This window comes from Podarcis erhardii (assembly GCF_964252035.2).
Source record: "Podarcis erhardii genome assembly, chromosome: 1".
NCBI lineage: Eukaryota > Metazoa > Chordata > Lepidosauria > Squamata > Lacertidae > Podarcis > Podarcis erhardii.
In genome coordinates, this window is record NC_138497.1 from 78,423,762 (window position 1) to 78,489,152 (window position 65,391).

Here is a 65,391-nt window from a genome sequence, read left to right on the forward strand (position 1 = left end):
GTCAGCTTTCCACCTCCAAGGTATGCCAGCTACATTTTAAAAACAGACCATCTCAAAGAGACCCAACATGATACAGGAGATGGGATGGGAGATGGACCATTTCAGACAGAAACAGCCACTCTGCAATCGGGCTAGACTGTTTCTAACTATGAGGCACATGCAATCCCCCACCCCCATTGTAACATTGTGATGGGAGTAGCCAGAGCTGTGGAACTTGTTTTCTTCAAGAGCTCTTTGGAACAGATGCTATAGGCCTTATCTATCAAGGTCACCCTACTCTATACATCTGGGCATCAACCTCATTAAAAGAGCTGCTTCCCAACAATGTAAGATCTGCACAGATTTATCAAACACTGATTCCAAAGCATCCTTCTGCCTCTTCCCAGTTGCAAATCATCTTATTCCAGCCAGGATCATGACAGCTGCCGCCTGGATTTTCCTACAAGGCTACCATGACACACTGGTTGCTCTTTCTCTCTCCACCACTTGGCAATCTGCTTTACATCACACCCTTCCTGTTTTCACACATTCCATATCTGTTCCAGCAGGCTTTGCTTTTCGCCAATTTATTTTTCATCCCTGAAGAAAAGAAAGGCAGCAACACCAGTCAGTACTTCACACACACACACACACACACACACACACACACACGTATTGCAAATGACAGGGAGCCAGCTAAGTTACCTGCAGCTGAGGCTGGGGGTACTTACTAAAGGTAGAGGTATTCAGTGGGCAGACCCAAGATAGCAACTCTCCAGTCAGCAACCATATCATAGATTCCTCATAGCAGAAATTGGGGAAGGGGCTTCTTTCCTGTCAAAGTTTCAATTTTCCCAATTCAGCAGTCCCAGTGTCCAGCAGTATCCCATGCCTGCCTCATTTTATTTGCTAACTTTGGGGAAGTTTAACAAAGGCACCAGAAGAGGCTGCCTTAGACTAGTAATGAAGCAGTTTTCAACTATATTCTACTCAACAAGAAGCAACCATGTATATCTCCAGTCAGTGGAGGGTGGGGCTGAGATGAACAGCCGAGGAAAACACACTTTGTGGTTTCCCAATAAACAACCAAGCTCCTCTCCTTCTGCTCGCTTTGTTCCTTCTCCATCTGCATATGGCAGTCATGAAACTATCTCTCACAATGTAAGCTTAGAATCCAAAGGGAGGCAAATTTTTGCACATCTGTCAAAAACCCTCAGGCGACCACAGAAACAACTGGTGAAGGTTTATAGTGACTCTTCTTTTTTTTAAGGATCACCCACAGAATAAGTGCAGAGGTTCCTCTAACTAAAAGAAAAATCTGTGGAAAGGGGGACTGTCATAATGATGCCCACCAATTACAATCTACTAAGTGAGTCACAGTATCTTTTTAACATGCTTGTTTTGGGAAAAGAACTCAATGAGTTGGTTTAGCCTTCTAGACCATTATGAAATGCTTTCTGCACACATAGGAACACAGGGTTTCAGGCAAAAGGTCTTCCCCAGCTTCACCTGGAGATGTCAGGGATTGAACCTGGGACCTTCTGCAAAGCAGATGCTCTACCTCTGAGTGACAGCCCTTCCCCGGCTGTTGAGTTGTTGCCTTCTCTGTTAACTACGGCTGCCTCCCAGCCCTCTAAAAGCCTGGAAGCCTCGGAAGATGCTGCAGCAGGTGCCCTTCCTGCCTTGCTCCTCCACTGCTCTTCTGCTCACCCTTCTTGCTGTGGAGCCAGAGAGCCCCACTTTCTGTGGCAAAGTGGAAGAAAGGTGGGCAAAGGCACTAGTGGAGGAGCACAGTAGGAAAGGGTGCATTTTCCTTTGCTGCTCCAGTCTGTTTTTTTCAACAAAACAAAACAAAACAAAAAACAAAGCAGGGACAGATATTATCTCTTAAGTTGGCAGCTGGCAATGCTGTTGTCAATAGACTGCACCACCCTAGAACGCCTTGCCACAATCCGAAAAACAGCAGCAAAAAACAAAACCCCAATAAAGTGATAAATCATTGGAAAAGAACAGAAGTTTATAACCTTGCATGGGAGACAAAGCTTATTTGCAGGCATTAAGACACTCACGTGACTACTGCCTCTTTATGGGGCTTGTTTCCTCAGAAGTGTTGAGAAATGGTGTACACTAGAACAATTTGTTCTGATTTCTGAGTGGCCTTCTGCACTCCCAGGCCTTCCAGTTTCTGAGGTGGGGTGAGGGGTGGTGGGGAAGATGGGGCCAGCTATGCAACTTCTTCATACTCCTCTTTGTTTGGGATGCAGTGCAAAAAGACAAGGAGCCTTTCTTGAACAACAGCAGCCCTATGCTAAAGGCCATTCTCTACGAGGAGAGCACACGAGCCATCCTTCCTACACTACAAGCTGCCACATTTATTTTTTTTAAAAGGTCATCTTGCACAAATATTTGAGAAATGACGCTACACAAACAAATAATTCTGCAAAAGAGAGTTCTTAGAAAGCCTGGCCAAGAGCCATGGCTATGCTTCCAGTTCCAAGGACAGTAAGAACAGCTCCCCATAAAAGTGGGGAACAGATGGTTTCGAATTAATTCAAATTTTATCAAGCTGCATCATGAAAACATAGCTCCCTAGATGGGCCTATTTCCATCCTGGGTAAGCTTAACACAGACTGGCATCAGAATCCTTTTGTTCTGTGGCTTATTGGGTTTGGAGCAATTAAAGCTAGCCTTATTCATCAGTCTCCTTAATTATAAACTATAATTATAAGCTCAGCCTTCATTGTCAGTAGCATTACTTTACTACAATATATAAATGATTCTGGAGAATGAGTAGATAAACCCTCTTTTTTATACAGAAATCTCAACAAGCTCACATACATACATGCTGCACAAGAAGTACAGTATTTTGGCTTTACGCAGTAATGTAAGATGAAAAACATCATGATGGCAAGATATCCCCACTCTGAACCCTACCTTTAGCAGAACTTTCATTTAAGAAAATGAAATGGTTTCAATAACTGTGCAGCAGTAAATTCATTTGGGCATGAATATTGGTTATAGAACCTAACAGATTCCAGAGCATATTATCTACATTTTGTAAGCCTTGTTTCAAATTCTGACTAGGACTGAGATGAGCATTTTCCAGAAAATGTACTGTTAATGGGGAGAGGGACAAGAAGCTTCATTTACTCAATTCAATCACTACCACTAATGCTGTACAGTGGTATCTCGAGTTATAGACGCTTCAGGTTACAGGAGCTTCAGGTTTCAGACTCTGTTAACCCAGAAATAGTACCTCAGTTTAAGAACTCTGCTTCAGGATGAGAACAGAAATCACGTGGCAGCGCAGCAGCAGCGGGAGGCCCCATTAGCTAAAGTGATACCTCAGGTTAAGAACAGTTTCAAGTTAAGAATGGACCTCCAGAACAAATTAAGTTCTTAACCCAAGGTACCACTGTATTTATAAAGCACAATAAATTCCCAAATTGCAATGATAACCCGTAGCGATCAAGTACTACAATTTACAACAACACTAAATAATTCAGCTTTATGTCAAAATCAAGGTGAAAATCCTCCCCTCTTCCAAGAAAAATCCTCATCCACTGATGCATAAGATCCTAATTTCATATGGTATATACTTATAATTATGTACACATTCATGTTTAGTCACAGACTTTCAAAAATAATAGAGATCTTCCTTGTAAGGGTGTGTATGTTGTGTACTTAACATGTTGCAGTGCATGAATGAAAGTATAAAGTACCACTAACAAGGTGTGAGAAGATACCACTAACAAGGTGTGAGAAGATAAACATCTGAACACTTTCTTTTGCAAAAGGGCAGTGGGTAGCTGTAAACAGTGTTTAAAGCGACCAGAATTTTCAGGATGTACATAGTTTTGCAATTTACAGTTAACAAGTAAGGCCAGCCAGAGTTGAGTCATCCAGAATAGAAATGGTACTGTCCTGAGTGATATTGTGCAAACTATGAGTTCTGCTGGTTTGACACCTCCTAGCAGCCACAATTATTTAGCTCATTTCCCACCAGAGGTTCCCCTACAGTAGGAGACTAATGGGGCAGGTTGGATCTCTTTAACAAAAGAGTGTAAATGGAGCTAGTGTAAATGGAGCTAGTGTAAATGGAGCTAACAAATGCAGTTCCTGCCACTATATAGGGCTCAGTCTGTTTGTTGCTGAAGGAACTGTGTATCTGTGTATCTACAGCACAGCCTGAGCCTTGCCTTACCTTGTCTTGCATGCAGCTGGAGCCTCACCTCATCTCGCCTCACCTCATTCCACTGCTGCCTACTCCCTAGTTCAGCAGACTAGAGGAAAAACAACAAGACAGAGGGGCTGGGGAAAGGCTGCATGTGTACAGTAGTGCTCACGAGAGACAATGTGGTCTAGTCTAGTGGTTAAGAGTGGCTGACTAGAACTTGGAAGACCCATGTTCAAATTCCCATTGAGCGGTCTTGGTCCAATCACATGCGCGTGTTCTCTCTCTCTCTCTCTCTCTCTCTCTCTCTCTCTCTCTCTCATCTGTGTGTGTGTGTGTGTCTAAGGCACCTGATAAGGAGAACCACAGTGTGGGTGGGTGTCTGTGTATGGTGCTTTGAGCTCCTTGGGAAAAAGGCAGGATATAAGTAAAGTGGTGATTCAGGGGCAGACTCGGTAAACTTTTGTAGTACGGTGCCCTGTGTGAGGTCAAAATTTGGTGCTCCCAAATGGATCTTCTCAGTTATGGATCTTCTCAATTTTGTGCCTCCTCGGCTCGGTACCCTGTGAGGGGAGACAGCCCACAGTGTCCTAATTCTGGCACTGGGTGATATCAATACTTTGCAAAGAAGTGTTTGCCACTAACAGTTTACCTCTAACAATGTGCAAACTGCAGTTTGTTTCCATAACGGTTTACCAAGGCAGGGTGGCTTTTAGATACAAAGCCATTTTATCAGATGTGTGGGCTGTGAAGCTATACTGAAAAACACCATGCTGTTACTTGCACTCCTCCACCCCACTTCTTGAGTGCTTATTGCTGCAAGAACAGAGGTCATTCCCCCTCCATCCCACCTCCAGTGAAGTTAACAGACAAGACTCCACTCTTGTTATCAAAGCTTTCCTAATCACTTAGACCAGAGAAAACTAGACTGCTTCTGCTGAAATGCAGAATTAACCATCTTCACCATATTTGTTCTGTAGGGCCAGTGAGACCATAGGAGAGAGCAGAGAGTATTTATGCTACCTTACATTTGCTTTCCTTTAACACTCTCTCCCTTTCCTCTTCATCAGAGGCCTTTAAGAAGTGCAAGTGCCCAACTAGATGTGATGGGGCTGGGCTCGTTGGTTTCTCATGAGCCTCCAGTTTTCACTTGTGAAGCAGGAAAGAGTATAATTATCATAAGATGTGAATAGAAGGGCCAGTGGAGCTTAAGCATCTCTTCTCTTATGTGGTGCCTCACCCTGCCCAATAGCTTCAGGCTGCTTTTCATGTCCTGGCAAGTCCAGCTTAGCAGGGTTTGAATGAATCCTAACTCCAAGTGTGTTGTGCATTGCTTATTTGCTTACTTGCTTATTTATTTACTTAATCTCCCCATTCATTTCTTTTCCATCTTTCATCCAAGGAGCTCAAAGTGGTCTACGTAGTTCTTCTCCTCCCCATTATATTCTCACAGCAACCCTGTGAGGTAGGTTAGACTGAGAGTGAATGACTGCCCACGGCTGAGGGGGGATTTGAACCCTGGTCTTCCAGGTCCTGGTCCAACACTCTGACAACTAATAATAATAATAATAATAATAATAATAATAATTTTATTTATACCCTGCCCTCCCCAGCCAAGACCGGGCTCAGGGCGGCTAACACCTGATATAAAACAAATTGACTGAAATACAACTTAAAAACAAGATTAAAATACAACATTAAAACTCAAATCAAAAGCTTTTTTGGGAATGAAAACCTCAAGTCTTCACCAAGACTAACTACAATATATTGCAAGTGTTAATGTAAAGTGCAAATGCCAGAGTTCAGATCCCTGATGAACTGCAAAGCTCACTCACTGAATGGGAGACTCACTCCCTTTCTGAGCTAACCCTGCCTCACAGCACTGTTGTGAGGATACGCAAGTTTTGCTATTTTATCACCCACAACTCCTTAGCATGTTTGCAATGTTCCTTTTTATGGTGTTGAAGGGTTGTTTTGTTTTTGTTTTATTTTTAAAATCTGTCTGGCCTAGAACTTCCAGAGAACATAGTAATATAGGGTCAGGCAGGAGTATTCTAGTCATTAGGACAGTGATGGCCAAACTTGGCCCTCCAGCAGTTTTGGGACTATAACTCCCATCATTCCTAGCGAATAGGACCAGTGGTTGGGGATGTTGGGAATTGTAGTCCCAAAACAGCTGGAGGGCCAAGTTTGGCCATCACTGCATTAGGAGATAACCAGATAAGAGAGGAGAAAAGTCTGCATTGCAAATTCAGGCCTTAGAGGCTAGATCCAGCACTAGGGAGGCTCTCTGCGCCCTTTCAAAATCCTCTCTCATGAAAGCATCAAGGATTCACTCTGCTAGGTTGCTTCATATACTGGCTTTCTCTCCCCCTGAAACTCTGTCCTCTTTGCCCTTCCATCTAGTGCTTACGTACTAAGGCTTATGGTTTACAATTTAACTTTGCCCCATTGGTGTTGGGTTACTCACGGCAAGCTGCCAACAGTTAAGTCATAATGAATTTATTCCAATGGACTGCCTCCCAAGGGCAATATAATTTACAAGCAAGGCACAGTGATGTGTGGTTCAAAGACTAAAGTTTTCCACATACACTTGGTTAAGCCATTGGCATACTCCATCCTCAAGGGAGTCTTGGTGCTGCAATATCTGGTGGTAGAAGTGGAGTTTTCTCATCAGCAGACTACCCATGGATTCCTTCAGCTTTCCACAAGTCTGTTTCTGGGGGAGCAGTTGCACAATTCAGGTTTGCATTGTACACAAACAAGAATTTGCAAGGGAGTCTCATTAATGTAGGCTCCTCTAACTAAACAATGGCCAGAGATTATGGCTGCTTGCATACTGCAATCATGTGGAAGCACAAAATACAGCCGTGGACAAAAAATTCAATTACATTTTTTAAAAGGAGGTTTTCTATTCTAACGGTGGCAACAAGAACAGTTTGAATTGGGCCCAGAAACAAAACTGGTAACCAGTGTAGACATAACAAAACTAGAGCAACAATTGACCCCAGTGAACCACAGTTCAGGCTGTTGTGTTCTATACAAGCTGATGCTTCCACCCAACTGGCCCTTATAAAGGGTTCAGAGCATCTGGTCCTTAACAGCTCACAGTGTGGTAAGAGATTGGAGGAGGTATTAAAACTCAATTAAGAAAACTCATTTAGCAAAGTTCTAGTACTGATGCCTTATCACAGAATCCAAATCTCGGAAGCAAGAAAGCCTATACAGTGGTACCTCAGGTTACATAAGCTTCAGGTTACAGACTCCGCTAACCCAGAAATAGTGCTTCAGGTTAAGAACTTTGCTTCAGGATGAGAACAGAAATCATGCTCCGGTGGCGTGGCGGCAGCAGGAGGCCTTATTAGCTAAAGTGGTGCTTCAGGTTAAGAACAGTTTCAGGTTAGGAACGGACCTCCGGAACGAATTAAGTACTTAACCTGAGGTACCACTGTATGTACAATGCCTCCCATTTCCTGAAGCAAGTTACGTCCATACTGAGTAACACAAGTAAGAAAGGCAGCCTGGTTAGGTGCACAACTGGGGCTGAATTTCATTCTTCTCTCTTTCTCTTTATACTCTAGTGACAAATTGACAGGACTAAGGGTGGCTCTTTAGAAAGTGACAAATGATGTGCCCCACCATCACAAAACTCCTAAGAGGCTTCAAACATCTAGAGCCTTCTGAAGCATTGGAAGAGTTACAGGTAGATAACGAGAAGGCTCATCATCTAGCAATCATGTTCCTCGCTTCACGTTACAAGAAAAGAGTTTCCAAACATCAGTAAAAACTATCTGACAGTAAGAGCTGTTCAACAGTGAAACAGTCTTCCACGGGAGGTTGTGATTTCTCCTTCCCTTGAGGTTTTTAAGCCGAAATTGGATGGCCATGTGTTATGGATGTTTTAGTTAAGATTCCTGTATTGTAGGGGGACTAGATGACTCTTGGGGGTCCCTTCTAACTCTATGATCCTATAAAATGTTGTAAGATCTACCAATGAAGTAGGTTAGAATTCAATAGGAGGACTCTTTAATGCCCCTAAGTTATGCTGTTGTCACCTGATCACCCACTCATAAAAAAGGAGTTACCATCACATTCTTAAAGAGAGAGGTCTGAGATTTAGTCCGACTCAAGGTAGTTACATAATGTTTAAATGATTGAACAACAAATTTAGTAGTAGCCAGCTTGCACCTGATATACGCATAACCCCCTAAGGGCTCTGAAAGGAGATTAGCAGCTGACCTGTGCCAATTGCTGATTTCTGAAATCACGTGACCATCCCCTTTATCTGACTACCAGAACATGAAGCACAGCCGTTCCTAACATTATGTACTGTAAACAGCACTTCTCTCAGGCATGAGTATGAGGGAAAACTTGTGACAAGAACAGACAACGCCTACAACCCAGGAATGCATGCTATCTGCACAGAATAGCAAATGCTTACAAAAGGCAATCCACATAAAGTTATTAAGAGGAATACTTTTCAGACAGGATTTATAGGGTGCTAATGATTTTTTGGTTCATTATGTTTTACCTTTGAATGCTGCTATTAGTTGGTACTATTATGTTGGTTTTACCTTGCTAGAAAAACAGCTTGGGGACCATTTTTGTTGGAAAGACAATATATATGCTGTATTCATTTATATCTAAATTAATATTCACCATGTAAATGCTTCCTGCAGAGTAATGAACAGGTCTAGGGACAAACACATGAAGATGCCCCAAGGAACAAATTATTATATGCTACAGGAGATAACAAAAAATTAAATTAGATATTTAATAACCATCAGAATATAACCTAGGGAAGATTCCTTCCTAGCCACAAATACACAGGAACAGTGCTCACAGTGCAAAAGCATAGGACTCCTTGATATCTTAGTGCACAGATGAGCAATATCAAGACACTGTTGGAGTCGTACCAGCCTAGCCAATGGTAAGAGGTGATGGGAATTGGTAGTAGAGCAACATCTGGAGGGCGACAGGTTGCCCATCCTTGTCTTAGTACTTTACTACAAGTTTATTGCTCTCTCATCTCCGTTTGTCACTATTTCTAAAACTCAAGCAGAGTTAACACACATTGCTTGCAAATGAAACACTGATCTTATACAAGATTGAACTATATGGTCGGCTCATATACAACAGGGCACATTAGAGGTTACATTCTATACAAACATAGACCCTTAATTAAGGATTGAGTCCCTTGCACTCATGCTAGGGAACAGACCTTAGTGAACCCAACTAGAATTACTTCTAAATAAACACACTTAGCACTGCACCGCATGTCTTTGAGGGCTCAAAGGTGCAAAAAAATATCCTCTTACAAAGGGAACAGTTACTGAGTAGCCTCAGAAGACCAGATCAAAAAGCATGTCTAACACTACCCTTACAGGAGGGTCTCCTGTCAAGCCATATTCTTTTCCCTGTAGTCACATGGAAACTTGCTTCTTTATCACCCGATGACATAGACCTGATCACAGAGTAGCCAACACTGAGTCCTGGATCAAGGCTGGAACCAAAGGTCTTAAGGAAGACACTAATAAAACCCTTCTTATATCATCCTAAGCAAACCTCTCTGGAATGTCAAACATCTTTATCACACAAAATATGCAATTCTTGACTGCAGAGTGTAGAGGATGTGTGTGCATGAATCCTCACTACTGAGAATGTCCTCGCATGCTTTAATGGTTTTGCTGATTGTGCCAAAGATTAGTGATGCTTCAGAAGGCTAGTAAGATTCCCTCAAATAACTTCTTGTTGATAACCATTTTCTGGCAGTAGCTAACACAGTTACTTGCATTTTCTTTGGAGATACTTGAGCTATACTGGTACATATGATCCATCACAACAGGGATTCTTCTGACTCATCAGTGTATCACTGGTACTGCTGCAAATGTGTTACCAGCTTCCCAGCAAGAGCACAGAGGACTTTGGCAGCTGTCAACACGGGTGTGTACAAGTCTTCTAGTTCCAAGCCAACAATAAGGTGATAGACAAAAAGCCACGACAGATTTAAAGCTCCAGTTTTGATTGGCAGAGGCGCAAGGGGTGTTTAACCCTCTTCCCATGCTATTTCTGCATTGACCATGACACTCCCCTCCTGCAACCAAGATCAACTTTGTTGGATGGGGAAAAGAGATTCCCAAATGATGCCTATATTATTTCTCAGTTGGTTCTAAGAACAACTTCATTGTGTTAATGTGCCTGCATGTTAAAATTCTAATAATAACGTGGAAGGAAAGGGTTAGACTAAACTACTTGACTCAGAGCTACTATTTCCTGCCGAAATGTGAGCCACCAGCAATTGCTTTTTAAAAAATATTTAAAATAAAAGTTATCTCCTTTGCCATGCCTGTTTTGGCTCCTACACTTGGACTAATATAAAGTGACCCTAACACACACAGCAAAAAGGGGGTGGGTGGGGAGAAATTGAACCCAGGACTGAGGCTATGCTAGATCTTGTGAGACAGACGTTTTGCTCTCAAAGGTAACTCAACATGACAGATTGGAAATAACTTGTTGGTAACAAACATATCATTCCCTAAAACTATGGAGTCAAGTTCTAGGGATGCTACTTTTTTTTAAGAGTAGGAGTATATGATTTTGAGGGTTGGCTCACACACACATTACTTTGGGGTATATGATTCTGAAGCCACGTGTTCAACATCCCAACTGGGTGAAGTACACTTCCATTGAGAGAAGATGTAGGCATCTGGTGAGGCAGATGTACAGCACTCTAGGCTGAAGATAGTACATTTTGGCACTCTGTCTCTAGCGCTGTTTTTTATTTCATAAAAATGCATGTCTCCTCTCAGCCGGCAATCAGGCCTCATTAATTCTCCAAACACAAACACCCACCCACCCAAGAAATAAGCTGGAAACTTATACTGCAAACCAGGCAAACCAGCCATTTATACATGGTTGGGGTGTGGGAGAGAAAATACTATAAAATGGTACCTCTAAAAGAACATGGTTTGCCCTGGAAAAATGTTGCTTTTTCCCTTTCCAGGAGAAAAAAAAAAATCCTAATTGTTCAGTACAGTGGTACCTCTGGATACGAATGGGATCCGTTCCGGAGTCCCGTTCGCATCCTGAAGTAAACGTAAGACGCGACTGCGTGTTTGCGTGTCGCGTTTCGCAGCTTCCGTGCATGATGTCATTTTGAGTGTCTGCGCATGCGCACGCGCTCCATTACTTCTGTTACTTCCGGGTCACCGTGGAGTGCAACCTGAAAATACTTAACTTGAAGCTACTTCAACCCGAGGTACGACGGTACTAATATCGCCAGTAAAGCGAGGTGAGCGCCGCAACCCCAGAGTCTTTTGCGACTGGACTTAACTGTCAGGGGTCCTTTACCTTTTTTAATACCTTTTAGGGACATGGGTGGCGCTGTGGTCTAAACCACTGAGCCTCTTGGGCTTGCCGATTGGAAGGTTAGCGGTTCGAATCCCCGCGACGGGGTGAGCTCCCATTGCTCGGTCCCAGCTCCTGTCAACCTAGCAGTTCGAAAACACGTCAAAGTGCAAGTAGATAATTAGGTACAGCTCCGGCAGGAAGGTAAATGGTGTTTCCGTGCACTGCTCTGGTTTCACCAGAAGCGATTTTGTCATGTTGGCCACATGACCCAGAAAAACTGTCTGCGGACAAACATCGGCTCCCTCAGCCAGTAAAGCGAGATGAGCGCCGCAACCCCAGAGTGGTTCATGACTGGACTTAACTGTCAGGGGTCCTTTATCTTTTTAAATATCCTTTGCTTCAGAGATTCTCTAACTCTCTATCCCCTGGGCCCACGGGAAAGGATGGAAGATTACTTAAGCCCATGAACCACAAAACGATTGTGCAAGGGCACAGCCAGACATGGAATTGTGACGTGCATGGAGGCGGTTTGGCATAATCAGCTGGCAATTACCAACATCATTTCCTATTGATAGGTCATCTCTATATGTAATCTTCTACTGTTCCTCCCCCTCAGTCTAACTATTCCTTTCCCCTTCCGCCTTCACAGTCATTATCTTTCTTCCCACAAACTCCACCAGCCACTCTGTCCACTTCCTCTCTTCTCTTTCCTTTCCTTTCCTCAAACCTAACATGCTACCCCACAGGGCTTTCATCCAGTGGGTTGGATCAAAATGTGACTAACCCTCCATGGGCTTGACCAATCCCTTGACCCCAAAACAAAAAAGGCCCCAGAAATGGTGCTGTAGTTGTAAAGGTATATGCATGCAAATTTTACTAGATTACTATTCACCATGGGCATGACAGAACATTTCATTTATTTATAAAAAATATTTACATACCACTGTATCATAAAAAGATATCACAGTGGTTTACAGCAATATAAAAACATAAAGCCAAACAGTAACATCATAACAAGTTAAAAGCAAAAAGAAATTAAAAGCAAACATCAATAGACCATTCACCTCCCTAAAAAGAAAAACAGCTTTCTAAGGGCAAATGCAAGTTTGATCTTCCTCCATAAAAGAGTGACAATGAAAGTGTCCATATAATGCAACCAGTATGGAATCTGCAAGATAGATTTTTGGGAAGGAGCTGGCAGGAACCTACCATAATTATGAACTTGTGGATTTTGAAAGCAACATCCAGGGCTTTATCTCCCATCCACTTTGTATTCAGGGATATAGTACACCTTACTGAATAAATAACATAGCAATACAAAGTGAACAGCAGAGGCTTTAAATTTGTTTGTGTCTGTTTTAACAGAAATTTGTGCAATCTTAATTATGGATTTCCTTTCCTGAGCCACAATTAAAACAGATACTGTATGCATACACAATATGCATACATATTGAGTTTTCTCATTGGGAGTGACTCCAGTTCAACTGGAGCTCAGGGGCATGTAACGTCACTTTAAGTGCATTTCAAGACTATATATCCCATAACCAGTAAGTCTGGTTACTCCATGCGGTGCATCTTAATAAGTTTACACCTGGAAGTTTCTAGATGCTCATTAGTATCACTCACTTTGTAAAGGTATTTTTAATTAACAAAACAAGCCTGGGTTCCTGTTGCTTCTACCTCTACAAAGTTCATATCTACACTATATATCTCACTGGGCTGTTTCAGCTGCGATTTGCTTTTTAAAGAAGTGTTTGATCCAGAATTCATGGGATGAATGTACATATATGGCTCCTAGTGTAGGTGGGCAATGAGTAAATGAAGATTAGATTACCAGTGTGCACTTGTGTGTAAAACAGTCTGCACTATCCAGGTGCTCTCCAGGCATTTTGGGACAACTCTGTGCTCTGCAGTGATGGAAGTTCTAGTTCAGAACATCTGGAGGGCCCCAGAATGGCAAAAGCTGTAAGAATACAATTTACATCCTGCCCTTCTTCCTGAAGGAGCCCATGGCAGCAAACACATCTTTTTTTTAAGCATTCTAAAAAATGGTTGAAAACTTTCTCTACCCTGTTCTTGTTCACCAAAGCTGATTAAATTACCAATGGAATTGAAAGGGAATCTTTCAAATGACTAATCACAAAACAAAGTACAAAAGTATGTTCATTATCACCAGCAATTACAGCACAAGGTGCAATCTCCATGACAGAATGGTTTGCCTAATTTTGCTTACCAGTAAGATTACGAGCAAGATTAAAATAAGTGGCCACTTGAACACTGTTCTTACTGATGATAAAGTGACACAATTAATGTGGCCATAAGCCACCCATGTTTTAAAGCTTATAGGTATTTATATTGGTGAATGGACAGCAAAAGGAATAGATGGCTATGAGCAGCAAATTTGCATGTACAGTACTGTATGTGTAAAACATGTAGGAAAGACTCATTCAAGAGCTGGGATTGGCTGCTGCTCATTGGCAAGTGCGCACTCATGGTAAACATTCACATGATGTATGAAAGGTTATGTCATTTTATTGCCACTTGCACTGAACACGTATTATGCTTTCCTACTTCTTCCCAAATAGACCCCTACCCACTAGCAGGAATGGCCTAAAAGAAAGTAATCAGAAGAAATGTTCTGTAACTATGCAATGGGGGAAAGCTGAAACCAGGGAGCTTCCTAGCTATTCTATAGTTAGGAATTAGTTTTGGCGAAAGCCAGGGGCAAACAAAGGCTAACCTGTGGCGGGGCAAACCGCTGGCTGCGCACGCATTGCGCCGCTACATATGATGCATGTGTAGTGTTGCTACATAGGGTGCACGTGTGGTGTCGCTATGTAGAGTGCATGCGTGTGACACCGCGTATGCGTTGTACATAGCGGTTTGCGACTAGCACCGCTCAAACGACATATGGACGGTGGCGGGATCCTCCGCTTGCGGCTGCAGCTGTGAACAGAGGATCCTCCACATGCGGCTGCGGCGGTACGAGCACCCCATGGGGTGCCTTCTTGTCACCAACCCAAACATGGCACCTGGGGCACACCCCCCCCTCCCCCCGCGATGCCACTGGCGAAAGCTCAGCCCTGTGCTTGCTTAGCACCAGGTCTCAGTTTGGGAATACAGAAAGCTACCTTATATAACAAGCAAGACCACTAGTCTAACTAGTTCAGCACTGGCTACTACGATAAGCAGTACAGTAGTTCTTTGAAGTCTAAGGCAAGAAAGGGTATTTCCTTATCACCAGCTAGTCAAGTCCCCTGTTTAACAGGCAGTGCCAGAGCAGAGACTGAATCAGGAAATTTCTATTTGCAAAGCAAGTGCTCTGCGACAAAGCTGTGTGTTGCCCCTACATGCAGAATAATGAGAATATCCTGTCATACCAGAGGAATAAGCCCCAAGAAAAGTACAGTACTGGTGCATTCACTACTCAGGGCTGCATGCAGAGCCAGCAAATGAACTGACCCACCCCCTGCCTTGTTTCGCTGGCATAGCCTTTGGGCCTTCAGTTGCTTCAGGTCAAATAAAAAATTAGCAATGAAAGGTTTTCCCAACAAACAAAGGCTCTGTTTTATCTGCTGGATTTCTATCTGTTGGGGTCTTAAGGGCACAAAATCCCTGCAACCGAGAAGGAAATAATCACATAATTTTAGGGTTGGAATGGACCTTGGAGTCACCTAGTCCAGATCTGGCAGGTGGCAACTCACATCTTGTTTCCTTCAGTCCAGCACAGACTAAGCTCATGTTTCAAGGAGTATTCTTGCTGCCCAATTTTAAGTATATTTACTCAGAATTAAGTCACAGTACAGTATTGCAGCCTTATAAACCTTTTTTTAAAAACCACTTTATAAGAAACCTTTATGTGAATTCCACGAGAGACAATTTTGAAGGTAAAAACAAATACTAACTATCCTTTTAAAGGACAGTTAGTGCCCCCTAATGCACACCACACTCCCTTTCAGATAGTGTGCATACAGAGGGCTTGAAAACAAACAGATGATCTAATTTAGAAGACATGCAGCTTTATTGTGTTCCAGGTTCCCGGAGAGATAAGCAAATAATAAATCAAGATTAACAAAACAACACCACTTATAAGTTATGGTAGAAAGCATAGGTCTGAATCCATGAAGCCCAAAGACTATGAATGAATATTTAGGGAAGGGCAAAATGATTTTGAGATGCTACTATGAGAATATGTTTTTGCTGATATTCGGCATCTGCGTCTGTGTAGATGCGATTTTCGGCGCTGTGGAAGCAAGTCCCTGAGCCGGTTTAGCACAGTCCACAAGAGGCAGCTCGGTTCGAGGGCAGCTTGCGGGCTGGTCAAACGACCTCTGCGGGCTGCTTCCGGCCCATGGGCCTTAGGTTGCTGACCCCTGCTGTAGAGGGAATTGTGGGGCAGGTGGGACTCATCTGCCTGAGAAGGTAGCCCGTCTGACTTCACCCCCAAATGCACACTCCATTGTCTTTCAAGACAGACAGATGCCAACAACAATTGGTTCCAAGAAGGTAGGGTGTCTTGCACCCACAGATTCATAACAATATATATATACACAGGGTGAGTCTTTTAAAAGAGGCTCCGTGGAACATGTGTACTCCGTATCCATGGGGCCTCTTTTAAAGGACTCACCCTGTATGTATACACACACACACACACACTGGGGTTGAGTACTGTGTTGCATTGTACATGCTGCTTTGAAGACAATTCAGAACCTTTGGTTAGTTCAAAAACAGGTACTCAGCTATTGCCTCTGTCTGCTTGGTAGAAACTTAACTCCCCAGCATTGAAATAACTCCCATGGCTTCCAATCCATTTTGAAGCACTACATAAATTAGGGCTCAGGTACCTGAAGAAACACCTGCTCCTATATCAACTTCTCTGTGCCTTGAGATCATCTTTCCAGGGCCCCACACCATCCAAGTAAAGTAAGGCAGGTGAAAACCAGGGAGCAAAACCCTTCTCAGAGGTAGTGTCTCCTTCGTGGAATTCCCTCCCCAGAGGCCTTGCCGGTGCCAACATTGTTGTCTTTTAGGTACGAGGTAAAGACAATTAATTTTTTTCGCAGTGTTTTATTTTATTACATTTTAAAATAAAAACAGTCAACACCTAAAACACATTATTTCAATTTTATATTGTTTTTGTAAACAACCCTGAGATCTCCACAGAAGGGCAGAAGTATGCAAACCTTTTAAACAGAATCCAAGCCTCTACCTACCCACACCCAAGTGACATATTAATAACAAGGAAGAGAAAAGGGCATGGTTCAGCAAAAGAGCGTATGTTTTGCATGCAGTACTAAGGTCTGACTCAGCATGAGGCAGGTTCACGTGAACCAGAAAAGGTGAGAGTCATCCGTTCTGCGGGTCAAATAAGCGGTATGTGTGTGTGTCCCCCGCCCCGTCTCTGCGTGTGTCACCGCTGAAAAAAGCACACCCACCCATTAGTTTCGGGGGGGGGGGCGCGTGTTGTCATCTGGATTCTTCCTTCAGAAGGAAAGGGAAAGCGGCAGGACTGACAGGAAGGCGCCCCTCTCCCAGTAGTCTGTTTTTGCTTTCCACCCACCGCGCAGAAGGGGAACGCAAAGGCACCGGATGACCCAGGCAGGCTCCTTACCTAGGCAGGCTCCAGTGACCAGGGCTGTAGCCGTCAGGGCTCCGGCCGAAGCGCCATAAATGTTCTTGGCATTCGCCACCAAGAAAGGCGCGTGCTCTTGGAGGCAGCTGGCGACCCCGATGTGGTACACCCCCAAGAACCCGCAGCCCGCGAAGGAGATATTCCAGGTGGAGCCCAGCGGGTACATCGCCTCACAACCACCTCCTCTTCCTCGCACGCCCTCACGGATGCGGGGCGAGGCAGGGGGGCAACCACGGAGGAAGAGGGACACGGAGCGAGCTCTCCCGGCGCGGGGCTGGGCACTGCCGGGCAGCTTCTGTGGCTCGCCCTGCCTGGCTCCTTCTCAGCGCCTGGCGTGCAGGAAGGGCTTTCTCCCGGTGGTCTCCGCGCTGCCACTCGCTTCTTCCGCCTTCTCTCTAGTCGCAGCAAACTCCACCTGAGCGCCGACGGCCGGGAGGGAAGCGTTATATCGGGTGCGCGCCAGCAGCGGGGAGGAGCCCCGCTCGGTCACAATCCCACGACGCCAGCGAGCGGCTAATGGCTGCTGCGCAGAGGCGGTGGCGACACGCTCCACGCCCCCTCGGAAGGTGGAGTCGGAGGGCGCCGAAAGCCTTCGGGGGACGCGGGGTGGGCGGGCTTCGCCAACCGGCTCCCGCAACCCGCCGCTGGGGAGGATTTCCCAGAAAGCTCGAGGGCGTGCCGAGGCGGCATCCAATCGCGGGGCGCCCGGAGCGCGCATCTGGGGGGCGCCCTCTTCGCAAGCTCCGCCGCTGTAGCTTTCGACCCAGATATGCTTGTTTTGGGAGAGCTCCTGGCTTTCCCAGGAAGCCAAGTTTGAAGGTCTCGCGCATTGCGGTTGCCTCCGGCGTGTTATGGTGACGCGCGGGCGCGTGTACACCCTGGAGGTTAAAGGGTACGTATGTGGTGCGCAGAGGGAAGGCTGCTGTGTTTGCCCGGCTGGGGGTCGGGGAGTTGAAGGGCGAGGCTCAGAAGAGGGTGGTCTCCTTGCGTTTGTTTTCTTGAGAGAGAGCCCCACGGAGCTGAGTCCCAAATAAACGTACCTGAGATTGGGGTGTTAAGCATCGCTGTCAATTTTCTTGCGAGGAATCCTATTCGGAATAAGGGAATTTCCCTTAAAAAAAAGGAAAACGTTGACAGCTATGGAAGTGGTTTTGGGGAAAAGTAAAGTTAGACCATCTTCTGGACAAGGCTAGGGGCCCCTCCTCAGCAGGATAAGTAGGAGGGTCCCTCAAAGGCTGTAGCATTTGGGAAGAGGTGAAGTAATAAATGGGAGAGCTATCAAACCAGTAAGTCCGGAGTCTAAAATTGCCCGACTGCACCACTACCTTCCTCCAGCTTGTGAGACTTACTAGGAAGTGTCATAAAACACAGTGGGCCTAAGACTAGTAAACATGTACAAGATTGCTCTGCTTGTCTGATGCAGCAAAAAAAAAAAAAAAAAAGCTGGCAAGAAAAATGCCTTGTAATTAGCACCTTGGTAGTGAACAGATTTATTTTAGCATATCCTTTGGTGGGTTAGAGTCCACTTAATCAGATGCAGGCTTGGTTTCATAAAAATGTATGCCACAACAAATCTGTTGGTCTTTAAACCAGGGATGGGGAACATGTGACCCTCCAAATGTTCTTGGATTACAACTCTCACCAGCCATTATAGCCAGTGGTCAAGTGTAATGAGTCTTGTTGTCATATCCATTTGCAGCATTGCTAGAATGAAGGGTGACTGTGACCCGCTCAGTCACTCATTCATGCTTGGCCATGGTTTGACTTAGTATTATATGCGAACCAGCCCAGTGTATCTGTTGGAACAGAGAGACTAGACAGAAAAGGTCTGGGTTAGCAGTTCTGTCCAAATAGTAGCAAGCTAACTAGAGAGATCCCATTGTTTTTCTTTACTGTTTGCTTGTCATGCTGCCTGTGTTTCAAAAGTAGGCATTCAGATGTTAACCATTTCTTTTTAAAATTGGGGCCTCAGGGACTAATGTAAAGTGAGAACAGCCAGTTCCCATGTTCTCCAGGCTGCTCTGTTTTTGATACACTGGTCTGGGGGCTGGGATCTTATTTTTCTACACAGAAAATTTGCATCACTTAGCAGCAAGGGGTGGGAAGAATGTTTTCCAAAGAAATAACCACCCCCATCCCGCATGGTGATACCCTGATCCATTTTGCATCTTCCCTACAGTGGATCCAATCATCGCACATCAGTTTGGCCTGTGATACTAAAATGAAAATAAAATCAATGCCTACTTAATCTACATCAACTAAAATGAGAAGGAAACCTGGTGCTCAGGCTTCATCTTTGGCAAGTCTACAGCCAAAATGAGAATACTGAAAGCGAGTGTGATCTCACACACCAGATTAGTACTGTTAATTATCAGCATGAACATTGCAATTCATTTGGTTAATTATCAAAGGATAATTTAACTGGGCAATCTAGTTGAGATTATCCATACTAATTGGGATCTTTTAAAGAGACATTTGCTATTAAACAACATCAGTACATGATCTATTAATTACAAGTTGTTACCTTTCCTTGTATGCTAGCATGAAATGGAATGGAGGAAATAATTAAAATAATTCCTCAGCAATCCTGTTTGTCCCACCAATGAGTGTTAGGGAGGCAATGCAGACATGCCTTTTAAGTTGCATTCCAAGTTGAAATTTAGCAGATGAAACCATCACAGATGATGATGATGATGATAATAATATTTATTTATACCCCGCCCTCCCCAGCCAAGGCCGGGCTCAGGGCGGCTTACAAGCAATAATAAAAACAAGTTGAATGATTACAACTTAAAAACAAAATTAAAATACAATGATGGGAGTTGTAGTCCAGTATACTGGAGGCCTCGTACTAATTCTCCAGTGATTATGAAAGGTACCAATTATTTGTCAAAAATCCTGAAGGTCCTATAGATGCCTACTACCCAAGATTACTTCATAGGGTTTTAGCATCTTTCCATTTACTTTCACCACCCCTTTGTTGTCAGTCAAACTATAAGTTAGAAAGTGGAAGCAGAAAATTTATGAACTGATACCTAGGCCAGCTGGAATACTTTCAACAAAAGGTTTGGACTTGTGAAGGTAACTAGATATGGCAGGTGGGTTGTGTTGTGTGTGGTTGCAGTGGTCTAACTATCTATGTAAGCGTATATGAGAAATGGTACCTTGTAGAACTGAAATGTACAATCAATAGCAAGCCAAAGATTAAAGGTGTACTTTACCTGGAGCCTCTAGTGAATCTTTGGAATTCAACTCTGATCCTCTGAAATACACTTTTGTTTTTGTTTTTGCTGAAGTTATTATTTTACATATTGTTCTGTCTACATATTGTTTTGTCTATCTATAAATGGCATTGGACTCTAGAGGAGGGGCTGGGAATGTGATTAGAAATCCATTGTGATAATAGTCTACAGAAACAAGAGGGAGAGGTCGACAAACAATAATGGTGTGTGTGCATTTCTCCCAAAGTCAGCTCTTTCACAGTCAGAAGCCACACCAGTGTTCTCTAAACCATATTTTCATTTACAGTATATTATTCCTTAAGTCACATGCCTGTTCATAGTCTGAATATCTGGCACTGTGAGTGGAGCTCATAATAGACCTCTCCTATTCAGTAAGATCCTGCTGCTGTCTCAAACCCGTTGAAAGAAATGTAAACAACTATCCCTTGCTTGCTGCCTACATATGAAAACATTATAGTGTGGCCACAGAATTTTCCCATCCTTTTAAAAACATGATGCAAAAATATCCAAACTTCACTGGAATTAGGAACCAGCCAGCTTTTACTCAAGACTAGCTAAGAAGTCCATAGTCCATTATAGGGTTGCCTTTGCACTTTGCCCAAGGCACTTATTATAGCTGTTTTTGTTTCTGTGCCAATATTTAGAACTCTATGGCAGCAGTTTCCTTTTATGCAGTGCATTGCATTTTTACAAGCATATGCACTCTGAGGAAAAAGTATCTAGTTGCTTACATAATTGCTGCATTTTATATAATCTCTTGTAACATGGTGCAATACCTATGTATTAAAGAAGCGAAGTTATGTATGTTGTGTTACTGGATGCTACTTTCAAAAGTTTCCTAACAGTCTTCAAGAAAAAAAGTATTAAAAAATACCCTATCTTAGGTGAGTGGACCAAGTCAGCTACATCTGTATTCCAAGGTACTGGACACAAATGTGGTGCTGAGAACACCAAGGTTGCATGTTAATTCCCATAAGGGACAGGTGCATATTCCTGCATTGCAGGGGCTGGACCAGATGATCCCCAGGGTCCCTTCCAACTCTTAGCTCACGTTACACTCCCTGTCACTTGAAGAACTGTAGTGCAATTATTTTGCTTCATGAAGACCACAAAACAGACAAGATACCAAACGGCACCAATCTGGGTTCAAATTAGAATTTTTCATCAATTTATGAGGTTATGCCACTTTGGTTTGGTCATCACTTTACTATATCCATTTTTTCTACTTCATATTTGGGAGGCAAGGGCCAGTATAATATTGAGTGTATGTAATGCATGTGTTACATGGACTGATTTTTCTGCCATGGCCATCACTCTTTAAAGCAGGGGTTGAAAACCTGCTGGAGGATTTCAGCTGCCCTGTATTCTAAATATATTTAAATAGGTCTATCATATATCCGGAAATCCCTGGACATAGCTGGATTAGTCTGTTGAAAATGGTGTCTAGGCGGAATTTTCCGTAAGCTGTTAAAATGTATGGGAAAACCTGGACATATGTCATCCCACATTGGAAGTGTTGGTTTTTTGCCGATTTTCCTAAAAAACAGCAAAACCCCCCACTTTTTTGAGTTCTTGCAAAAAAAATTAATAATAATTCAACTATTGTGTCCAGATTTTCACTTTTTGAAATATGGCAACCCTAATTTAAATGTATTTTAAATATATTTCATGGCACGTGGGGCTCTGTATTTCATACTAACACCGAAGAGCAAAGTTTATGGCAATAAAAGCAAAAATCTAATTTTTAAAAACTTCTCAGAACAGGTAAGACATAGTGAAGTCTGGGTAACCAGGAGGTAGTTCTGCATGGTTGTATACTGCTCCTTGATCTGACCATAATTCAGTATTAGTTTTGTAGAAGAACATTTAACCCTTTAGAAGTCTTTTGAATTCAAAATGTGGCTTAGTCTGATGCATATTTTGAAACACTCTTACTCAATTTCTATAAAGTGAACCAAAATTTGTGTAAAAGGCAGCAGCTTGTCTTCCTCTACACCTGACATATATCAGATTAAGGCATCACATTTAAGGTGTAAAAGCATGAACAAGCTGCCTCCTGGTTTTTATAAAAGGCTCTGCCTACATCCTTATCAGCCTATTTCTCTTCCAAATATTTTAGTTACTGCAAAAACTTTTTTGTTGCGGAAAAACCTATTTTTAATCTCTTAGCAGAGTTAAATAGCATCAAATTGCTCACTTCATGTTAATACCAAAGAGCTTTGAACAACTCTAGAAAAAGAGTTGTAACTTTATCACAAGATGCTACTTCTAAAGAATTACCAAATGATTCAGAACACTGTACATGCAGAAAGCAAGGAAGCTTATCAAGTACGCCACAACAAAACAATATTTTAACCAAATTTTATTATAGATTAACCCTCAACAAAAGTTTAATCAAACAGCCCAAATCCCATATCATCATCAGATTCTTCAGACTCTTCTTTCTTTTCTTCTTTCTTCTCCTCCGCTGAAAAGACAAGTAGATATAGACAGTTTAGCAGACAACTCTCAAAACAGCATTTTTATAGGCTAATTCTATATACTAGTGGTGGGGAATCTATGGCCCTCAGACATTGTTCAACTCCCTCCAGCATGGCCAATGGCAAGGGGTGATGCAAGCTGTAGCTCAGGAAACACCCAGAACATCACATGTCCCCATCACCACTACAACTGCAGCTGCCTTAAAGATGAGGTGTGAGGGTCAACCAATCTGGAGTTAGAAGAAAATCCAAAGAACGTCATGATGCAAATAGCTGAAGGCAGACACTGCTCATCAACAAGTTGTATTAGGTTCAGCACTCATGTAGGCCATATCATGTCTCACTGCACTTAGTAACCCCGTGTTACAATATGCCAACATTACCTACTGCAAATAAGCAAAAAGAAAGGTAAAAAGAAAGCAGAGAAGATTGGCTGGGTCTCAGCATCCATACCAAATCAGAGTATCATAGCTGAAGAGAAGGTATCTGAAGTCTGAGCTAGAACATTACCTTGCAATAATGTTTTCCTTACAACTGGAAGAGCTATTGCCAAGACATTTTTTTAATGTTGAATTGGGCAATGTTTCCAAATGCAACCAAGTCATATCATATGAGTTGTTCAGTTAATCTCATGTACTGTGGCTACGCAACGTGAAATTACCAAGTTTTTGGATTTCTCTCTAGTAGTCTTCTCCCACTTGATGCCTGCCTGCCCACCCAACCTTCCTTTTCATGATCCAATATACTTACCAGCTGCTGGTGCAGCACCTGCAGCAGGAGCAGCAGAACCTCCAGCAGAAACTGCTACAGCCCCACCAACTGGCATGCTGGCAAGCTTGCTGTTACCTGGGGGACATTAACAAAGAAAATGAAGAACTGTATATGAAGCCAACGAGAGAGAAACCTGAGGACAAGCCCCCAATTCTGCAGTGTTCCCTACTACCCAACCCTTTCCCCCCTTCCTGCCCCAGTCCATTTCTGATAAAGGGAGTAACAGAAGGATGAACTTTTGCCTAGCACTTTAGAAGACCAGTTTTGTCACAAGTTGTTGGCCCTCAATACATCAGACATCAGAGGCTATTGACACAATACCAGTGATCAACTTCAGTTGACCACCAAACTCACACCAGGTGCCAAAAAAAGGAAGTCCTAATATTCTATCAGCCTAGTTTCTGCATATAAACCAGGCCAACTGGTCCTTCAATGCCCTTCTCCCATGCAACCAGTGGGAACCTTTTGTTCCCATTAGCAGCATGAAACCAAACTTAGAACTGTGGTAAGGAGTACACTGTGCAACTACAGAAGTTACATGATGAATGGACCCTAGAGATTTAAAGACTAGCTACCAATTAATGCCAACAGTTCCAGGGAAGTTGGCAATATACTATTTCCCTTGTGAGAACAAGCACGTCAGTGGGGGAAATGCCTGCTCTTTGTTTCTAGGAATATAAATCTAAACAATTGCATGGTATTCCTGGAGCCAGAACAGTAAACACATTTTATAACCATTCAGCATATTCTCAGAAAAGAGTATGTGTAACAGCAGAGCGAAGAAGTAATTTAAGTGTACAAAAAAACCCTTTATTTAGAACAAATACAAAGGGCCTCATATAAGCATTAACAAGTCCTGTAGTTTGCTGTACCAGTTTTCCTGCAGGCATCTAGACACATCAACATTATCAGATAATCAAGGATATAACTGTTATAGTAACAGGAGCAGCCATAGGAGCCAACAGCCAACAGGAGCAGTACTTACTATGACTATGTATTCAGCACCAACAATTTACATGGCACCTAACAGCCTAAGATGCAAGTCCCTCCTGAAAGGAGGTTCCAACATTTTGCCAGTGGAAACAAAAAGGAGGCATGTGTGACCGCACAAGGATGTGGGGTTCAGAAGGGCTTCACAGGAAGAGAGGCAATGCCACTGTGCTGGCATTCTAGGAGTTCAATGGGTGGCATAGAGTACTACATGGAGTGGAGGGCAGAATGACAAGGGGAAACAACATAGAAGCCTACTATAATTAGGTTGGGAGATGACCAAACCAGAACGTTTTACAATGTTGATTGACATGACTTAACAATGGGGGGGGGGTGTTAGGGAACAATCCAAAATAAAGCCAAGGCTTCACCGCTGGTCTACAAGGTGGATGCTACAAAGAGCACAAGAAGACCTTTGACATGCTCCCCAGGACGCCCAGGGACCATCAGGGTGGGGTACTGTTGTTGCTGGGGCAAAATTTAGTTTTGGATATGCATTATTTTTTGTTGGTGATCCACGGGGGTGTGTGTATGATGTGTACACACACACACACACAACTTGATTACCAGCAAAAATATACATATATTACTGTTGGATTTATTATCATTGTATATGTTTTCATTAGTTCAGAGCATATGGTTGCTTAAATTTTGCCATAGCTTGTAACTGTTAGTGAGTCATGTAAAATGTTTTGGTGTTATGAGCTGCCTTGAGCATGGATTACTATGGAAAGACAGCGCAAAAGTGATACTACTACTGCTGAATTTACAAAAAACAGTTGTCCAAGTGTGCAAATGATGAGTAGAATGGGACCAATGAACAAGCCATGAAGATTCTCAGTATGTCCAGAAGGCACTGCCCACAATGGAAACAGTGAGCAAACAACGAAAACAGGATGGAAAAGAACCAGCCTATAACAAGAGTTCTACCTAAGGTGTGGGAAAGGGCACAATCAGCAATATCACAGAGATTGTACAGGGAAAGAGAAATTGCAATAGAGAAACATGAGACACTAGGAAATACAGTGGTGCCTCGCAAGACGAAATTAATCCGTTCCGTGAGGCTCTTCGTATAGCGGTTTTTTCGTCTTGCGAAGCAAGCCCATTGACAGCTTAGCGGATTAGCACTATTAGTGGTTTAGCGGCTTGGATCAGCTGATAAGCGGCTTATCAGCGGATCAGCTGATAAGCGGCTTAGGAAAAGGGGGAAAAAGGGGGGAAAAACCCACAGGAACTCGTAAGACATTTTCGTCTTGCGAAGCAAGCCCATAGGGAGATTCGTTTTGCGAAGTGCCTCCAAAACGGAAAACCCTTTCGTCTAGCGGGTTTTCCGTCTTGCGGGGCACCACTGTACACAGCATGTTCCAAAAGTCCAGAGGCAGAGGGCAGAAAAAAGTTGGCGAGTATAGAAGGAGGATGTTGATATATATCTGAAATGCAACCCATACATTCCAAGTATTGGTGCTAAGGTGTAAGGAGAAGACCACGAGGTGCGGGGCAGACAGGATTAAGGAAATGCGGGGAGATGCTAGTAGGGTGGTCATCTCACCAAGCAAGATAGCTTGAGGGAGATGGAAGAGGGGTATGAAGTTGGGACTAGGACAAATAGCTTCATTATTTTATCACAGAAGGAGGCATTGTTGACAGGGAGCAAGATGGCAGCAGAAGACTTTTAATAGAGCAAACTGGCAAGACAGAAATTGTTCTTTTTAGAGACCCATTCAACCAGCAAGATTTTTCCTTCCCAGAAGGCAATGCTGTTTTTTAAACAGCGATTTGTTGAGAATATCCTCTATACAAACAGGCAACAAGTGCCTGTTTTTATGAGGGTTTCCCCAAATTAATGTGGTCCACCAGCGAAACCCAGCAGGCACCAGCATGAGCCTGTAGGAATTAGGATGGACCCATTACATTTCCAAGCATATTCCATTAATGCCACACATACTTTATTGATTACACTCTGGATTGCCATTTGCTATGCTGAGTAATTACGGTATTAAAGTTTGGCCACTTGACTATTTCAAGATTGAATCATGTTGCTGTAGTAATTTCACTCCCTCTCTGCTGTAAGCAAAATAGTTAAATACCTCTGAACTAGTGACCTCTCAGCCCCAACACCTTCAGTGCCAAAGAGGGACTCATGGTCCCTTTCAAACCTGACTCCATTTTAAACTCACCTTGGGAGATGACATCTTCAATGTTTTTCCCATTCAGCTCACTAATGACCTGTGGGTAGCAAGTTGAAAAGTGTTACCTAAAAAAGGTTCTAAGTGCAGGGAACTAAAGAACTACCAACTGTGGCCAAAATACTGCGAAACTGAAGCAACTCAAAACACTTTTTAAAAAATACAATTGGTCTTGCCTAGAGCTGCCCTGGGGAAACTGCACTGTGCCACACTGAACTCAGAAAGAGATTACCATCTTCTCAGATGCGTTATTGCAGCTTTGCACAAAAAATATAGTGATCCCCAGGGCACTTTTGGTTAGCTACAGTCAAGCAGATTAGCTATCCAAGTGGGAATAAAATAACCTCTTACCAAGCACAGCATGATGTTCATCTGGAATCTCATTTGAGTCAAGAACTCAAATAACTGAATTGTTTTTATACAAGCCCCATATTTCCTTGGGTGAGGGAAATCATCAGTTTCCCATTATTCTTGCTGGGCTTTTGAGAAGGCAGAAGCATCTTTACTTTTTCAAAGTCTATAATGGAGTGATTGAAAGCAGGGAGGGTTGGTAGAAACTACTAATAATGGCTGAAAAACTACCAAGCCAAAACGGGACTTTTAAAAATTAACCTTCTGTCTAAAAAAGTGATAGCCTTTCATTAAGCAAAGGTGTTTTTTCATTGTTGCTTAGCTCATTTAGGTTGTTTACCATAGTAAAGTTCAAGATAGAAAACTTTAATTTGCACTTCTTTTTATGCTGTACAAATTCTGCATGACTGCCAGCTGTCCCAATCTTAATACTAGAAAAGACAGATATAGCACACACAGAACTGAGCTATGGCAGCTTGCAATCTGCTCTTCCTTGCTGTTGGCATTAAGTCCAGAAGCCAAAGAAAGATGCAACACTGAACTGTAGATCTAGCTCAGAAGAAGCCTTCTATAACCAAGCCTTTGGCTGCTTACACAATCTATGGTGTTTGAAATATGTTTGTGGGAGAGGGGGGTTATTGGTTTGTTTTCTATGTATTTTGTAATCTCATTTATTTTAATACTATAAACCACCCTGTGATCTTCAGTATACAAATGGAAGTCTCATTAGTACAGGATATGGAGTATAATATTAGAGCTACTCCAATTCATTCTGGACACTGAAAGTTAGCCCCAAAGCAGCTGAGACGTGCACAGGGAATATCCAGAGAATACTTGTGAAATAGGAACCAATAACAACATTCTTCAAGCCTTCATTTTGCATAGTCTCTCTTTGGGTGATAAGGGGCTTGTGGTCCAGTGTAGTCTTTTCAATGAATGGCATTTATGCCACACTGCACACCTATCTGTCACTCACCTTATTCACACGTTCATCGTCCGTCTCAATGCCTACACTGTCAAGAATTTTCTTTAAGTCTTTTGAGCTTGGGGACTCATTGCCCCCAAGGACAGCAAGAAGGTAAGCTGCAACGTAGCGCATTCTGGGAAAGAAAAAATAAGGCAGGATTAATTTTTTTTAAAAAATGGCCAATACTTATTTGAACAGCAGATGATTTTTCTTGTATACATATGATAGTCCAGTGAGTTTTAAAATGGATGATACCACATAAAGTTCCAGGGGAGTATGCACAGCTGCCCTCTTAATTTTTGAAAAATCTATGCTTAAGAACTACCCTTATGTATTCCATATTAGGGGCATCCAGTAAGTAACTCCTATTTAGAGCACATGCTTCGCCTGCAGAAAACACCAGGTTCAATTCCTGACATTACTACTTTTATTTTAAAAAGGATCTAGTAGTGAATGCTACTATTCTTTACCAAACACTGCAGTGCCACCACTATTCACGACTGGACAATATTGTGGCAGATGAACAGCCTGACTTGGTATAAGGCACCCTCTTCTTACATTACAACACACAATATGTTCTCTCAGCTGCAAATTAAATATTTAACTTGGGCGGAAAGGGGGGCTATAAAAAAAAATAACGATTTCACTTCAGGGCCTTCTAAAACTAAGCCCCCTGATGGGAGACACGTGCTACCATCACAACTCCCACATTCACGTTGGACAAAGCCGCCATGCCGCTGAGATTTCAAGTTTCAACTTTCCAACGCCAGAACAAGCCGGAAATGGGAAAACCTAATGCACTACGGTCGCTTACCAGGGCAAAAAAGCATCTTCACCGACTTGTTGCAATCTCTAAATTTTTCTTTTAAATCGGAATGGGGGGGGCTGCTCCCCACCCCCTCCACTCGCCCTTTTTGCCCGGGAGGCTTCTAAAGCACTCCCTTCGCCTTCGCAGTTTCTAGGGTATGATATGCCCTCCGCATCCTTTCGTCACAGACCACCACGATCACAGGCACCTCTCCTTCCCAGCCGGGCCTTCCCTAACCTGGATCAGGAAGCACATGGCCGCCATGTCACCCCCTCCACCCTGGCCCACATGGTATCGCCTATAAGCTGCCCGGCTTATAAACCCGCGCAACAGCAGGCGGTGGAGATGGAATCTAAGCGCGTTCTGGAGGCATCCATTACAAAAAAAGGGGGGCGCGGAGTAAAAGAAGCCCCCAAGCCTACTCACTTCGGGCCTCTGGACGTGCGCTCTCTACGACGGCGATAGCAAAAAGGAAAGGGAGGAGCCTACGGCGCGGGGTTCTTCCCAGTACTCTCCAACAACCGGGTTTCTCATTGGACGCAAGGCATAGCCAACCAGAAACCGCATAGTTAGAGGCGCCCTTACGGTCGTAGCAGTAAACGGAACTGAGACGCTTCCTGCCGGCCTTTGCAGCCGCCATGTCACTAGAGGCACCAGCGACGCCCATAAGGAGGAATCGGTCTCTGCGACTGCTGTTTCGGGATTAGAGGCGTCAGCAAGCGCCCTATGAAGGGGAAGAGGCTATATTTTCTTTTATCTGTGGCGGTGGCGCCTCTGAATTACGCCTTAGCCGGTGGAGCTGTGTGAATACAGCCTGCGTTTTCATTTCTGTTACTAATCCCTTTAAGGCGGCCAGCCTTGGGCGATGTTTCTGAACAGAATAGACTTGCCTATGAGAAAACATTCGTAGGATTGCGCTCAGTAACAAACTCAGTAACAATATGAACCTAGATACGTTTCCTTCTAAGTAAACTCAACTGAGCTCAGTGGGGCTTATTCCCAGGAAACTGAGGACTGTTACATAAGTGAACACTGAGGATCAGTTTCTCATACAATTTACCTGTCCCCCTTTTCGTCTGCTTACTATATATATATACGGCTGTAACCTTTTGAGCCCTAGGGGTGTTTCAGTCCTAAGTACACTGACTTGCCAGTAAGCCCCATGAAAGGCTGTGCCTGGGTGAAGGAGCATATGATTTGCATACAGAAGGGCCTAGGATCAGTACACAACATCTCCACCTAGGGCTGGGATTTGCCCAACCAGATGCCTGTGGGAAGCCAGCATGCAGTACCTGAGTGCGAGAGCACTCTCGACTCCTGCAGTTTCCAGCGACTGATATTCAGAAGAATACTGCCTCTGATATTGGAAGTAGAACATAACCATCAGGGTTAATAACCCTGCCCTCCATGAATTTCTCTTAACACTCTTTTAAAGTCATCCAAGTTGTTGGCCATCACTTGCCTCTTGTGGGAGTGAGTTTAATTAACTATGTGCTGTGCAAAGAGAGGTACTTTATTTGTTTGTCCTGAATCTTTCAACATTCAGCTTCACTGGATGTCTCTGAGTTCTAACGTTAGGCAAGACAAAGAAAATCTTTTTTCTACCATCTTTCTCCATAGCATCCTGAATTTTATACGTCTGTCATGTTGCCTCTTGAGTCGCCTTTTCTCTAAACTAAAAAAGCTTCTAATGTTGTAATTGTTGCATACAGGGGAACTGCTCCATTCTCTCGATCATTTAAAACAGCAAGAAAGAGCAATTAATTTGGCCAAAATCTACACCCATGCCTTCATCCTGTTTCTTGGTCTCATGACCCTTCAATCCAGAACTACTGTGGTTCTCAAGAAACAGCTATTAAAATGATGATGATGATGCAAAGACCAGTTTGGCAGAGGAAAACATCAGTTTCTCAAAGCAGCCAATGAATAGCAATGCACAAAGGAAGTACAGCAGAAGAGAAAGGATGAGAGGCTGCAGCCACACTAGTCAGGAGTGAGAGACACTAAACCAGCTTCCAATTAAGCTAAACTGTGTTTTAATATTAATCTATAACTGTGCAGGCTCCAGGAGAATAGAATGAAATTGTTTTGTTCCTTGTGTACCTCCTGTGCTACTTATGAGTTAAGCCGTGGTTTGGCTTAGCATGCCATTGGAAGCCAGGCTCATAGCAAATAATGCACTGTTAGCAATATTTGTTCTCTCAGTCTGGAGAAGACAAACCAGGAGCTTGAAAATGACATGCCAAGCCAAGCCAAATCTTAGCTCCCAGCAGTGCAGCCACAGTAGGACCAGAGGAGAAGCAAAGTGGCAATGATCTCTCCAGGAGCTTGCACATTTGCACTAAGCCATGGTTTGGCTTAGCATTATTTGACTGGGTCTGACTAAAGGAATGTTATCGTGTTTTATTAATGTTCCTTCCTAGAACCAGCACTATGATCCAATAAAATAAAAGTATTATCACTCATTTTAAAATTATTCACGGGACAAAAGGACAACAAGTTTCAGAATGTGTAAATCTTTCTCTGGATAATGATCTTATTTGCATTGAAAGCAGTAAGCCATATCTGAAAAAGAAAAGTTGATCTGTACACACGATCTGTAGCTAAACAGCCAAAGGATAAATAGCTACATAAACAATTGTTATGGGCTTAGCCCTATACCCTCCGGGGAGATCTTATTAAGCACTGAACAGAAGGAGGAAACCATATGCCCTGCCTCTATCCCAGGTGACCAATCATTTTTCAGTGTGCAACAGAATTAAGACTGCCATGCATAACTTGGGGGAGGGGAATCACTTATCAATAGCTAATAGCACACTTATCAATAGCTAATAGCATAGCTAATAGAATACTGGAACAGCTAAAAAAGCAATAACACTGAAAACCCAGGTTATCAGTAAAGGGCCATTCATTCTTTGATAATCTGAAAAAAGGCAGTTTAACAACATACTGCAAACATAGTCTGGGGCTGGGGGTAGTTTTTCAACCCAAGTTTACATAGGAGAAAAAAGGGTATTATGAGTTTGTGGGTGCCTTGACGCACCCATAAATTCTTGGGTGCCACACCCTCCCCATAATTCCTAAGTCTAGTGGCTGCTGGAGTTTAATCAATGCTTGGAGTATTAAGAAGGGCTAACAAACACTGCATTTAGCAGTGTAAAAATACAGGCCAATGGAGTTTTTCTGTGCTTAGAAATCACCTGGGAGAAGAGCCATTATGGAGAACCAAAGGAAGGTAATGGGCGATGATGATGAAGACAACAATTATTTATTAAATTTGTATACCGATTAACAAAGCAGATACCTTGTGCTAGACAGAAGATGGGTGTGAGCCCTTCTTTCCACTAAGCAGTGTGTTAAATGCAGCAAGTTGAGCAGAGGGACAGTGAGTCATGTTTTGATTTCTTTTGGATCAGGGCTGCAGCAATGGGAGAAACAAGACCCGATTGGAGTTAAATGCTTTGAACCCCTCCATCATAGGCCCAGGTTGTATATATGTGTAAATGCTTATATATATCATAAAGACATCACAGACTCCACTGTGCCTCATTCCAAAAGGAAACGCAAACTCTGAGTAAAGCACTTGGATTCCCTGGAATATCATACCGCTCAGAGATTGGGGTGGCATGTAACAGTATTATATGTAAGGGGAGGAAATACTACTTGAGTATTTCCGTATTATGTATACAATCCTGAAGTAGTCAGAAGTAGAGTAAGAACAAATAAATATTGATGAGGACTGAGCATGCTCCGTGGCCTCCATAAAATGTTGGGGGGGGGTGTGGAAAACTAGGGGAGACATGAAATGGTCTGCTTGAGCCCCTTACATCATAGTACATACTGGAGTATTACACGGTTGGCTGTCTAGCTAGCTAAACCCTAAATAGGAATACTCATGTTTAAAGGGGTAGAATACGCGGCAACATTTTGTCGCAGGTCCCGCTTGTTTCAGAGGGGGCGGGGGGGGGGGAACCGGCCTAACGAGTTGCAAGAATCCGCAATGACCTACAAATCGCAATAGCAAAACTAGCCCTTAAGGATCGCGGCAGCGCGCATTTGTTAGGAAGGAACAGATCACAATGGACGCAGTTTCGCCGGGACGTCCCCAGCAAGCCCAAGCCGTCGCTTTGCTCGCCGCCTCCGCGCTGGCCGAGGCGGGGAAGCCCGGGGAAGCGGGAACTTGTGCAGGAGGGCGGGAGGGATCGGCCTCCTTTAGGGGAAGGAGGGCCTGGGAGAATTGGGCTGTTGCTTCGGCGGCAATGTGCAAACAGCGGGGGACTGAAACTGCGCCGCAAGCCGTTAGGAGGTCGACCAGCAGACCCGAAGGCTGCGATCCGGAGCGCGCTTACTTGGATTAGCAGTTGCTACTGAAATCAGCAGCCTTTACAAACTTTCCAGTAAGCACTGTGAGGATCGGAGTAGCCAGAAGCACCGGCAAAAAGCAAAATATGCTTGTCTGGCCCATGTCGGAACATTTTCTTGTCTGGAAAGCGGAGGAAAGGGCGGGCGTAAACAGGCCGGGCCGGGTGGCGCGTTTCGATTGAAACTTTTGTTTGGAAGCTCTTTTGCTTCTGCTGGGCTAGAGACCTCGGGCGATATACGTCACTGCTTAATCCGGGCAATTTCTCTGCTGGTTACCTGAAAACTTTATGCAAAGCTTTTCTCTTCCTGCGCCGGGCACTAAGAAGCTGATCCTAAGTGCGGATACTCAGAAGCAAGCGCCGCTGCGTTCAATGGGGCTCACTTCCTGGTGAGTTATATGTAGCGTCGCAGCACAAGGCTGCAACCGTACGTTCATTTCTTTGGCAGGACTTTGCTCTGGAGTCTGTATTTTCAATGCTGAGCTGTTTTTTGGGAAATGTGTACTAATAACTAAAACCACCTTAGAGCCTTATTTCTCTTCACTGAAAAATCACAGTTAACCGTCCACCCTGCGCCCCACCCCGGAATTAGGGGGAAAGACTTGACCTGAACTTCCTCCCTCCCGTTTTAGGAGCTAAGGACCAGGGTCCTTGGCTTCATCCTTTGGCCTGACACTCGCCACGCTTCATTTTGCACCCTCTTGGGTAATAACGGCATTGCTGCAGATTAACGCAATTGTTGGTGAATTATTTCCACGACTTCCTCCATCCTATTTAATTCTGTAATGAAATAAACATTATCTCTGTCCCTGTCATGTGCTTTAGAGATGGGGGACATGTGGCCCTCCTGTTGTTGCTGCACTACAACTCCCATAATCCCTGACCGCTAGCTGATGGAAGTTGGAGTCCAGCAACAACTGGAGGGCCACAGGTTCTGGAGAACAGCGTTTAAAGCAGTGAGAGCCTACATAGTGCTCCCTGGATGGTTTGGACTGCAACTCTCACTATCCCCATCATTGACTCTCTCTGCTGACTGGGGCTGATGGGAGTTGTAGTCTGCAATATCTGGTGGGCACCACATTGGCTACCCCTACTTTTAAGCATGTTGGGAAACAGAATAGACTGGAATAGCTGCATTAACACAGCTGCAAGAAATTGATTTCTAGAGGTGCCAGCACCTGTCCTTGAAAGATGCCGTGCATATTGTAAGGAAAAGTTTCAACAGGTTCCACTTCTGTCATTGCAGTGCAGCTATCTGTTAATTTATCACTTCCACACTGCTCAATCAAGGAAATCTCTCTGAGGAAATAATTGGAAGTAAGTGGGGGCGGGGGGGTTGCAGTCACTCTGAGAGGGGACAGGTTTTTTTTTAAAAAATGCCCCTTTTGCCAAAGGTCGGCTTTTTGCTTTTTGAAGGCTGTAACATTGCCTAATGAAAGAATAGTAAGGATAAGTTACACTTGAAGAAGAAAATAGGGGGTCACGTGAAAAAAGCATTAGAGCTGTGCCGCTGTGCCGACTTGGGAGCAAGTCCTGTGGAACTCTGTGGGACTTGCTTCCGAGTAAATGTGCATATTATTGTACTGTGTCAATCCTGGCATTTTTTAGTTGACTCCTCATCCACAGTTCCTAGGGAAACTGTGCCCAGATGTCAAGGATGAAAGTGCTCTAGCTTCCTATAAAAAGGTGGCATGTCATGCTGTTGTGAATGAAGCTGCACCTGTTTTTTAACACAGCTGGTTATCTTTATCGGTTCCCCATGTGTAAAATGCCATGGAGATACCTGGCATTGCCTGTGTGTTAGGGATGGGGATTTGGTACTCAAAGATCTTTAATTTTTCTATTACACTTTTCTTGCTATATTGCTTGCAAATATCTAATATTCTTTTATTAGGATGCATTTTTGTGGTTCTAAAGAGGAGGCAAAGAACTCTAATAATACACGAAAGATATAGAAACTTCAAAATGCAATCAGTTTCCCCACGTTGTCTTTCAAACGTCCATTCTTCCTTCCTAGTTTTATCAGCTTTGGGGCCCATTATATGCCTTAATATGTCATTTAAACAGCCCAGCTGGGGAAGGTGTTGGGCTGCCCTCTTTTATGCTCAGTGTCTCAAGTACAGCTTCTGCTATTTCCTTCATCTGGGTGGATTTTGCGTGTGCACTGGTTCTTCAGCGTTTTGCTCCTCTCCCTCCATTTCTTCACAGGGGCTGCCTCTCTCCTCCATCTTCCATTTCAATCCCTTGTGGTGGCATCGGTGCTCGTTTGGCTGGCAAGTCAAAACATGTGCAGCCCCTGGCAATGTGACACCAGAAGATGGCTGGGCCGCAGGAGCTTGGGGACCCTCTGGGGGAGGGTGCTTTGGAGGCCGAGGCACCTGCTAGTTCCTGCTTGGCTGGCAACAGGCTCAACTTAGACGTCTACCCAGAGGGCTGTCGCCTATTCCTCAAGCTGTATGAGAAGAGAAGGGAAGAAGTGGAGCAGGTGGAATTCTTGAGGCTGAGCTGCAATGAGGAACTTATCACTTCCACACTAAGCACCATTCCGGTCCTGAAGGGCTTAAAATCCCTTGTACTCAAAGGTAAACTGCATGCTTCTTTTCTCTTTCTGTCTTTTGACTGACTGTTTCACTTTTTAATTTTTATTTCTCCCCTCTGTTTAGATTACCGTATTTTTCGCCCTATAGGATGCACTTTTCCCCCTCCAAAAATGAAGGGGAAATGTGTGTACGTCCTATGGGGCGAATGCAGGCTTGCGCTGAAGCCTGGAGAGCGAGAGGCGTCGGTGCGCACCGACCCCCTCGCTCTCCAGGCTTCAGGAAGGTGTCCGCAAGCCTTGCATGCCCAGGGGAACTCCCCCCGGGCGCGCAAGGCTTGCAGGTGGCAGCCTGCACCACGGAGCACGGGGCGCCCTCCGGAGGACGCCCTGTGCTTCGCGCAGGTGTCCGCAAGCCTTGAGCGCCGGGGGGAGTTCCCGCGGGCTCGCAAGGCTTGCGGGCGGCAGCCTGTTCTGGGGGCTGGGGTCGGGGGAAGCTCAGGCTGGGGGGGGGAGTACATTTTTTTATTCATTCCCCCCCCCCAAATGAGGTGCGTCCTATGGGCCAGTGCGCCCTATAGGACGAAAAATACAGTAGCTTTTAGGTTTCCTTCCCTGACCAAGCCCATCAAAATGACGTTAAGCCACTGTTCTCAGAAAGGCGCAAAATGGTCTGACTCTGCTGCAATCCTATGCATTTCCCCACCTCAGAAGCGTTCAGTGTTCAGTGGGGCTTACTTACTGCCAGGAAAGTGCATGGTACAATCCAAAACTTCAAACCTATGTACGCTTACCCAGGAATTGAGCATGGTGAGATTTACTTCTTAGGAAACCTGCAACGGGTGGATCTGCACCCTCTCTTAGGAATGGGCCTGTTGTGTTTACTCAAATGTAAACCCACTGTTTTCAATAGGGCTTTCTCTTGTTGGAATGGACATGGGGCTTTCGTTATCTTTGGCTGAACAAAAGTCAGGTTTTCCTACTGTATTCCTTCTGACATTTGGCTTAGAACGGACCTTGTTTCAACAGTGAATGAAACAAGACTGCTTTCTGATCTTTAGTTGTAGAATGGGGCTTGCAGAAGTGAAAAATGATGATGACAGTTCCATATCTGTTAAAATGCAGAAAATGCCAAGTTGGGACAGTGGCTTCCCTTCTTATTATGATTATATTAGAGATGATTTAATCTTGTGTGTGTCTATGTAGCAACATGAAAAAACTTTTGGAGAGATATTTACTCTGATTTTTATACGTATAGTTTAAGCTGAGGGGGTCCTTTTCCTCTTTCTGTGCTTCTCTCTTCATTACCCACTTTTTATTCTCATGCCACCTTCACATAAACCGAAAGCTCTGTCATCTTGCCCATGTTGAGAATGAAATGGGCAGGTGACAGAATTCTTCCATGTTGTGGGATTTTTAAAATACCCATCAAAAACACAGAAAGCAGGGAGTTTGATGTTGTGCTGTTTGCTTTTGCCTTCCTCTGCCTAAGCCTAAGGGTCCCCACCCCCTAGCCATCTGTAACATGTGCACTACATTTGGCCTGAAGTCCTAACCATATTTATTCCAAAGTAAGTTCCATTGGAATCTGTGGGGCTTACTTCAGGGTATGCATACATAGGCATGCATGGTTATTTCAGAACAATATGAAAAAGATGAGGCTGCAAATCGATAACCAGGGTGAAATCAACAAGGCATGCTATATTGGCTAACATGTTTATGACCACTCCATCAGTTAACCTTTAAGGCACCACAAAATACCTTTATCTTTTTTCTTTTTTTTTTTTTGCTTGTGGCAAACTATCTTGGCTACTCTTTGCCTTTTGAAATTGGTGTGACACGCCCTTTAGGAATAAATGTGTGTGCCTAACTCTTGAACTGTTTTGATCCTTTTTTTTTTTTGTTTCAATAATCTACAGCAAAAACAGCAACTGTAGCTTTCATTGATGCAGCTAAATTAATACAGTTTCAGCTGGCCAACCTATTAAAAACCTAGGTTTGATTAGCACAGGTATTTATAATAACCAGTTTATACTGAATATAAGCAACAGTAGCTGTCTGTGTCTCATGCGCAGCTGCAAGCTATCAATTTTGTTGCTTTATTATCGTTTTTATTATATTGGACTGAAAGCTAAGGGGCCAAAAAAGACCCCTCTTTGTCAGTGTAGCATGTTCATCACTCCTGCTGTAGCTCTGAAAGCAAAAAATCCAGACCCACTTCCACTGACAGTTATCGGGTACCTGTAGTCCCTTCATGCCCCAAATCCTTCAAGCTTCTTGTATTTTCCAATTATCTCTGTTCAGTCTTCCATATTGTTCCATTGGATAGCCATGTGCTTATATGAGGCTAGTTAACGAAGATCCTTGCAACGAGACTTTCTCTTCCTGCATTTTCCTGGCCTGCAGGTGGACACACCAGAGATGAAATTGGCACTCCCCAGAGAGGGTTGGTGGCATCATTGCCGCAAGAGCTGGGGGAGCTAAGCCAGCTTGCTCACCTGGATCTGGGCTTCAACAGCTTCAGTGCTCTGCCTCCCTGCATCACCAAGCTGGGCAGCCTCAGGAGCCTCCTGGTGAGTCACAACAGCCTGCAGGGGCTGCCTGAGGACTTTGGCCAGCTCAGCAACCTCACTTTCTTCTCCGCCATGAAGAACCAGCTCCAAAGTCTGCCACAGAGCATAGGGGAGCTGGCAGCACTAGAAACACTGGACCTCTCTGAAAACGCACTGGAATCGCTTCCCGAAGAGATTGGAAACCTGCATAGTTGCACAGAGCTGGATCTCTCAGGGAACCTATTAACAGGAATCCCTAGCTCTCTTGGTAAGTTGTTCCCAAATGCAAGAGAAAGGGAGTAAATATTTTAAGATGCTATTTGAGACTAAACAAATTGCGAGATTTAAAGCTACGACACGTTCAGGGTCACATGGCATAGCTGCAGTTTTTCTGTGCAGTTGTTAGGAAGTAAGTCTCATTTAACTCAGCGGGGCTCGCTTTCACAGAATGAGCTTAAATTAGGTCATTTTTTATGAACGGGAATACAAAAAATGCAAATATTTAATGAAACATATATAGACCTCTTTTCAGTAGGTGTTGTCAAAGTGGTTTACGACACAACTTTTTAGAAAACCCAATAGTTACAATCTAAAATATTTAAAGTTGTTAAGATTTGCAATGGGAAACCCGGTCAGATGGGCAAGGCATTATTATAATAATTTATTATTATTATTATTATTATTATTATTATTATTATTATTATTATTATTATATTGAGCCTGAAGCAAGGCACAGTCTTTGCAGCAGCACTGTAACGTTACTGATAACCAGAGTCCTGACTAAACAGAAAAACTTTTCTGGCCACTGTTTCAGATTTGGTGAGTCTGCAGCTGGAGGGTGTTGTATAGCTGCAGAGGGATCCACTACTACTGATGGTGGTACCCACATAATCGGGATGTAAGTGTATTATAGCACAAAGGGAAGGAACCCTTTTTTAGCTTGAGGGCCATATTCCCCAATGGGCCACATTCTGGGGGCCGCATGACAGTGGTGAGCAAGGCTAGAGGCAATGTGGGTAGAGCAAGTGATTAGACTCTTTGTACAAAAGGCTACATTCTAGCCTTGCAAAAACCATAGGGATTTTACATGCACCTCCATACACACACCTCTTCACTGTTGAGGTGAGCTACAATGCCAAGGGAATACTAGGATTAAGCCTGACTCCCCCTGATCTTTGTTAATTAGATTATTTATTACATTGTGTTCCTCGAATACCAGGCACGTTCTTTTTGGCTAGTACGAGAACCTTTCTATAGTAAACGTTTATGGTATGAATATGCTGTATAAATTTTATATCTATCTATGCATGCATGTATGTATGTATGTATGTATGCTTGAGGGCTGGTTTTTATTGTGGTGGAAGTAAGCAAGACCCCGAGTTCTTTTCTTTTTTGTTATAAGGGATTTGCAAATTGTGAATGGGGGAGAGTCGCTTGCATATAAGGATTTACAAAGCGTAGGCTGACCTCTCTCTTTCCCACTCCTGCTCTGACTTGCAGGCAATTTGCAGTCCCTGCGGCAGCTACATCTTCACAGCAATCTTCTGGTGACAGTTCCTGCATCCCTGGCCGGCCTTCCCAACTTGTCCAGGCTTGATCTGCAAAACAATAGGCTGCGCAGCATCCCCCCAGAGATCCAGAGCCTCCCCTTTGTGCATCTCCGTGGTAATCCTCTAGGAGAGCCAGAGGTGCCGCTGCAACCAGGTTAATTGCTTTTCTTCTGTCTGATTTGTTCAACAGCTGCTCTAACTGGCGACAGCCAGAAGCTGCCGTGTGATCTGTGTGGCTGGTGCAGAAGGCAGCTCTGTGGTTGTTGTTTTTTGTGAGATGTGTGTAGACACATCTGAAATTGCAGCCCTTACAATATGAAGGACTGGTTGAAAGACCACCTGGTTGATTTTCACAGGCAGCTGGGCCCCCTTCAGTCATTCCTCTCCATCTCATCAAAATTGCCTGGATAGAAAAAGCTGGGCTTTGCCCTTAAGCTCCGCTGCTGCTGCTGCTGTGTTCTCTCCTGGCCCTTTCTCCACCATTCAGGCAGCCTGCCCTATGAGTATAGGCTCCTCATGTGACCCAGATCCAGGGCTTTTTTTCAGCTGGAATTCACTGGAGCTCAGTTCCGGCACCTCTCAGCTGGGAGCCATTGCCATTCTAAGAGAACAAGGGAGGCACTCATGGTGAGTTCTGGCACCTCTTTTTCTACAAAAACAGCACTGCCCAGAACTACATGTGAACAGGGAGTAAATCATGTGGGGAGCGCATTTGCCTACAGCATGCTTCCTTCTTCAGACCTTCCCATCCAATGCATGGGGAGCGAGGGTTGAGGGGGGCAGCAAGCTTGGCCCTGCTTTTCCCCTCACATTACTGCGACTGCAAGAGGGCACATCATCTGAAGTAGACTCAGATTCAGCTCAAAATGAGGCACAGCTGAAAGCAAGAGAAGGCTGCTAAGAAGGGTGGACAGCCCTTAAAGCCAAAAGAGAGACCAATTTGAATGCAAATTGCCTTAAAAGCTTCCTGGGTGTTTCTCTCAGGTACTCTAAAGCCAGGTTTGTGGTGGGTGACTTTGAAGCAAACAGGTTGATTCGCTTGGTGACTTTACTTACAGTCACTGATAAATGAAAATCGCCATTACCCTTAGACAGGCGTTGCTTGTGAATGTTACTTTCTCATAGGACGGGGGTCACCAATCTGGTGCCCACAAAGATTTTCATGGGTACTTCAGGGCAGATGTCCCAGTCTCTTGAGTTTTCATGTTGAAAAAGGAAAGTCAGTCTGTAGCCCTCTTAGAAACAAAGTTGTGAGGTAAAACGTGCAGGTGCCTTCCAAGCAACATCTGTGGCATGCGAGTGAATCTGGTGTGGCACTTTGTATATGTTCCTGGTTCTGAGGGGTGCTCCCTATTGCTGTAGACAGCAGCCACATCCCTCTGTGTGTGTAAGTAAAACCTATATAGCATGACAATGTCTGTAATCATGACCAGCAGAACATAGCTGTCTTCCCATGGTTAGCATAAAGTTGTCAGGGATGGCTGCCTCTCTAATTTTGTGTAGTGCATTGCAGCCATTTTGTTTTGCCCTGCTCTGCCAACAGCTATTTTGTGACTCTCTCAACATTTGAAATGTGCCCACCAATCCATAAATGTTAGTGACCCTGTCATAGGTTTTATTTTGAAATTCTGGTGGGAGTTCATGTCATAGAAATCATGGTTTAATATTCAAGTGGTGAAATATCTGGGGCTGGCCCTGTGGGAACAAGGTATTAACAACAACAATTTTATTATTTATAGCCCGCCCATCTGGCTGGATTTCCCCAGCCACTCTGGGCAGCTTCTATCACATATAAAAACATAATAAAACATTTGACTAAGCCATTTGTCTTCAACGGGTGGAGCAGGACCCACCGCTGGTTTGAGAGCTGATCAAAGGGGAGTCACAACAGTAGCCCTCCCACCATACAAATATATGATAAAGAAAGAATTGAGGCCCAAGCACATGTTTCTGGTTTGAAAAAGTTGAAGACTACTATACTCATACCTACAGAAGCACTTAACATGTTCTGTTTATATTCATGTAAACTTTGTTTTCTGACTTGTTGCAGACTCAAACTCAAGGCCAGAAAAATTACAAAGACTACTCCTTGAAGCTGGTGAGGATAGGTATTTCACATACTTTTTTTGGCCAGTGTCTTTCTGTACTATCGTCATGTCAGAGTATCTTCCTAATTCACTTTTGGCATAATATGCTCCTTGCTTCCCATGGCTCCTGGGAGGGAGGGGTATACATCTAATACTACTAATAATTAATTGTACTGTGATGCCTTGTTCAGTTGTTGATGCAGGGGTAGTTTCTGTGGGTTAATCCTCCCTGTTTTTTTACAAATGAGCCAAGCTGGATTTCTAAAAAGAAACTGGTTGCAAGTTAACTATCAGTGGCAAACTCATTGAAGGGAGCAGGGCAGGCACCACCAAGTAAAAAAAAAAAAAAAAAAAAAAATCCTTAAATAAGAGACATGGGGGAATGATTAATGGACTTCAATGTCTGTACACTAATGCGCAAAGCATGGGTAATAAACAAGATGAGCTTGAGCTCTTGGTACAGCAAACTAAATATGACATAATAGGCATCACTGAAACCTGGTGGGATAAGTCCCACGACTGGAATGTAATAATGGAGGGATACAATCTATTTCAGGGAAACAGACCAGTCAAGAAAGGAGGAGGAGTGGCGTTATATGTCAGGGATGTGTATACCTGTGAAGAGATCCAAGATTTAGAACCTCAAAGCCAAAGTGAGAGCATTTGGGTCAAAATTAAGGGAGAGAAGAATAACAGGGACCTCATTGTGGGAGTTTACTATAGATCCCCAAGCCAAACGGAGGACATAGATGATGCTTTCCTGGAACAGATGGCCAAGCATGCAAAAGGAAGGGAGATAGTAGTAATGGGGGACTTCAATTACCCGGATATTTGCTGGATGTCAAACTCAGCCAAGAGCATAAGGTCAAACAGATTCCTCACTGGCCTTGCAGACAACTTCATTGTCCAGAAAGTGGGAGAAGCAACAAGAGGAACAGCCATTTTAGATCTGGTCCTAACCAATGTTGATGACCTGGTTAGTGGGGTAGAAGTGGAAGGATCATTAGGCGCGAGTGATCATGCTCTTCTGAAGTTTACTATACAGCGGAAAGGAGCAGCCAAGCATACTAGGACTCAATTTCTTGACTTTAAGAAAGCCGACTTCATAAAACTTAGGGAAGTGCTGGGTGAGATCCCATGGACAGTAATACTAAAAGGAAAGGGAGTTCATGATGGCTGGGAGTTTGTTAAGAGGGAGATAGTAAAAGCACAACTTCAGGCAATACCAATGAGACGGAAACATGGAAGGTGCCTAAAGAAGCCAGGGTGGCTATCTAAAGAACTTTTAACTGAGTTAAGATTAAAAAAGGATGTGTACAAAAAATGGAAAAGGGGGGAAACCACCAAAGAGGAATTCAAACAAATAGCCAGCACGTGTAGACACAAAGTCAGAAAAGCTAAAGCACAGAATGAACTCAGGCTTGCTAGAGAGGTTAAAAGCAACAAAAAAGGCTTTTATGGGTATGTTCGTAGCAAAAGGAAGAACAAAGAAACAGTGGGGTCGCTCAGAGGAGAAGATGGTGAAATGCAAACAGGGGATACAGAAAGGGCTGAACTCCTCAATGCCTTCTTTGCCTCAGTCTTCTCCAATAAAGAAAACAATGCCCGACCTGAAGAATTTGGAGCAAATGATTCAGCAGAGGAAACACAGCCCAGAATAACTAAGGAGATAGTACAAGAATACTTGGCTAGTTTAGATGTATTCAAGTCTCCAGGGCCAGATGAACTGCATCCAAGAGTATTAAAAGAACTGGCAGATGTGATCTCAGAACCACTGGCAGTCATCTTTGAGAATTCCTGGAGAACAGGCGAAGTCCCGGCAGACTGGAGGAGGGCAAATGTTGTTCCTATTTTCAAAAAGGGGAAAAGAGAGGACCCAAATAATTACCGCCCAGTCAGTCTGACATCAATACCAGGGAAGATTCTGGAGCAGATCATTAAGCAAACAGTCTGTGAGCACCTAGAAAGGAATACTGTGATCACCAATAGTCAGCATGGATTTCTGAAAAATAAGTCATGTCAGACTAACCTGATCTCGTTTTTTGACAGAATTACAACCCTGGTAGATGAAGGGAATGCAGTGGATGTAGTCTACCTTGATTTCAGCAAGGCATTTGACAAGGTGCCCCATGATATTCTTGTAAAGAAGCTGGTAAAATGTGGACTTGACAATGCTACCACTCAGTGGATTTGTAACTGGCTGACTGACCGAACCCAAAGGGTACTCATCAATGGTTCCTCTTCATCCTGGAGAAGAGTGACTAGTGGGGTGCCACAGGGTTCTGTCTTGGGCCCGGTCTTATTCAACATCTTTATCAACGACTTGGAAGATGGACTCAAGGGCATCCTGATCAAATTTGCAGATGACACCAAACTGGGAGGGGTGGCTAACACCCCAGAGGACAGGATCACACTTCAAAACGACCTTGACAGATTAGAGAACTGGGCCAAAACAAACAAGATGAATTTTAACAGGGAGAAATGTAAAGTATTGCACTTGGGCAAAAAAAATGAGAGGCACAAATACAAGATGGGTGACACCTGGCTTGAGAGCAGTACATGTGAAAAGGATCTAGGAGTCTTGGTTGACCACAAACTTGACATGAGCCAACAGTGTGACGCGGCAGCTAAAAAAGCCAATGCAATTCTGGGCTGCATCAATAGGAGTATAGCATCTAGATCAAGGGAAGTAATAGTGCCACTGTATTCTGCTCTGGTCAGACCTCACCTGGAGTACTGTGTCCAGTTCTGGGCACCACAGTTCAAGAAGGACACTGACAAACTGGAATGGGTCCAGAGGAGGGCAACCAAAATGGTCAAAGGCCTGGAAACGATGCCTTATGAGGAACGGCTAAGGGAGCTGGGCATGTTTAGCCTGGAGAAGAGGAGGTTAAGGGGTGATATGATAGCCATGTTCAAATATATAAAAGGATGTCACATAGAGGAGGGAGAAAGGTTGTTTTCTGCTGCTCCAGAGAAGCGGACACGGAGCAATGGTTCCAAACTACAAGAAAAAAGATTCCACCTAAACATTAGGAGGAACTTCCTGACAGTGAGAGCTGTTCGACAGTGGAATTTGCTGCCAAGGAGTGTGGTGGAGTCTCCTTCTTTGGAGGTCTTTAAGCAGAGGCTTGACGACCATATGTCAGGAGTACTCTGATGGCGTTTCCTGCTTGGCAGGGGGTTGGACTCGATGGCCCTTGTGGTCTCTTCCAACTCTATGATTCTATGATTCTATTCTATGATTCTATGATTCTAAGTAACATCTCAAAGCAGCCCTGAGGGACATGGGTCTTGGGTCCCTGTTTCTTATGGGACTCTTGAGTGTGGAACAGCGGCCACTGTCTTTGCTGTTGTTGGTCATTCTGCAGTTGGAGTGCCATCACTCTTTTAATCTTTGGGATGTTAAGATTGCTACTAGTCCAGTAGTAGCAATCATTACCAGATAATCCTAGAGGGGGCTCAAACATCCAAGGGCCAATGGCCCCCTCATTCCTGGAGCCTGCAAGTGGGACCTCTGCATACCAGCCCTGAAAGAGGAAAAAAGCAAGGAAAATATCTGAGAATAGCAAGGATATGCTTAGTTTTAGTTTCTTATTTTACTTTGTCACTTTTATATCCCACCTATCAACTTTGCAAAAACAGAGTGGCTAACAATATGCCATATCAAGAAAAAATTACATCAAGTAGCAGTGTTGGGAAAACATTTTCACCTTGTGCCCAACTGAGGCCAATGTGGGGAGACAATCAAATTCCATTTGGGAGGGGGTGTCATAATTAGCTGCAAGGGGGCACCACCAAGAATGCCCTGTCTTCTATCATTGCCCACCCAGCAGAAGCTAAATTTGGAATAACAAACAGCTGAACCCGAGCAAATCTTCATAGATGGGTAAGGCTGAGGCAGTACTGGAAGAAGTGCTCTCCTGGGTACTTGGATCCCAAATTGCTTAGGGCTTGTATTGGGTCTGGAATGTCACAAGTCACAAGTGTAAGGGATTTGAGTACCAGAGTAAAGTGATTCCACCCCCCCCCCCCAATAACAGCCAGGTAGTTGCAATTTCCAAACTCTGCACTCAGACATGGCTAGGAACAGCCATATCTGATAGTCATTCTGTCATCCTCCAAATATTCTAGAAATGGAACCCAGATGCTATTGAAGGTGATGAGACTATCTGATAATTTGGAGCAATTATCCAAAACTCAGTTACCACAATCAGGGTCCCAGGGAGAGCAGGGAAGGCCATGGGATTGGAGTAATCTGGAGTCTGGATGCAGCTAAGCGAAACACAGTGTAGCCAAGCCTTAGAACTGTATCTAGAATTCTGACAGTCTATAGATATTTATAACTCAGAACTTTGGAGTAAAGAGGACTGTAACGTTGTAGAAACATTTGTGCTTCTCTTTGTATCTTCTAAGCTTTACTGTGACCCCTGAAGGCTGCAGAGTTTTCCTAGCTTGTGGTGTCCAGTTTTGCTTCCCCTTGGGTGCCACCACCACTTCGGTAACTATCCACTTCCAAAAGCACTCCCCTGACCCCCAGTGGGTAAAGCTGAAGGACCATGACATCCTGCTGAGTGAAGTCCTGGAGCTGCAGCCTCATGGGATTCATTTCCAGAAGGTAAGAAGAGCTCATGAAGTCATAAAGGAGTTTAGGCTAGAACTGCGCTAATCCCCCCAAATCTTTCAACTTGGGCACTGGCATGGGGGGAAAAAAAAAAGAAGAAGACTGCCCTGCCAAAAAGTGGCCACTGAGAACCCGGTGTATTAAATGTGATAATGGCTGGGTTGCTTGCAAATCACCCTTTGTGGCATTTAGGCTGCTGCCAATGAGGTTCAGCTTAATCAAATGCGAGTTCCATCAGGAAAAATGCCCCAGGACAATGATTCTGCTTGTGAGATATGTAGAATGTGGGAATAAGATAAACAGAGTTCTAGTTTGAGTAGGACCTTTCCTTTTTAAAAAAACAACAGCTGAAAAGGTATTTAATAATATAATCCCTTCCTTTTGCCATATGTTTTTAAAATAGTAAAACAATTAAGCACATTATAAAACCTACACAGATTTGCATGCAAATATTATGAAACAACCAGGAATTCAAATAAATAAATAAATCACAATTAGCCATTACATGTTATTCATTTACTTAGACTGAAGGCTGAGGGTGACAGATTATAGGTGCTAAAAATGAATTGCACTAAATAAATGTCATCAAAGTTCCCATCTCTCTGGCTGTTTAGCCCTGGCCCCTGAAACTCAGCAATTGTGTTCTTGCATGTTGTATGCATTGCACCTTCTGTGCTTTGCAATCACTGTTGCGTGCAGCATCCCCAGTTAAAGAACCAGTGCAGGTCTGAAGGTTGGCTGGAAGTGTATAGAAGTTCTTTTTCGGTTCACCATGCAATAAAACCGATCTTTTACTATTAGCATGTCTGTGAGCTATGTGGGAACTGCTGCATTTTCCCCAATCTTGACGCTGTAATATGCAACCTTCCATGCTGTTGCCCTCTCCGCTTCCTCTTTATGAGGTACAGCAGAAATGAGACACACTAACAACCTTCACTTGCTCTCCACGTCCTCCCCAATGGCTGTTGGCTCCTGAGGTCCTTCTCTTGCTCCCTGGAGTTATGGAGATGTTTCCTTCTCAGTGGTTAACTCATGGAAACTGTCTTGTTCTGTCTTGTGTTCTTCAAGGAGGTGCTGATCTGGCTGCCATATGCCTCCACACAGTACCTGCATGACCGTGAGATTGTAATTCGAACCTTCAGTGGGCAAAATTGGAGTGACTTGAAAACCAGAGTGGAATGGAAAGAAAAGCCAGAGGTAGGCCACGAAGTGCAACGGGTTGTAAAACATGCCAGTTACCTCACTTCTCAGCGAGTTCTTCCTTGCATCAGTTGGGTGCCATATTGAATTCCTGCTGGAAGCTTGGAGGGAGGGCTGAGCTGTAATCTGCAGCTGCTTTCTCTTCAGTTTTGCCATGTGTTTTCCCCTAGAGATTGTAATACACATCACCCACTCTGTTAACTCATTAAGGTCCTGCACCTAGGCATGCTAAGTAAGTCTTATACTTGGTTTTATTTGCAACTGAGATGGGTGGCCTTTCACAGAGAGCCAGCATAGTGTTGTGGTTGGGCAGGGGAGACTCAGGTTCAAATCTCCACTCATTGGTGAAGCTCAGTAGGGGCCAGTCACTGTCTTCTAAACCCAACCTACGTGACAAGATTGTTGTGAGGATCAATTGGATAGGGCAACAATCATGTGTGCCACTTTGAGCTCTTTGGCGGAAAGGTTGGTTATATGTGTAGTACCGTTAGGAATTGCATTCTCATTTGTTGGCCTCTCTGTTCTGTGTACTGCCAAAGAGAGAGAGCTTTTAAGGGAAAGTTCTGTAAGTTAGTAGGTCTGTCAAACACAAATTGGACAAATTCAGATGTGATTATTATGAATGATCAACATGCTTGAGCTAGTTATTTCTGTGAGTCAGCTAGCTGTTTCATCATCTGAACCAGCACGCCCAGATTGCAGAGGAGATGTCCTAGTTTTCTTAAAACCAGAGTTTCCCGGTTTGAATGCCGCAGGGAACTCTGGTTTAAGAAAGCAGTAAGTCTCTTCTGAAGCTGGGTGTGTGAGATGAGGATGAAGGGGCACACTCAAGCTTGTTGCTCATTATGTACAACCCAACAGGCCGTGGCCTGTTGTTGGAAGTGGCCCTGTTACATTTGAACCAGGCCAGTTTGTGGATATTTGTAAGGAGTATAAGACCTGTGCTCATTTTCAGTGCCTGATTCCCTCTGTTTAAAGTATTGTTGCATGTTACAATGGTGCCTGTCATTCCTTCCACACCCTCTGACAGAAGCATGTGGCCTGCTGCAGCGTCCCTCACTTCTCCTGGTTCTTGGTTGTCTCTCGACTTGTGGAGAATGAATGCAGAGTCCCTCAAGAGGGAGCCTTGCTTTTTTCAAGTGTCGATCCCAACATCAAAGTGACCTTTCCCCCTGGCGTGACTGAGGAGACGAGGACAGTGAAGCTCCAGGTAAGCCTCTGCCCAGGAAGCCTAGAGAGTCCAGAAATGTATTCAAAGATTGGAGATTTGATTTTTTTTAAGTCCTATTCCAGTCAAGTTGCACAGTTTAGGTCATGAGTGCCTTAATGTTGCCCTGGTGTTATAAAATAAAAAAAAGACACGCCCTGAAAGAATTTTGGAAGCTCCCATTTGACTTATACAGTCACTGCTCAAATAATTACTTTTAGGAATAAAACTATTGACACCTGTGGCTGGAATCTTTCCCAATATTGCTTCTGAGTGCAGCCTTTTCCACAGTGTTAGATCCCTCTTTGGTGGGACCCTTCACTTTCAGGACCATTTTTTCAAGACATTGATAGCTGCTGTGGGAAGGGGAGTCTACAAAGTCCATTGCTTGTGTAGGAAACCCCCACACTACCTGATGGAGCCAATTCCCCCCCTTTTTTTAAATGTTCAGGTGCTGCCCGTGTCTTCAGAGGACCTACAGGAGATCACAAATGATCCTGAGACGGTTGCTAGCCCCCTCCTCTGCCTCTCCCAGAATTCCAGCATCGACTTCCTTCAGCCTGTAAAAATTCAGCTCCCTCTGCCCCCAGGAGTCACAGGTAGGTTTGATCTAGAAATTCCCTCAGCAGAAGGGTTTTGACAGAACTGTTAATGCTTCCTTAGAATTACCACACCTGAATTTCACAGGCTAGTTAAATTTGCAGAACGTTGGTACAATTAAATGCGCTTTCAAGCTGGACAGTTGATCTTCTGTTGAGGAAATTGGGTTGTGCAAGTATAGTGCACTATAACACACTGAACTGCAAGGTGCTCTTGTTTATTCTGGGTCACGCCGCCCCAGTCATTTCACAATTTCACATGTTCCATTGATAATCCAGTGCCGAAGGCCTTCTGGCGGTTCCCTCATTGCGAGAAGTGAGGTTACCGGGAACCAGACAGAGGGCCTTCTCGGTAGTGGCACCCGCCCTGTGGAACGCCCTCCCTTCAGATGTGAAGGAAATAAGTAGCTATCTTATCTTTAAAAGACATCTGAAGGCAGCCCTGTTTAGGGAAGTTTTTAATATTTAATACTGTATTGTTTTTAACACTCGATTGGAAGCCGCCTAGAGTGGCTGGAGAAACTCAGCCAGATGGGCAAGGTATAAATAATAAATAATAATTATTATTATTATTATTATTATTATTATTATTGGAACAAAACCTCATCCATCCTGATTATGCACTGAATATAGTTTGTCCTTGAGGTCTGTAGATAACAGCATATTTTTTTTGGTCCACAGGTCTGACCCTGGATCGCTCCAGGGTGCATCTGCTGCACAGTGACTGGAATGCTCAGAACTGGAATGACATCACCAGTCAGGTGGTGCTGGAGTTCACCCACCTCTATGCTTTGTTTGAAGTCACACACTTCTCCTGGTGAGTTGACCCAGGAGGCACACTTCATACATCTTCCTGGGCCAGCAAGAAGAGAAGGTTCCATCCCTTCCTGCCCTCCATACACATTATATATAACATAAGAACTGGGAGCTCCACAAAGAAGAGGCCATATTCATCCAGTTGTTTCCTCTTTCCTCTGAACAAGGGGTGGGGGTGGGTAGTCAACAGTAAGATAACTGTTTAGTATTCTTTGTTAAATGGTCCTCGGTTCCTGCTTCTCCACCAGGCAAGAAGGATCATATTGGGTTTATATGAGCCAGGCTGCAAATCTGATTCTGGTTCTTACTGATTTCCTGCAGTGTATACTTGAATGTAGTCCAACTCAGGCTATTTGTGTCTTTCTAGAACATTTAGCAAAGAATACAGACACAGAGGAATGCAATCTTATAGGTACCAGGTGTGCTGGACAAAATTTATAGTATCATTATGACTTGTTCATGTTGCTGATTCACTCAGACATGGAGAATGTGAGTTGATCACATGAAGGCTGGCTTTGTATCTGCAGGGAAGCAGTTGTGCTGATGCCTCATGCTTCACAGTAAACTCAAATGCACCATGGCACTTGATCCATCTGCTTTTAGATGCTTTGCTGCGGAATAGTAGATACTGGGATTGAGTTCAGAGTTGTGCTCAGGGTGAAGAAATTGCATATGCATTTCATCATGAACACTGATCAGCACAGGCACATTCAACTCATCACGCTAAGTATTGTCTCTGAGTTGTACCTTGTGGAATGATCATGTTTTGTTTTGTATGTGTATTCAATAATGAGATTCACAGCTTCTTCCTTTTCCTCAATCACACATCATTTCCTTGCTTTTGGCAGGTATTTAAATAGGTGAATCAGATTGCCCCTACTGGGGCGGGGGGGGGGCGGGTCTGTTTTCTGTATCATCTGTTCAGTTTTCCTTTGACATAGAAGTGCACTTGCACACCTCCTTATGTTTCTTCTCACATAGAGAAACAAAACTTTGCACTCATGCCACCCCCATTTGCAATATATGTGCTCACAAGCGAAAAAAGCAAACAAATCAAAATGATTTTGCAAATCCCCCCTCTTTCCCCCAGGTACTGGTTGTGGTGCACCACCAAGACCTATATCGGTGGCTTTGCCAAATATGTCTATAAAAGGTTGCGCATGTACCAGGTGAACTTCATAGCTCTGCAGAGGAAGAAAGATCCTGAGCAAGTCTTGCTGCAGTGTGTCCCCAAGCACAAGGTAAATTGTTCACTGTCCCGGTTTCATGTGTGTACATGTGCATGCAGTAGTGCCCCTCCGCTTGTGATCTGCAAGCATGAAATGCAGCCAAGAACATATCTATGTTTAGAGCAACCCACCAAACTATACACAGCCCTCTGGTCACCAGGGGATCAGTAAGCCACCTGCTGTTGCCCTCTTCCTGGATTGCAAAAAAAAAGGAGGGCACAAGTTGTGCAGGGCTGGAGCAGAAGCTGTGCTCACTAGGATGAGCTATATAATACATGAAATCCAGAGAGACCTTTCTGAGTTTGAAGCGGGGTGGGTGGGAACCAGCTGGTTGTGAGTAGAGCCTTCTCCTATGAATACTTGAGATTGGCTTTGTGCGTTATTTTATAATAGGCTTTAGTAGGAGTAAGAGCAGCAAGCATGGCGGGAGCAGGAAACATTGGCTAGTGCAATCTATGGTTTGCTGCAACAGGGTGAACGAGCCCAGCTTAGGTGGTCAGCTTGGCATGAGTCCTCATAATAGGGGTAACAAGCAAATAAAGCAGCAAGAATGGCTGGGGTAGTGCAGCAGAAGCTACCCTTTCAACACTGGGTGTCACTGCTGTTTGCAAAGGATGGGTGTGGCAGGGTAGCAGTGAGTTCAGGGTTTTATGGGTGCACTAGTGCGCCCAGTCTGGCACCCCTGCAGGGGTCAGGAGGGTGGTTCTGCAGCTGCTCTTGCGTTTACGAAGCTTCTTCCTCGGAAACCTTCATCCTCCCATTGAAACCGCACAAAGAGTAATGAAATGAATTGGCCCAAGATCTTCTTCTTTTTTTAATCTCTTCCTGGATGTCTTGTAGGTTGATCCTGTTTTGAAAAGGCTCCACGACAGATACCGAGGCCCTGAGCCATCAGACATGGTAGAGATGGTTGAAGGGGAGCAGTTCTTTGCAGCCTTTGAACGAGGCATCAGCATTGATGCAGGTAAAGTGCAGCAGAGCCCGCTTGTGTAAATACCCCTGAAGAACAAAGGGACTTGGCCCTTGCCCACCATCCTCAAATCTCAACGACAATAATCCACCAGCAGCATACAAATCAATATGGCTAAGCTGATCCAAAACACCCACCCACCCACCCACCCCACTCACACATGAAAACAAAGATCACCACAGTCAATCACAAACAAACAACCACACCCTAGGCCAACCCCAACCTCTCTCACCACCAAAGGAACACAAGTGAACAGCACAAGCAGCACTGACACCAAACCCTACATACATTAAGCATAACAGAAACCTCGCCACCCGACCCCACCCCCACCCATCTTCCCTCCCTCCACCCCTTCTTTTTTTTCCTCCCCCTAATGTCTCAACAAATGAAATGGATTTGTAAAAATGTTACATTGAAAAAATATGAGAGACATTACACTTACGTCTGTAAAACAAGAAAATCTTTAATATTTATTTTTTTAAAAAAAAATAATCTGTTGACCCAAAGGGGTCTTCTGAAAGGAGGAGGCTTTTTCAGGGCTCAGAAGTGATTGTGCAGCCACAAGCTTAAGTCAGACTTGCTAATAAACCTACAACCCTTACCAACTTTAAAAAAAACCCCAAGCCTTCTAAAAGACTAATAGCAGTACCTTTTGATTTTTGTGCTGGCCACTGAATAGGGGAAGCCCCCTCCTTGGCTAGCATTGAGATGCTAATGTAAGATAAGACACCATGTTTTCCTGGCCCTTTGCCTGTCAAAAGGGTTCTGCAGCAAGGGCCGTGGTGTCTGCTCAGCAGGTGATATTCTCCTGCATTGTGCCGTAGTGCATGGTGGGAAATCCCCCAAGCCATCAGTGAAGACAGATCATCTATTAGTGAGTATGTCCATGCAAAACCATTGATTTTCTCATTTCCGCCAGCCAATTAATGATGCAGAATCGGGGGGGGGGGGGGACTGAATTATCCCAGATCCTCATCTTGCCCCAACGGGCCATCTTTGACAGGTGGGCAGGACCCTATTTGTCTTGTTGCCCCTTGATTTTTAGCCTCTTACAGCACTGTGGCTTAATGCAAACTGATGCTTTGCCTGCATTGCCTCCGACTTAACTCAGACCGCCCAGACTGCACTGACGGAAGGATTTCGTTCAACTTTTTCTCTCACTTGAAAAACGTGAAGGAAGTCTACATCACCTCTGAAGTGGACAGGAAAAGCAAATCTGTGAAAGGGCAGGTACATCAGTTTCTCCTTCTTGGCCCCACCAAAGTTTCCCATGATATGTTCATTTATAATTCGCATCTTAATAAATGGACACATGTCTCATTAACAAATGTATTCCTTTTCCTCATTGTCCTCATTCCTAATCGTGTGCCAGTTCATAAACAGGGTTACTTATCTTCTCAGAGTCCATGGCCACAATCCAAAACATGAGTGTACTTAAATCCTGCTGAAACAAATCAGAGTTAATTGCTCCAGTCCCACGTATTTCTCCAGATTGCACTCATATGTTTGTGAAAGGTGCAGAATCCAGTCCCTAGCCCAGAATTTCAATTTTTTTAAAATGCAAAACATGCAAGCCCTATTTGCAAAAGGCTTTAATGACTGATGGGGTCCAGATAGGGTCTCCTGCCTAGGCTTGCCAAAACGCCTTCGCTTTTCCAAGCATCAAAACTGTTATAAAACCTCAAATATTGGTGCCAAAATAAACCCTACAAATTTAGCTAGCTATATTTTCCAAGAAAGCTCTCTTAAGCAAGCCTGAAAGATCATAAATTTTAGTACGTGTTGTGTAACTCGTTCCAAATAAGATCATAGGCATAAATTATATTTAGTTTCATCATTTTGTGCCTGGATAGGAACATAATCTTCTCTGGCATACAAATTCAATGGTTTTGGTGGGGCAGAGGAGGGCAAGTGGGGAAGGTGCCAACTCTGGCTTACTCACTTCGAAGAACATAGCATGAATCCTCTGTAATCAGTGGAGGATGCACTTTATTGCCCTTAATATCTGTGCTAGGAGGAACAAGGGGAAATGGTGGAAGGACCCTGAGGGACAGGCAGGGAAGTAAAGATCACCCAAGGTGAGAGACTGGGAAAAGAGAGGAGAGCTCCCAGGCGTCGTTTTCTGTGGCTGGCTGGGATTAAAAGTTACTTTGGATAGAGGGAAGATTCTGTATTTGTGCACCATTTTTGTATTTTAAATATCCTGCTGCTGATTTTCTCCTCCCTTATTTTTGTTATGCTGAGGCGGTTAAGAGAATCTGTATTGTATGTGGGTCTATGGTCTATGATGCGTTTCCTATTATTATAATAGCATTTTTGTAACTTTTTTATCTTTTAAGGTTTCCTTTTACCGAGGTGCTGTTCCAGAGGACATTCCTGAAGAGGTTACCAAGAGGAGGAAAGGCCCTGATTCCCATTGGCTAGCCACCTTGCCAATCAAGCTACCCGTAAGTTGCCCAAGATCCCTGGATCAGTCCCCAACATCTCCACATAGGGCTGAAAATGTCTCTTGTCTGAAGCCCTGGAGAGCCACTGCCAGTCAATGGAGACAGCACTGAAGTAGATGGATCAATGGTCTGACTCAATATTTAGTGGCTTTCTATGTTCCTAAGTGAGAGATAATTGTGGCAGGTTCGATTGCTGTGTTGTTGGTTTTTTTTTAAAATATTTATTAAAAGTTTAGAGATTACAAAAATGAGGAAAAAATAAAAAAATAAAAAAGCAAACATCAAAAAAATTAACAACATATACATTACAATATATAAAAAATAAGTAGAAAAAAAATAGAAAGAAAAATACAGCAATAACAGTAAAAAAATAAAAAATAAAAACACACATCCAATATTCCATCTCTTTATCTTTCATTTATTTGTTACATCGACCTCCTCACACCTCCCTTTTTGTATTCTAGTTTAATTATTTGTTTCAGCAAATTCTTTCCATCTTTCTCAGTTTTTATTAGATAATTTAACTTAACAGTCTGACCTATCAATTAACTCAGCAAATCCTTTTCATCTTTCACAATATTCTGTTATTCAATTTACCTTAATTTATTTTAACCTTATCTTACGATAATATACCTTAAATCCTAGAACTTAATACTTATTTATACATAACTCCTAATATCATTTCTGCTATAGCCAAATAATTTCATTCCACCATTTTTCCTAATTCCCAAAATAAATTTTACCCTAATTCCCAAAATAAATTTTTAAAGCTTTCTTCCAGTCTTCATCCAACGTCTCTTCTTCCTGGTCTCGGATTATGTCAGACCTTACTGTCCATTCCATCTAGTCCATCAACCTGGTAGTCTTATGTCCGAGGCTCTTAAGTCTCTTCCATGTCCCTTCTGCGGTTCTTCTTCCTGTTTATACCAGCACTTTGCCTTGTCTTTTGTTTATCTCTTTCTTAATTTCTTTCCTTTCTCATTGAGGAGTAGGTCTCGGGGAGACTCCAGCCCAAAAATATCTCCCTCTCCCCTCAGCAGATCAGCCCTTTCCCCACAGTCCCATTCCCCACAGTCAACCGGGTAGTCCAGAAAATATTTAAATGCATGTTTCAAAGTCCCTCCAAAATTAAGGACCCCCACAACTCCAGACCCCCCCCCCGACCCACTCCAGGTTCAATCTTCAAAAACAGCGGCTTATGCTCCTGCAGGGCCTCGGTTCTATCCATTTGTGTTGCTTGAGGTTCAGCAGCAACCTCCTCCATTGTCTTCTGCATTTGCACTTGCCCTGTCAAAACAGGTTCCTGGGTTGAGTCCTGAGTGGTTTCTATATAAGTATTCACTGTTTGTCCAAAATTTTGAACTGCGACAGTCATCAAATTCATCTTCTCATGCATCTGCTCCAGCAAAGCGTTTGTCTTGCAAAAAGCAAGCACCAAAACTTCTTCTATATCCATTTTTGTTCAAGGTCAGAGTCTAGTCTCACGATCCTAATCTTCACAGCTGTGAAATCCCCAGATCGACTCCAGCAACAATTTAACTAGCTCCCAAAGGGAACAATTTCCATTTGTATCCATCTTTTAAAGGCAAGTCCAGCAAAAGAAAGTTACTTTCACTTTTCAAATTTTGTTTCTTTTAAATGCAGAAGGTAACTTTGGAATCAATTTGTTTCTCTTCTTTAACTATCTGTCAAAAAACATTCCATTCACAGTTGATGGGCTTCCCCAAAAGTTTCTGTCTCTGACACCCCGTTCCCAGTTACAGATAGGTAGCCGTGTTGGTCTGCCATAGTCAAAACAAAACAAATTCCTTCCAGTAGCACCTTAAAGACCAACTAAGTCAGTTCTTGGTATGAGCTTTCGTGTGCATGCACACTTCTTCAGATACCCCGTTCCCAGGTTTGAGACGGTGGAAATTTACTCTCTCTCCGCAGGCTTAAACAATCAAAATTCCCCCTCTTTTCCCCTGCTTCCAAGAGGGGTTTTGATGGTTAAAAATGAAGGAAATTTAGGTCTTTATATACAACTTTCCAGACTTTGGCTTGCACAATTTTTGCTTCAGTCTATATACAAAAAGCGGAAGGTGGACTTCCTGTTTAGACCTTCCCGCTTCAATGCCAAATTAAAGTGTTTCTTAATCCAATTTTCCGTTCTACTCACGGGTACTTGTTTAGAGTCCAATTGTCCACAGGAAAAAGTCAGCGCTCTTCGGCAACGGCTGTGCAGCCTCACTCCGTAAAATTAGCGGTCGATTCAAGACACCGCGCTGCTCACTTCGGATCCCCAAAAAAGGGGTTTCCCTGCGAGTAGGGGAGGCGCTCCTGGTGTCAGCCGAATCCCACGTTCCCAGGCTTCCTCCGCCTGGGATTTTTAGGGGGGTCTCTGCTGCTGTGTTGTTGGTTTTTCTTGGCCCATGAATAATAGACATATGTGGTTTTTTTATTCTGTTTTGGCAGAAATTGAAATCCCAGGGGAAGGAGCAGCCTACAACCCCAAATGGCTTTTCTCTTCCCCCTCTGAATTTGGGGAATGCTGAAACTGGCTACTTGACCCAGGCCAACCTACTTGCCATTGCTGGGCGTGTTGGAGCTGATTGGCCAACGATTGGCTTAAACCTGGGTTTGTCTTACCAGGAGGTAGAGCAGATACGATACAGTTACAGGTGAGTGAGGCTGAATCTAGCCCTAAGGTGGCAAAAACACTGCCAAAACAGCCAAATAATGATGGAGCAGGCTCTGTAGTTGCAGAATATTGAGTATCAGTTGAGAAAGAAAAATGAAACACTGATTATTTTGACCGGAAGGCAGGGAGTCCTTGAGCTCCTTACACAGCATAATATAACAGGAATGGGAAACTCCAGATGTTGGTGGTATTCAGCTCCAGCCAGTACAGCCAGTGGTCAGAGATGAAGGAAGTTGTTGTGTAGCAATATCTGAAGAACTTTGCTAGCATATAGCAACAGCCTAGGGTGTGTGTGTGACTGGCTGGCACCCTGAACAAGAGCACTCCAACACTTGGTAGCAGGTCTTAGATGCTTCTCATTTTTTTCTTGCAGAAGTTGTTTTGTCTCCCTCTCTCCAAACCTCAGAAAATGACTGGAAAACAAAAGCTGGGATTTGCAAAATATTGGGGCAGCTGGCAATAGATGGGTGGAGGCCAGGACTGAAAGAAATGAGGGGCTGGAACTTTTGATGAGTGCAAAAATCCAAAACCAGAATCCTTCTGGTCTTTAGACAATTATAGAAAATGTCTGTGAGCTTCCATGTCCCTTCCTCTGCCCCATAAGGACTGCAGCTTCTTTTTAAAACACGTGTGATTTCTCAGGTGGTGCTAAATTAGGCAGAAGAACCTGCAGCTTTGATCATGCTGACCTTTCTGTTTCCGTGTCCCCTGCTCTACGAAGGCAGTGGGTAGGCTTCTGGAGAAGTGGTTGGGTTGCTGCCTAATCTGAAATTTATTTACCAACGGTTGCTAATGAAACATGTCTTAGGATTTTATTGTTTTATGCTTTGTGTGTTTTGAACTATTTTAAGCTGCCTGGAGCAAATGAAAAGGCATATTGTAAATATTTCAATGAGACTCACCATTGTGTGCTGTGCCATCTGTATTTCCCAGAGACGACCTCGGTGCTCAGGTTCTGCATATGCTCTTCTCCTGGGCTCAGCAAAATGAAAAACACCCCGACTGTGTCGACAAGCTGATCAGCGCCATGAAGGAGAGTGGCCGCCAAGACATAGCAGATGAGATCACAGCCATCATTGCGCTGGGAAGGCAAAAGTACAGGGAGTCCATCAGGAGAGTGGGTCTAGACCAGGAGAGCAGCACTGAAGACTCTGCCATTGCCATGGTGTAGCTGCCGGCAAGAGGCCTCCATTGCCTTGCTGTGGCTTGCATTGGGCAGGCAGGAACCAGGCAAAGGACTGGCAGTGGATCTGTGAAGGAGCTGAGGCTGAAGACTGTTGACAACATGCATCTAGCCCCAAGTACTAATGGTTGGTCTCTTGTCAAGCCCCCAGATGTTTTCACCCAGGGCTGCTAGAATGAGAATGACCTGCCGAACATTAATGACGCAGAGACATGCTGAGCCCTAAATGTTGCCAGTTTGGTGACTTATTTATTTCATGTCCACCACTACTCCTATAAGGGGGAAAAACCATCTATGATCTGTTGTTAAATTCAAGATGGTTTCTGTGGGTGTCACCATGCCCTCAGACACCCTCCTTGGTTCTTGGCAAGGCCTCCTGCCCCTCCTAAATTGCATTCCGATTCTTCCATGGGGCTCAGCTATCTGGAAAACAGACACTACCTCCCTCTTAGCACTCCCCCACCCTGTATGCTTGTGGGCCCCACAATGGGGTGCTTGGTCTACTTTTTTGCTTGGCCAATAGTTTGGTGTGTGTGTTGCCTGCTTTTTTGGGTTGGGTGATGCCTACTTTGTCTCCATTTTTATTTTGTTGTTTGGGGGTAGCAATTGGTATTTTGCCTCATGTTTTGAGGGGGATGTTTCTTGAGCATTGGCAGTTTTTCTTCTGTGGAATGGGTATTTTGTGGAACCCATAGAAGAAATTCCACGTAGTTCTAAGAAGCTTGTTCTCTCAGCACAAGCGCTTCCTCTTGCCTGATGGGATCCCCTCTCTCCTCCCTTATCTGCTGTTTCTGGGGATTCTCCTTACCCAATTGGGAGGGGGCATGGGGAAGGGGAGGAAAGCCTCATTGTGCTAACAGAAATCCTTGTGTGGGCTTCTGGTAGCAGGACCAGTTAGTTAAATCTGGCATCATGACATTTTCTTAGACTTCCAAATGCACCGCTTGGCCCCAGAAAGGTTGGAGGGCCTTGCTCAGAAAAGATTCTCTTGTATTCCCCCCAGCATGCATGGCTTTAGATTTTATTTTAATAACTGAAGGATCATGGGATTTGGGAGTGGGAACCAGGAAAAGTGACATGTGCCTGCTATCTGCTATCAGACTTTACATCTGGTTCACTTGGGGAAGGACTGTGGGCCTACTACTTACGCTCCCAGTTGGGGGAACTGTTGCTATGCCTTGTCATTAACTGCCAGTTTCTTCTGGTCTCGGCTGCTATCTCTCAACCTAGCCTACCTCACAGGATTGTTGTGAGGATGAAATGCAAAAGCATTGAGCTGCTTGGAGGAAAAAGGCAGGGCACAAATGAAATAAAAACAAAATTCAAACCTTCACATTGTTACTGGTCGTAAGTGTGGGATGCATGGCTGTTTGAGGAGGATAGGTTTCAGCAACCCTCACCTCTCAGTACCTATGCCCTATGCCCTCTGGACCTTCAGGGACATGCTGCTGCTATGCTCAGCGTCAGGCTGATAATAATAAGTAATAATTAATAATTTATAATTTATAATAATTTATACCCTGCCCTCCTCGGCCAAGACCGGGCTCAGGGCTGCTAACATCAGGTATAAAAACAACTGATTAAAATACAACTTAAAATGCAGCCTCATTTCAGTGGAAGCCCAGATCAAAAACTGTTTGGGGGGAGAAAACGTAAAATCTTCACCAAGGCCAACTATCCAGACTGGTCCTACGTGGGCCAGAAAAAAGCCAGGGAAGTCCCCAAATAGGGGGTTCCATCACAGAAGGGAAGGAAAGGGGCAGGCTGATTCCAAGGCCAGGCAGAACAACTCTGTCTTACAGGGCCTGCGGAAAGAAATCAGATCCCGCAGGGCCCTGGTCTCATGAGACATAGCGTTCCACCAGGCTGGAGCCAGTGTTAAAAGGGCCCTGGCCCTGGTTGAGGCTAATCTGACTTCCTTAGGGCCCAGGACCTCTAGAGTGTTGCTATTTATGGACCTTAAGGTCCTCCACAGGGCATACCAGGAGAGGTGGTCCCTTAGGTACGAGGGTCCCAGGAGGCAAAGGGCTTTAAAGGTCAAAACCAGCACCTTAAACCTGACCCTGTACTCCACCGGGAGCCAGTGCAGCTGGAAAAGCACTGGGTGAATGTGATCCCATGACAAGGACCCCATTAAGTGTCTCGCCGTGGCATTCTGCACCCGTTGGAGTTTCTGGGACAACTTCAAGGGCAGCCCTGCATGGAACGAATTACAGTAATCAAGCCTGGAGGTGACCATCGCATAGATCACTGTGGCCAGATCAGGGCGGGAAAGGTAAAGGACCAACTGTTTGATACAGCGGAGATGGAAAAATGCCACCTTTGCAGCAGCTGCAACCTGCGCCTCCATGGAGAGGGAGGCGTCGAAGGTTACACCCAGACTGTTCACAGAAGCACTGGCACAAGTTGAGCCCCTGCAAGAGATGGGAGTTGGCCCCCCAACCCCATGCCATCCCGACCCAGCCATAGGACCTCTATTGTTGAAGTGTTTAACTTCAACCGGCTCCCATGCAGCCATCCAGCCACAGCTTCCAGACCTCTGGTCAGTGTGTCAGGGGCCGACTCAGGATGGCCGTCCATCAACAGATAGAGTTGGGTGTCATCAGCATACTGATGACAACCCAGCCCGAAACTCTGGACAATCTGGGCAGGGGGGCACATAAAGATGTTAAAAAGATGTTAAAAGGGGAAAGGATTGCGCCCTGTGGCACTCCACACACCAAGGGGTGCCGCAACGACATCTCCTTCTCTAGCGCCACCCTCTGTTCCCGACCTGAGATAAAGGAACGCAGCCATTGTCGGACTGTGCCCTGAATCCCCACATCGGCAAGGCAAGTGGTCCAAAAGATCGTGATCAACCATGTCGAAGGCTGCTGACAAATCTAAAAGAATCAGCAGTCCTGACCCGCCTCGGTCCAGTTGTCTAAGGAGATAGATGGTACAGACAGTCTCCCCAGCAGATCATAAGTTGGACTGTTGCTACTTCAGATACTTGAGACCCAAGGCATTCAGGGCTGAGTAAGTTAGCAAGACAACATTTAACTGGGCCCCAATAGCATATAGGCAGCCAACACAGTACAGTGGTACCTTGGTTGTCAAACGCCTTGGTACTCAAACAACTTGGAACCCAAACACTGCAAACCCGGAAGTGTTCTGGTTTGCGAACTTTTTTCGGAAGCCAAACATGCTCAGTTTTGAGTGTTATGCTTCTGATTTGAGTGCCACACTTCCGTTTTGAGTGTTATGCTGAGGTCTGTCAATTTTTGCTATTTATTTCGTGCTTTTGTTTTTGCAGCTCTTTTTGTTTTGTTTTTGTGACTGTGTGGAACCCAGTTCAGCTCCTGATTGATTGATTGTGTGACTTCAGTACATCGTTTATTGGTTTCATTTTATGGATCAGTGCTCTTGTTAGATAGTAAAATTCATGTTAAATTGCTGTTTTAGGGATTGCTTTTAGAAGTCTGGAAGGGATTAATCCATTTTGCATTACTTTCTATGGGAAAGTGCACCATGGTTTTGGAACGGACTTCCGGAATGGATTAAGTTTGAGAACCAAGGTACTACTGTAGCCTCAGAAGCAGTATTATGTGGTTCTGAATGTGGCAAACAGGTTCACTTGTTTACAACCCTACCAGCCGCATCCTGCAGCTTCCAGAACACTTTCCCAGGTAGTCTGGTGCTGAGCACATTGCACCAATCTAGATCTGAGGTCACTGAAGCATAGGGTAACTGGTTCTAACCTGTCTAGTCCATAAATTACCATAAGTAGTGCATGAGAACTTAAGTCACTTATATTAGCCATGTAAAATTTTAAAGTCCATAAACTGGGCTTGTAATGCAGCCTCATGTACACTAGGGGGAAGCAGCACAGCTCCAGATTGTATACATGCGAAGAAAATGGAACCTTGCCTGAGCTAGGCTGGTTTCTTGGCCAAGACAACCCCATCAATCAGTCTGCAATAAAGAACGTAAAGTATTTTAGCCCCAAGATAAGACCTGAGCAGATTAGACTCTTTCTCTCCTTCCTTTCACTCACAGGCTGAACTGTGCTTGGCAACTGCTTCTTGAAAAGCTATACCAAATTAAAGGGGGAGGGGAGAATTAACCCTTTTGCTGCTGTAACCGATGAAGCTGTGGGAAAAACATGCAAAAAAATAAGTGTTGCAGCTTATTTTTTAAAAGAGATCAGCAATACTTTATAGACCACAGTAAAATGTTTTTAAAATTAGGTGTTTGTGGTGCTTGAAACTGTAATGTTGCTCTGGTATGCGTGCGTAAGATGAGTCGTCTTCAGTGTTTTTAGACATAAATTCACCTTTAACCCAAGCATGCACTTTGGGATCCATTTCTTTATCGCCCCCCTGCATATTTGACCTGCCAGCTGAAAACCAGTGCTCTGCCTAGACCAACTAGTGCAAGTTTCCTGCACTAGAGCCACCCCCAAAGTGAGTGGGGAGGTTTTATCACCCCGCCCCCATGGTACTTAGATCTCCTACGCAATGAGCCACAGGTGGCTGCTCTCAGCTTTTCTCAATGTGCAAAATGGGGAAGAAGAAAAGACAGGGAGAGGAATTGAAAGAAAATGCCCTTGAACACATGGCTTTTGAGGGAAGCAATTCCTCAGTATAAAAGCCAATACAAAATGGGTCCACTGCATGTTTTTCTTGTTCTACATTGATACTGACAGCGTGCTGTAGATTCCAGGGAATCCACTGGCCTGATATGGGTGTGCATGGAAGTCTGGTATTCTCCTGCATTGATGATCTTAAGCACAGTTGCTGGTCACATTATTTAAATCATGAAATTTAATTTGTTTCATCTTTTTGTATGGAATTGTATGTTAGCATGCAGTCTGTTTCTCTTACTCTTGTCTAAAGAAGGGGAGAAAATAATTCACTTTTGTTTTGAACAGGAAACCTTGGTAACAGCCTGATGTTGGCTGAACATGAATTATTCCGTTACATAATTTTTTTAACCTAGATAAAAAGAGAAGTGAAACTTCTGTCCTATAGGCAGCTATCTGAGTTAGCTGTTTTTAGCAGCATGGGCTGCAGTCCTAATCCCACTAACCTGGGAGTAAACTCAATTGAATTCAATAGGATTTCCTTTTTTAAAAAAATAAATTCCAAAAAAATTGATAACAACATTTTTACATTCCATTGTTCATCAAATTCATCTTGTTTGACTTCCTCCCCGCCCCGGCCCCCCACCCTGGCTTCCAATCAGTCCTAATCTTACATATCATTATTTTTCCTCTATAAGTTTCAAACCTTATTAATAAATAAATTGTTCAAATTTATCCCATCATAAATGTTACAACAACCCTGCTAATTTTTTAACATATTTATAGTGTTCTTTAACATATTCTATAAATTTTATTCAATCTTGTGTAAATTTTTTCTCGTCTTGTTGCCTGATCTTCACAGTAAGTTTTACCATTTCGGCATAATACCATCTTCGTTATCCATTCTTGCTTCGTCAGTGTACCTTCTTTCCATTTTTGGGCAAACAACATTCTAGCAGCCGTGGTAGCATACATAAACAGTCTCTTTAGATTCCTTGGTATCTCCCCCACTATTCCAAGCAAAAAGGCTTCTGGTTTTTTTATGAAAGGTTATCTTAAACATTTTTTTTAACTCATTATAAATTATTTCCCATAAGTCTTTTGCCCTTCTACAAGTCCACCACATATGCATAAAGGTACCATCATTATCTTTACATTTCTAACATGTTTTGGTGCAATTTTTATACATCTTTGCAATCTTAACTGGGGTTAGGTACCAATGGTACATCATTTTCTTATAGTTTTCCTTTAACGAGCTACATGCAGTAAATTTTAGATCCTTCTTCCACAGCTTTCCCCATGACTCGAGTGGGACATTATGTCCTTGAGTGGGATATTATTGCCCATTTTACCATTACATCTTTAACATCTTTAACATCTTTTGTTTCCCATTCCAACAGTAGTTTATACATTTTTGTTAATAATTTTTCATTATTTTCCAACAAATCTTTTTCAAACCTTGAGAATTCCTTCCGAAAGCTGAATTCAACAGAATTTCCTTCTGAGTAGTGCTGGGGAAGAAATTCAATTCAGTTCCTGTTGTAAGGTGAACCCACTGAATCCATACTTTCCAAAGCAAGACAAGAACAAAAATGCAGCCATCCTTCTAAAAGCACACTTTTCTGAATTTTGCAGTGTAGTTCCCCAATCAATATGCTCAAAAAATGCACATGCAGCAGTAAAGAATTGGGATGCAACCCATATAACAATATTGTGGGTTCCTAGGAAGCAAAACATTGCCCCATCCCCTGTTTAGAAGGCTATCCCTTACAGCCACACTGCTTCCTGCTTCACACATCAGAATGGTTCTCAAGCTACTGAACTAGAATACAAAACTAGTGTCACTGTTGTGGTAA

The 65,391-nt window shown here is 43.8% G+C and overlaps 3 protein-coding genes across 6 annotated transcripts in view; 1 reads left to right on the forward strand and 2 right to left on the reverse strand.

The window, feature by feature from the left end:
* The window catches only part of PNPLA2 (patatin like domain 2, triacylglycerol lipase), a 42,066-nt gene extending 24,496 nt beyond the window's left edge, over nt 1-17,570 (reverse strand). The window contains exon 1 of one of the 2 annotated variants that reach the window (XM_081880549.1): nt 17,115-17,567. In XM_081880549.1, the coding sequence (XP_081736675.1) occupies nt 17,115-17,301 (187 nt within the window). In that variant the 5' untranslated portion in view covers nt 17,302-17,567. Of the gene's footprint in view, nt 1-17,114 lie in introns of both variants that reach the window. The other variant, XM_081880550.1, reaches the window with a different exon arrangement.
* A 5,152-nt stretch (nt 17,571-22,722) lies between these two features.
* Nucleotides 22,723-29,512, reverse strand: RPLP2 (ribosomal protein lateral stalk subunit P2). Its single transcript, XM_081880818.1, has 5 exons — nt 29,357-29,512; nt 28,132-28,255; nt 26,796-26,844; nt 23,608-23,703; nt 22,723-22,844 (listed from the first exon to the last, which is right to left on the reverse strand). Exons 2-5 carry the CDS (start codon nt 28,252-28,254, stop codon nt 22,768-22,770), a joined length of 345 nt encoding a protein of 114 aa, XP_081736944.1. The 5' UTR covers nt 28,255; nt 29,357-29,512; the 3' UTR covers nt 22,723-22,767.
* A 3,407-nt stretch (nt 29,513-32,919) lies between these two features.
* Nucleotides 32,920-60,301, forward strand: PIDD1 (p53-induced death domain protein 1). Of its 3 annotated transcripts, none has more exons than XM_081880341.1 (16): nt 32,921-33,680; nt 35,500-35,873; nt 38,234-38,647; nt 39,880-40,083; nt 41,980-42,037; nt 46,433-46,634; nt 47,709-47,837; nt 48,871-49,050; nt 49,499-49,646; nt 50,328-50,463; nt 51,553-51,703; nt 52,532-52,655; nt 53,773-53,891; nt 55,001-55,108; nt 57,563-57,768; nt 58,722-60,301. In XM_081880341.1, exons 2-16 carry the CDS (start codon nt 35,609-35,611, stop codon nt 58,957-58,959), a joined length of 2,682 nt encoding a protein of 893 aa, XP_081736467.1. In that variant the 5' UTR covers nt 32,921-33,680; nt 35,500-35,608; the 3' UTR covers nt 58,960-60,301. The 3 variants fall into 3 exon arrangements, with proteins under 3 accessions (XP_081736469.1, XP_081736467.1, XP_081736468.1); XM_081880342.1 differs by having other exon boundaries at nt 32,921-33,395; XM_081880343.1 differs by lacking the exon at nt 39,880-40,083 and having other exon boundaries at nt 32,920-33,680.
* Nucleotides 60,302-65,391: the final 5,090 nt, after the last annotated feature.

Excerpts from the sequence above, each read along its gene's own strand:
- RPLP2 (XM_081880818.1), bottom strand. The coding sequence starts at position 28,254 with ATGCGCTACGTTGCAGCTTACCTTCTTGCTGTCCTTGGGGGCAATGAG. Across the intron at positions 26,845-28,131 it reads ACGATGAACGTGTGAATAAG|GTCATTAGTGAGCTGAATGG; the intron begins GTGAGTGACAGA and ends TGCTACCCACAG. Across the intron at positions 22,845-23,607 it reads AGGTGCTGCACCAGCAGCTG|CGGAGGAGAAGAAAGAAGAA; the intron begins GTAAGTATATTG and ends TTGTCTTTTCAG.
- PIDD1 (XM_081880341.1), top strand. The coding sequence starts at position 35,609 with ATGGCTGGGCCGCAGGAGCTTGGGGACCCTCTGGGGGAGGGTGCTTTG. Across the intron at positions 49,051-49,498 it reads CGAGGACAGTGAAGCTCCAG|GTGCTGCCCGTGTCTTCAGA; the intron begins GTAAGCCTCTGC and ends TTAAATGTTCAG. Across the intron at positions 51,704-52,531 it reads AGTGTGTCCCCAAGCACAAG|GTTGATCCTGTTTTGAAAAG; the intron begins GTAAATTGTTCA and ends GATGTCTTGTAG.